The following is a 72,089-nucleotide window of genomic DNA, read 5'->3' as shown; positions in this document are numbered from 1 at the left end:
TGGAAGAAAAAAAGTGATTGCTTTTCTAGAAGTACAGAACTACAAGCCTCAGTATTAAACTGTTCCCTCTGACTTGGAGTGGGAGGGGTGGAAGCCTGACATAATCTGGGGCAATGGCAGGGACCATCATTCCTCCATTTCACTGTCCCTCCATCATCTGGATAAAACAGAAGATGCCCCAAGGTATTTCAGTGGGCCTGGGGTGATCAGTGAGGTGGGAGGGAGATCAGGAGACCAACTCTTGTCCGTAGCACTGTCCTCAGCCAACCCCAGGGATTTCTTACTGCAAATCAGAGCTCCAGCTAATGCTGCTTGACACAGAATTAACTCTCCCAGGGCCTCCTCTTTGCTTCTGCAGAGCTGCCACTGGAAAAAAAACCCGAGATGGATTGTGTGCTCCCCACAGGGTTGCACTGCAAAGAAGACTAGAAAGACAGAGGAGAAATGTGAAAGGAGCATCCCTTGAAAGATCCATCCTGCAGCCCCACAGGATACAGGCTGAGGCAGAGTCCATAGTTTAAAATTATATAAATGTCATATATCTCCCATATCTTGCCCACAGGAATAATAATGGTCTACAGCAAAAGCAGCATGAGTTCTGTATCATCTTTCATGCTGGTGTATTTGGATTGAAACTAGAAAATAAACTTAGTGTTTCATTACTTTTTCAGACTTCAAACATGTATGTAGCACTGCTTTCTGTCTCTCTTACAACTACAAGCTGAAGCAAATATTTTATCTGTTACAACCAGTTTAGCACTGCTCAAGAACATTACAATGATTTTCTCCTCAGTCATTTTATCATCTTACTTTTTAGGTGTGAACCAGCATTTTGTAGATTGGCTAATTTAACATGTACAAATCTGTCCAGTGGAGAATGGTAACAGGATTTTTTACATCTTGAATAATGTGAAATCACTCCAAACTCTGCACCAAGGCATGAAAGAAACAGTTGTGTGTGGAGCCCCTGGGATTTCCTCAGATCCCCTGCACAGTGTCACAGCAGCCCAGGTGCCCACAGGGGTGACAGGATGACAACACACAGGACATCCCAACCTCACTGGCTTTCTGGGCATGAGGGCCTCCTCAAGCAAGGACAGCTGGTCCATGTGTCTGTCATCAAACAGAGTGCAAGCAGGCAGGCGTTTCTTGAGGCTGGATATGGAATATAGCATTTCAGACTGCAAGAAGGAGCCCTTCTCAAACCTGGGTTAGCCAAGAGGTGTCGAGGAACCAGGGGCAGCTGAGCCCTTGGCTGGGTGTTTTGTGCCCTTTGCGGTGAGAGTGATGATTTCTGCCCTGTGAACTGGCTGAGAGCTGTTTACAAGGGCTCAGCACAGCCCTGGACCTCCAGCTAACTGGAGCGTGTGAGCCCCGGATCAGCCCGGAGCTGCCTCAGCACTCACGGGGGCTTAACCTTGGCCCATGGAGCCCTGGCTCCAACGTGTTAAAATGTGCAGTCACTAATGCAACAGCGCAGCTTCTTCTGCTGACGCAGAATGAACAACTTCTGAGGGATTTTGAGCAAGTCATGGGTTAAACATTGCCCTGGGAACACTCCTGGAGCTGCCTTCGTACATTGCTTTTTTCCCCTCCTGAAAAAGAGGTATTTGCAAGCCATGCAAATGAGTGAATTCAGCATATAATTCCAGAGTGGCATGCAGCTCCTCTCTTGCCACATACACAGACACTGTTTTTAGTGCACATCATCACATGGTGATTAATGGCAACGTGGCATTTACTCCAGGGAATGCAGCCAGCTTAAACATGAAAACCCACATAGACTCCGATGGACAGACAGGCATATAAATTCTATTTATTTTGTCAGCCAAGCAAGAAAACTGTAAAAATAAGAATACAAAAATCTGCTCTGATGTTTGCTTTACTCAGGGATAAAGTGATTTAACAGAATTACCAACCATGATTTTTTCTGAATAGGGTTACACACACTGGCCTGTCACCACCCCTGTAGCTAAGCTGCGCTCGGCACAGTACCAGATGCACGAGAGAATAGAGAGAGGGACTTTCCACTCTCTCTTGGTTCCTTTCTTTTGGTGTTCCCAGGGGATACCACCAAGATGGCCCCTGGAACAGCCTCAGCTGTGGTCACAGCTAAGGGGGCTGCTGAGCAGCAAGAGGTCACTGGCCTGGAGTAACATTTACACCCTGCTGCCTCCTCCTCCTCACCCAGCTGCTCTGTGGAGGGAGCTGTCACCCAGGGTTCTGCTGGGATGGAAAGGCTCCTCAGGAGATAATTTAAAGTGCTTTATGGCCCTTTCTATTACTCTGGAGTTGCAGAAGTGCTTTATGTTTTGTAAGACTGAAGTTCTGGTCTGATATTTGTGTTCTATCTATATTTCATCTTTCGTAGCCATCAGAGACTATCAATGACAAACTGGCTCTCCAGATACTAAAGGTTTAGTGTGGTACAAATAAATGAAAAGGACAAAGGTTTGGGCCATAAAAATGAAACACAGGGTACAATTGAATTAATTTATTTTTACATCTCAGATTAAAATTGCCCTTTCTCCTTAATTTTTCTGAATGTAACTTAAATCTTTTAAGGTCAGTGGTTCCGAGTAGTTTTGTGTTATCTGATATGCTCTTTCCTGATTTTCTCATTGGTGTTCCTCAATAGGACTTTCTCCTACCTTTTTGTCTTTAATACAGGATTTTTTTTTTTCTAAAGTTGTTTCAAGAAAAGCAAATAAATATTTTTTTTTAAAAGTTCTCTTTTTAGAGAAATATTTTTTTTGTGAGAATCATTCCTTCTAGCACGGCATTGTAATTCAGTCTGCTAGCCATCTACAAAAAGAAGCATTTGTGAATAGGGTTGAAAGGACATGAGAATAGAAATCAGAAGACTAATGCCATTCAAACATGCTCCTCTATGTAATATTTTTGTGATCACTTTCCCCCACTCTGTTTGACTAGATGGGAGTCTCAGAGGCTAAAAAATATAAATAGAGTATACAAATATTATTGAGTATCTAAATCTTAGTTAAAGTCCTTTTGAAGGAATACAAAATCCTCCATTTATTTAGTTTACCTGAGTCTAGATGATCATTTCAAAGGCAACAGCATACACAATTTAGTCATTTCATGCTGGGAGGGAGGAGCCTTTGTTTTCATCAGCAGATATATTTTTAATAGCTGTCCATTCAAGGCTGAATTTCAAAATATCAGATATCCAAAGGAGTCAAAAGCAAACATAAAACCTCTCACACAATTCAGGCACACCCTTGCCATATTCCATGCAATTATTTGTCTATCTTGGAAACATTTTCTGGTTTGATGTTTTAAATCAAGCTCATGTAGAGAAATAAGACTAACCAAATTATCACACTGTGCTACATGTCTTTACACAAACATTTCCACAATTTTTACTAAAGAACCCCAGACAATAGGAAACAATAATGAACCCCTTTATAATATAAACTTCATCTTTTTTGCAAATTGCAATATTGTCAGAAAGCCAAATTTCTCGTCAATATATTACGAACTTCTCAGCTATTTGCATGCAGCAAGGATATTAGAATGATAGTATTTTAAAAATAGACTCACATAACATTTTTTAGTGTAATCAACCATGGATGAGGCCCATCTGTCATATCTAGTCTGTATGACTAATTGTTTGTGGTCTGTAATTGAAATTTAAATTTATTAAATGAACAGAGATGCCATTATAAATGCACTAATTCAATATGTGGAAGGGGGATGGCAGGATATGAAGCTGGGCAGTAGCTTCTGAGCACTGTTTATGTTTATACATATTCAGATGAATGTGATCCTTTCTACAACTGGGCCAGTCCTTCTGCAAGGCACCTCCGAGCTGGCCGGCAGATGCCTAAATCATCACAAACATTCTCCTCCTCCTTTGTCCATACTTCAAAGGGGGTTGTGAATGGAAGATGAGCTTAGGCTTGTTATAGGAGGTCCTAGAAAAAAAAAGAGTTCTTTGTTGTCATTGTAAAATATGGTAATGTCCAAGAGATGAGCTGTGGTTTCATACAGACCATAACAGTGGCCAAGGCCAGCAGAGTGTCAAAGAATACACATGCAGACAGCAGAGACATCTGTTTTACAGACCATGGAAGGAATCTTAGCCAGATTCATGGCAAAACTCCCATCAACTTCAGAAGAGTCAGGATTTCTCTTCTTGGAAGTGAAGTGAATTTCTGTGATGTGCTAAGCATCCTCAGCTGCCATCAGGTAAACTTGTGGAGAAAGGAGGTCACTCAGCCCCTGCAAAATTGAGTTCTTCATCCCTGGAAAGCAAGGCAACATTTTCATGCTCAGTAAGAAAGTATTTTCAGAAGGACTACACTGCTAATTTTTCTTCAGTGGAATAAATAACTACTGAACATACACAGATGTCATCACCAGATGCAATTTCTTGGTTGGAGTCACTGTAGAAGCAGAAAAGCCACCAGTGAGCTCTGCATTGCTTTATTGTTGCTTTTTTACATTGTCACTTATTTTAGAAACCCCGTATTTGCTCCACTAATCTGTTTTATTATGGTTGTGTTTTATCCTTCTGTTTGAAAAATAAGGCTAAGCACTAGATTTAATCCCAAGGATATAAGAGCATGCCTTCTGTGAGAGCCTGTAGTTCTTTAATGACTGCAGCACTGACATGTTGGGTATGTGCATGGGCAAGAAGTGGGGCATATTTTTTAGCACTGGTAGCTTCATCCTGCAGCCTCCTGAGCAGCTTTAAATGGCAAGTACTATCCTGAGAACTGAGGGCACTTGGTGCCCTGCAGGGGCTGCCAAAGATTTCACAAAACTGGCCCTTTCAAAAGAGTGCAGCTCTGTGTGTTTTCAGAGATGAATTTTGGGACTCCTGCCACACAGAGGTTTTTTTTTTTCCCCCGAGTTTTTTCCTGGTTGTTTTGAAAGAGCTAATTTTTAAATATAAGAACGAAACCAAATCCACTCCAAGTGAAAAATGCTCATTTAAATAGATAACCACTTACAGCAGATGTAACAGAGACAAGTGTCAGAAAAAGGCTGAAAATGCTAAGGCTATTAACATAAGAGGTCAGATCTGACACTGCTCTTGGATTTGGCAGAGGATCCACAAACAGCTTATGACCAGAGAGGTCTCCCTTTTGATTAGGTATGTCGCTTTTGCTTTTCAGCTCTGCCTTGACCCTTTTCACATTTGCTGTGCAGTTCTTCTTTCCAGAGCACACTTGCAATTAGGGTAGGAAATTTTGGGGCCCTGTTAGGACATTGCAAGCAGTTTTCACACAGAAATAAGCAAGACCAAGGGCAATGTTTTGGAGAAGAAATGTAGTTTATGAATACGAATGTTAGGGTTGCTCAGTAGAGAGGAATGAGGAGCCACTCTGGGAAGAGAAATCAGATCCTATCTTTGTCTAAAAACATTAATGCCCTGATTCTCACTACTAAACATAGAGCAGGATCCACAGGCATTCCATTACCCATAATTATAATGATCAAGCCTGTGTGGCTGCAGCTTAAAAGGATATTTTTATATTCTACTAAACATTCCCACAGTTGATGGGATACGTTCTTCTTTATGTGTGAGCAACATTGTCCTTGAAGCTCAGTTATGGTGTCAGGTGAAATCATGGATAAACTCGGTGTGTGTTCCCACCTAAGCAGACTAGAGAAGGGCAGAGTGGCATGGGCCCTTGCTGAAGAGGAAGCTCATCAAACAGCTTCATTTTCCTGTTCATACCATTCAACTCTGCAACAACTGTTTGTTTTATGATCTGGCAGGCATTTTGCCCACTTTGTGGCACACAGACTTCCCTCTGACATGGAGCTCATACAAGGCACTGCTCTTTCCCAGGATGGGGTGTTCAGGATTGCTGAAAATTGACACAGTTGTTATTCTGGCAGCTGGAAGAGAGAAACTCTACCATTTTGACTAATCTTCTGTACATTCTTCTCTGAATACTTCTTGCTGGCTTCCATCAACTTATACAGTTGATGATATTTTTCTCTTTACGCCCGTGTCACAAATGCTAGCAGTCTAGGTCTGGTCTTCATTATTGTTTTGTTGCTTTTCCAAAATACAATTTTTCTTCTTGGCTCCATCACTTTCATGGTGACTTGCTCATATTTTGAATCCTAGGATTTTGCTTACTTTATGCTGGCAATGCTTCTTGTGGTTTGCTGCAAATTACAAATTATCAAAACAATATAGTATTTCAGAAAATTGTGTGGGAAGAACAGAGGGAAGAAAGGATTTTGTGTTTGTTTGTTTTGAAAAACCAGTCTCCTGCCTGCTTTTACTGTCTCACTCTTCCATCAGGCTGCCTCCCTAATCCTAAGGCGTTCTATTTTAAAAACCTTCCAAGTGACACAGGAGCAGGACTTAAGGAACTTGAGAAACTTGAGCTAATAATTTCCAACAGCAATTTGAAAATGTTACTGTCAGCCTCACAGGACTGTCCTCATGTCAGCTCATGAGATCTCCTGCAGTGGGTGTGTACTAATGCCTTTCATTTCACTGAGCTGCATGCCACAAAAATCCATCCTCTGCTGCCTGTTCTCTCCGTGGCATCCATTCCCACTCACAAATCCCCAAGTGGAGGCCAAATTCATCTTCCAAACCTTGCAAACTAGATGCCCAGCTATGTAAACTGGCATCACACTGCTGACTCAAAATCATAAAAGACAAAAACCCCTAATACTTTAAACTGAATCATCATGAAGTATTGATAAGGATTCACGTCTGGGAAATATATTTTGCCTTATGCCTCAGACCATGAAATGTAACTAAGATCTGCGGCATCAATAAGCCATGAATGAACTGTCTGGTACTCTTTTGCAGCTATTTTAAGTTCCTTTTCCCCAACGTCCCAGCCTGGTTTGCTCTGCCCAAGCCGCCTGCTGGGAGGTTGTGTGCTCTGCAGCTTGTAGGCTTTGCAGGCTGTCACTCAGTGCTCCCTGTCAAGAGGACATCAGCATCTTCAGATCCAGTAAATAAAACTGAGGTCAAGCCTATAACATTTTCCACTGAGTAAAAATACATAAATGTTGCCACTGTGATTAAACTCTCTCTTTTCTCCGCTCCTCTGAGGGATTTATTGCTTACACACAAGCTTATCAGAATCGTAACTCATTCAGTTTTGCACCTATGTCTCCTAGTTCTTATCCAATTATTTCAGCTCTCTGGTTTTGTAAACTTTTATTTCTCAGGCTGTGCCCCTTCCCATCAGGAAATGTCTTCTGAATGCAATGCACTATGATTTAGCCTCATGCCTTCCATTAATGTCAGTGGGAATCAGGCTGTTAAACCTTGAACACTGTCTTTAAAATGTAACTCACAGTATTTGAGCTCTTGTGCATTTATAAACATTTATTCTCGTGTGAGACACATGTGTCGTCAGACTGGCCAGTGAAAATGCTTTTTTTTCCTCCTTTTTTTAAATTGATCTAGCAGTGGAGATGAATGAAAGCCTGGGGGGGAGTGCAAATAAAAGGGTCAGACAAAGAAGGTTAATGCTTTCTGTACAATCTCATCACAGGACTTAGGAGTGCTATGGCAGCCCTACGGAGGAGCTTACATGGTTTGGTCAGCAGCATGCACAGGACAGCAGCAGCACTGAGCTAATTAAATGCACACAAATTACAGACAGCTTTCAGGATCAACAACTCGCCTGGTAGCTCATGTTTAAAACTGGTTTCAAGTGCTCCCAGTACAGGCAGCTCCATGTAAGATAAAGCAAAGGTGCTAACAAAACTGACTACTACTTCCTTATGTCTCTCCCCCTCTTCTGCACAGAGTTTGCATGTGAAAATTTACGCAAAGCATTCAGTCGCTCTTAGTAATGTTTCTGTTATGATCAGCCTGCCTAGACATCCCGTCCCTCTGCCAGAGAAAACTGAATGAGGGGAAAATACTGAGTCAGAGAAATGTGTGAAAAGATTTACATGGTATTTGCTGGCATCCCAATAATCAGCTCTGTAATTGTGCATTTTATTAAAATCCCACATGTTTATTTGAGCTGCTGGAGTTGTTCCGCTTAATTAACAGAAGAGAGGAAGGAAAAACCTTGCCTTAAATTCATACATCCAGACCCAAATCCTGCAAATTCCTGTTCAACTGCTTAATTTTCTACACCTGAATAGCCCTTCAGGGGTCAGAGCTACCCAGTTATGTTGTTAGAGAGGTGCTCTGCTGACAGATCCACACTGAAGTACCTGCAGGCTCCTGAAAGGTGCAGCTAAGTTTCTGACCTGGGATGCACTTGGCTCCACTTATTTCTGCAGCTGTTGGAATGCTGTGCAAACAGCACCTGCAGCCTCTGGTCACAGGTGTGCTTGGATAAAGCCAGGGAAAATCAGTGGGATCATCCAGACAAGAAAATCTGTTCAGGGAACCACAGATTCTGTGGGGACATAGCATCCAGCGCGAAGGGAGAGGACTTAATGAGGAGCCTTGATCAGCTCCTCAGAAGTGTGGCAGAGCACCAGATGGTTGGGGTACATGTGGATATCAGTACTAGGAAAAGAAAGGTAGGAAAAGAAAGGCAAGGAAAAGGAAGAGTGGGAGAGAGGTGATGCAAGGTGCTAGAGGTGAAGCTGAAGCTCTGAGGTGCTGACAATCAGGATTTCTGTGGAAGCTGTCTCTGAAATGCTCCTGGAACCCACGTCTGCCAGGGAAAGAGAAGGAGAAAGACAGAACATTTAATGCCTAATTAAGAAATAATGTAAAAGAACAGGCATGTCTAGCTTAAGTGAATGCATCAACATAACAGGCATCAGAATAGAAAGAGGATGGTAAGTGGGATTCTGTAATACCAAATATTGAGCATAGAGAGTGAGCCATGCTAGAATCAATAAAATTAACAAATTGCCTTATCAGTAGAAAACATAAAATCTGTGGGGATTGAAGTTACAGAGCTAATGCGGTATTACCATTATAGCAGGGGAAGAACATTGTGTATGATCCTGCCTCTGTTACCAGGATGTTGACACCAGCTGCAGAATTCCAAGTCGGGAATTCCAAGATGCCAGAGAGGCAGGAAGGGCAGTAACAGACACCAGACTTCAATAATTTACATGCAGATGGTCCAGGTATTGTGCAAGAATATAATATGAAACAGTCAATAACTATTGCATGGAGAAACTGCTTAAGGATATTGATCAGAAAACAGGCAATTATTGAGTTGGCTTGGAGGAGAAACTTGTGTAAATGAGGAATTTTGTTTAAAAGAAACAATACGACAACAAAGAAAATGAATTGTTTCCTGAAGACATGAAGTCTGCTAAAGGATGCTGTGCTGAAAGCACAAGGCCAGTGTACATTATTCATCAAGTAGGCTTGAAAATGGGCAGTACATGGTAGTTTTGGAAATGGTGAGATAAGGGAGGTTATTAGAAGAATAACTGCAAATCCTTCAAACAGCTGAAGTTGGATCCAAATGAATAAATTAGAAACTAACAGACACTCTGGAAGATTACATGACAATTTGACAGCCAAAAAGGGGTCTGATGAGTTTCTAGCAAAAGGAATCACAACGAGCAATAAATCTCTTTTTCCCGAACCTCAGGATCAGGAAGCTTGCCAGAAAATCAGTGGAGCCCATTGATCACCAGAGTTTGAAGGAAGCACTCAGAGAAAATACAGCTATTAGAAAAACTAAATGAATGCTTTAGATTGTCACATCAGGAGCCATTTTGGAAAAGAGTGACTCTGTTAGCAACTTTGTCTGAAATAGCTGTGCGCAGAAACCAGGTCTGGGAACACTGAAACAAAATGTAGAGCAACAGGTTGCCAAGACCGAGGTGACATCACCCAGGAGTTTCAACAGACCTCAAGGATGAAATAACTCAATGACTGAGTAGCAGACTATAACTCTATGCTTAAAACTCCCTGGATATCCAAGGAGTTGTTATCAAATATCAAATGCCTGGCCAACTTTTTTTAGCAAAGGTTCCAGGGGAGATGGGGGAGATGTGAGAAAGAACAGACCTGGAAGTCTGAAAACTTTGCAGTAGGCAAATTAATAGAAAATGTAATGAAGAACAAAACTCATTGACACTTTAATAAATCTGATTTGCTTGGAAAGAGTCAGCATGACCTTTTCCATTTTTACAGATTGGAGTTGTTTGACAAGATCAATGTACATACAGATAAGAGCAATTCAGTTGATACTGTCTACTTAGATATCTAAGTGCTTTCATCAAACTTGTTTCTTGATTCCCCACTACATGTTTTTGAGGGAGTCCAAAGACTTCCCTATCAAGAGAAATAAATCATTGCATAATAAAAAGATATTTAAAAGATAGTAAGCAGAGGAGGGGACTAGAGTAATTCTGCAGTGCTGTGTAGTGCAACAATTGCTGTCAGGGTGTTCATAAGCAACCTGGAAAAGGCAGAGGGGAAAGTTTGTTGACAGCAGCAAAATATTTATATTGTTAAGGACAAGGGCTGACTTTAAGAGTAAGGCTTTAGTAGTACTTTAATGAGACTTAGTGACAAGACAATAGCATGGTAAATGTGATACAGAATAGATAAATATAAAGGGAAATGTAGGGGAGAAAAAGCAATCCTAGTTCCACAGCCAAAGTGGCATGCTGTGAGATGACCATCAGCAGTCATGAGTAAGATCTTGGGACCTATTTTGCAGATCTATGAATATGCCAGCTCAGCACTCAGTAGGGATCAAAAAAACCAACCTTAAATAAAGCATTAGGGCACAGTAGGACAGGAATAATGAATAAAAGAAGGAAGAACATTGTGCTAGTGTGCAAACTCATGGCTCACCTGTGTTATGATTAGTCTGTGAGGTTTGAGTCTTTTCATCTCAAAAATGGTATAGCAAAATCAAAGAAGGTTCAGTGTAAAGTAAAAGATACAAGAAGCATCAATATCTGATTAGATACAGAAAGCTTCAGTACAGGCAATGACTTTACCAGGACAGAATATTCCAGTCTGGAAGAGAGACAATTCAGTGAAAGAAGTATACAGTGTAAAGAGTATGGTGAGGATGCCCAGAAACAGTCACTGCCTTTCTTCTCCAATAAAAGGGATATGAGGGCTTGGCAGGGAGAGTGGTCTTAATACAGAGCTACAAGGAGCCACTAGGAGTTGGAGTGGACATTGGAGACACACAATTGGGAAAGCTTTTGGAAGAGAGTGAATACAAAAACCACATTTATCCCAGGAAGATCCTGACAGAAAATAGCTTAAAACTCTGAAAGTACAATTTTGGGTGTCTGGAGAAAACGCCATGTGTGTCCATTCTGCTCTTTTTCTTGACTAGGCGTCCTGCAGAAAGATGATCCTGAGCTAGCTCAGTTTTTGTCTTGAGTGGGATCATTTGTGTGTTTTTGTGCCGTCAGCTACACACACAATTGGGGTGTTTATTCCCATCCTAGGCTGGATGTTCCTGTGTGAGCACCCACACCAGCAGGACCATGACACCATGCACACATGCTCACACAGCTGAACTTCCATCCCTGTCTGTGTCTCCCATGGCCATGCAGAAAGGATACAAAGCCAGAGGAGAGAGAGATGGGGCTCTGTTGGGCAAGCACAACAAAAAGAAGGGGGCAGCTGCTCTGTAGAGTTGCTGAAATGTCAAAGCCTGCCTGGAGAACACTGCCTATGCTCTTGCCCAGCCTCTCCCTTCCCCAGCCCCCTGCCTGATGCTGTGATCTGCAGGCAGCTTCCTCCAGGTGGGCAATGGCTTGGGGATCCTTCTCTCCTGCCAGCAGCTAACATTCCTAGGAGTGCAGGGTGGTCCTTCTCACCCAGGGACACGATGAGTGCACCCAGGGGCTGCTGAGCCTGGAGGATAAACATGTAATAGAACCCAGGAATAACATACTATTGTCAACTGTAAAGAAACCTTTCCTTACAGCAAGCTGAACTGGCCTCGCCCAGAGGCTGCTGGCAAGGATTAAACCTTGAATTCCAGCCCACTGGTCACAGCCCAATCCACAGGGTGCTCATCCCATCAGAAGATTTAAAACAGCAACAGATAATGTTTGCATATAGCCTTATAGTCCTTTAAGGGGCCCAGACCAGCTATTCAAACTCCAATGTCAGAAATTTTCTTTAGATATCTTGTTTTAAGGCCAGCTAGGCCAATCCCAGCCTTAGCCTTTTGAACCCATACCTTCCCACTTTGTTTCTCCTTGGGCTTATAGAGAGTGCAGTTTGAATACTTGAAGTTCTTTATTGGCACTATCTTATATCTCACTGTAACAACCCCCGAGGACACCAGAGCTCCACGCCTTACAGAGAGTTTATTTAGAACTTAAACTTAATTTGAGCCAAACCTTTCTCCCTCTTCTTTTTTTTTTAAGGTATTATTTATATTTTAATGGAAACAGATACTGAAATGGTAATTTCCGTTCTTCATGGAAGAAAAAAGTATGGTAAATCACATGGGAATGCCTGTTTGTATGAAACACTGAGCTTCATTTTCAGTCTCAAGTGGTTTAAACTAGTTAAGTGATTCAGATTAGCATCTGTGCTTGGGGTATGTACCTAATTCACCTAAGCTTGGCAAGCTTTTGATGCTCCCTCATCAGTGACACTGCTTTGTGTTACTAAGGATGTAGCTCACAGATTTAATTAAACTGAAAAGTACTTTAGTTTTTATGTTGGGGTTTTCCTCCAAAGGACAGAATCTTCTCATGGAAGAAACTAAACTGATGGCATCAAGGATTAGAATTGATCTAACATCAGCTCTTGACATTTTATGTCTACATCCTCCTAAAGTACCTTAAAAGAGCCTATGCCCAAAATTTCTCAGAGCAAGAAAATATTTGGCAGTTCTGTCTGTCAGGTGGATGGACTTTTCCCCTCTTGCTAAGCAATACTTCTGTTCCAGAGCCCTGCAGCTGGTTGAACTGCAGCCTCTCTGAAGAGTGGATGAGAGGGCATAAATACTCTCCAGCAGTTGCAACATGGCTCTGAGCCCTGGAGAGAGAGTTTATTTCCACTAACTGTCTGCCAAAAGCCTCTCTCCTGTCAAAACACAACAGATGAATTCACAAATTCCAGATTTACGTTCCCTCATATTTGTGGGCAGGTGATCAACTGCAATCACCCAGCAAAAAGCAAAATGATAACCACTATGGCAGCCAGCTCCTGAGCTAAGCATCCTTGAACTCTCTTCTGTTTCAGCTTTCTCTTTTCATGCTAGTAATCAAGTGGGCTGGGTAAAAGGCTTTGTGAGAGCAGAACCAGCTTCTGTGAACCCACAGCAGCCTGCAATCCCTTCATGTCCAATGGATCAGAGGTGGCTGTTTACCTTTCTTCTTCCTAGAAGCCTGGCAGAGGTGGCAGAAGAGTTCCTGCTCTTCAGGTTGAAGACAGTCTCCTGGATTTCCTTAGCCAAGGAGAGACCAATGGATGCTGCTGGAAGTGGTGGTGGCATTAAAGGTGGTAGCATAACCTGTATTTTAACAGGTTGTTTTTTATTTTTAATCAAAAGCTACATTTATTTTGTGAAGAAATATAGACTCACAGTGGAAATGTGAGATATTTCATTAAACTCTGATTGTACAAACCCACAAAATAGTAATTTCTTTTTATTTTTTACTTGGTTGAAATGTTAAGATTTCTCATATTAAATAAAATTTAAAAACATACCAGATAGAATCCCTGTTCAGAATTTCAGTAAAAAATTGCTCCTTGTTCAGAATTTCAGTAAAAAATTGCTCCTTGTAGGGAAAACCTACAACTTTTAGCTCATGCAAATCTAACGGGTTGTATGTTGATCTGACTCTAACCTCCTGAGGTTTTTCTTTTCACAGTACACCTGCTTTATGTCTCTTCATAAAGTGAGAAGGGAGAACTTCTCACTAACCATTCTCACACTTAAAAGCATGTTATAAACTTAGTAATGCCAAAATTTTCCTTCTCAAAGTTATGTTTTTCTTAAATCACTCTTTAGATTTAATGTTCCTTTCATTCCCCCTCCTTAGGAGTGCATTCATAGTTCTAAATTACTGGAAAGAAAATCGTTCTTTCAGAGAGAAAAGTGTGTGCATTATTCTCTTCCCCTGAATAGCAAAAACACAGCAGTATCTCAAAGTGCCAAGTCCTGCACTTGAGTCACACCAGCCCCAAGCAGTGCCACAGGCTGGGGGCAGGGAGGCTGGAAAGATGGAAATGGATCTGGGCGTGCTGGTGACAGCAGCTGACCAAGAGCCAGGCTGTGCCCAGGTGGCCAAGGTGGCCAGTGCCACCCTGGCCTGGATCAGCAATGGTGTGGCCAGCAGGACCAGGGCAGGGATTGTCCCTCTGTACTCGGCACTGCTGAGATCACACCTTGAGTGCTGTGTCCAGTTCTGGGCCCTTCACTGCCAGAAAGACACTGAGGGACTGGAGCTTGTCCAGAGAAGGGCAAGAGAGCTGGGGAAGAGTCTGGAACACAGGTCTTACGGGGAGCAGCTGGAGGAGGCTCAAGGGAGACCTACAGTGACCTGTAAGGAGGGTGTAGTCAGGTGGGGATCAGCCTCTTCTCCAGGTAACAAGTGACAGGATGAGAGGAAATTACATCAGGCTGTGCCAGAGGAGGTTTACATTGGATATTAGGAAAAAATATTTTGTGGAAAGGTTTGTAGATTATTGGAACAGGCTATTCAGGCAGTGATGGAGTCACCATCCGTGGAAGCGTTCAAAGAACATGCAGATATCACACCTGAGAGTGCCATTTAATGATGAGCATGGTGGTAATGCTAGGCTGATGGCTGGACTGGATGATCTCAAAATTCTTTTTGAACTTTAAGGATTCAATGATCTTCCAAGAGTTTCTCTTGTCTTTTTTCCCTTGGTGAAGCTCCTTCATACTTCAGGCTTTTACCCCTGTTCTGCCAAACCAAGACAGAAAACAGAAGTGATCCTGCCATTCATGGCTCTATTGGCTACAACATCTGCTTGGGCTTTTCTTCCTTGGTGAGGCTCCTGGGTACTTCAGGTTTTTTGGGTTTTTTTTTGTTCCTCTACTAGAAGGGCAACTTAGAAGTATCAGCTTTCAGGCAAAAATCTTTGGCTAATAACTTGGGTGGATTGATTTTTCCCTGCAAAATTCCACCTGCAAGGGGGTTAATTCAGGCATGATACAAACATTTTCATCAATCCTTTCTGTAAAAACTGAATTACTTTTACAGCCACACATATTTGAATAACAGTTTGAAAGAATTTGTGGTAGAAGGTTTATTTTATTGTTTTTTAGTTAAAATTCTTCCATAGAACATCAGCCATGGACAAACTAGGTGCCTGATCACTGCTTATTAGAAATGCAAAAGATTAGATAATGGGGTATCTGGAGAGGAAGAAAGTAGCTTAATGCAATTATTTTAATTATTTCAATTTCTTTCACCCCCACTTCTTATTGAATAGTTCCTGAATACAGGAAATGAAATTCTTATCTGGAAATTAGCTTTCTACAACACAGATTTCCATACACCAGTGGATATGTTGGCTCATTTTGCATTTATATCAGGAAAGGATCTGTGCTGTTCTGCCTCTGGAGCAAAATAGTCCTTCTGGATGTTGTATGAAGAGCAGCCCATGACCAGAAAGAGGAGTTTTTCTCATCTGAAATGATCTTATCTGAAAGCCAGGGTTTTCTCAGATACTGAGTTCATTTGTGAGTGTGATTTGAGGAATCCAGTTAGAGGTAAAGATGTTCCCTTAGCTTTCATTCAGGTGTTTCATTTTAACCATGATGGCAATTAATTTGTGGTCATCATGCAGCCAGCGTCCTCCTGAATTCAGAGTGCTCCAGGCAAACAAAAGATGCTGTCAAGGTCAGTGTAATTTTGCCATGTGGCAATAGTAGGCAAAGGTAAATTGCTTTCTCCTATTTCAATCTAAATGCTAAGTGCTCCAAGCTCTAAAAATTTATGTGTACTCTTCTACTGAAGGAGTGCCAACCAGGATAGGAGGCATGCTGCCCTTAGCCAAGGAGCAGTGACCCAGGAAAGGAGCTGGTGTGACTGGTTCCCCACAGTGAGTCTGACCCGGTACTGCTCTAACTGTTCAACCCTCCTGTGAGCACTAAATTCAGCAACAAGTCTAAAAGGCACCCAATGTTTACATTTCTCATGGTGAGAAGAGCCACAACTGTCTGGAACCAGTCTCTGTTGAATATCTTTGGATCATTGGTATCCTTTCCCTATCATGTACCTAGGGAGAAATGTAAAAGTTAAATATTCCATTTACTCAACTTCTAACACTGAAAGCTGCTGGCAGCTTTGTTTGAGCTGTGGTACAGACTAGAACATTTTGACATCCCCCCATTTGAGTTAATTGATTTTTTTAAAAGTCAGTGCTCACATGTAATGCAGTAGGAGCCAATAAAAAATACCAATTTCATCAGCAGAATTAAGCACAAAGCATAATAACAATTTAGAAGAGATGAATGAAACCAGGAACCATGAAAGAGAGATACATACATACAATATCTGTGGACACATGAGTTTGCATACAGCTAAACACAATTGAGGGGAAGATGTCAGTGTACAAGGGGGAGGTGGGCTCCTTCACTGGCAGAAGCTGCTGCAACCAGGGGAAGCTGGAAGATGCAGTGGTCTTTTATGAGATTTCCAGCCAGAGGCCATAAATGTGCCTTTCTGGGCACAGCCTCAGAACACCAAACTTGTACATATTTCTAATCACATATGAAAATGCATCAAGCCATGCAAAATTCTGCTTCTCTGGTACTGAACCCATGTTAAAACTGAACATATCTGCTTTGAATAATGAACACGGGACACTGGTGCTGTTTCCTCACTTCCAGGATGCTCAGCTTCTGCTTCCCAAGCAGCCATGTCCCCTGGCAGTGCTGCTGTATTTTTCATTATGATATTCTGTACATGCAGCATTACAAAAAAATGTATCTCTTTGTCCCTGAGGCTTTGGCTCTTCCCATGCTTTTATTTGCTCAATCTTCTTCGTCTGGGCTCTATTCCTCTTCTCAGTTTTTTATTCCTTCCTCCATCCACTGACCCTCTTTTTAACAAGAGTTGGGTTTTGTTTCTGTGACCCTTTCTACACCATTTGACTCAAGTCTCTCTCAGTCTATTCTCACAACATGTAGAGATATTTCCCCTATTTGAATCATAGAATGGTTTAGTTCAGAAGGGACATTAAGGGTTACTTACTTTCCAACCCCCAGCAAAGGGCAGTGACACCTTCCACAGACCAAGTTGCTCCAAGCTCCATCCAACCTGACCTTGGACACTTCCAGGGGTGGGGCATCCACAACTTCTCTTGGGCAACCTGTTCCAGTGCCTCACCAGCCTCACAGCAGAGAATTTCTTCCTAATATCTAATCTCTTAATCTCCTAATCTAATCTCCTAATATCTACTTTCAGTTTAAAGCCATTCCTCCTTGTCCTTTCACTACAGGCCCTTGTAAAAAGTCTCTCTCCAGCTCTCTTGCAGGCCCTCTTTAGTTACTGGAAGGTGCTATAAGGTGTCCCCAGGGCTACCACATCTCCAGGCTCAACAATGCCATTTGACAGATGAGGGGCTGAAGACTTGGGTGTTGAAATGCAGAAAAAGCTGAAGCCAATGAGGAGTTAACTGCCTCAGTTCCTTCCTTGTCCTGGGTTGCAGTGGCTTCCTTCACATAGTGGTTCCTATTCCACATAAAATTTTGACTTGAGGAGATGATAGACTTTATGTGCTCCGGTATTTGGATAGACACTGAATACTGTGTTTCATCACCTACATATGATTTTTTTGTTGTTCTTTCTGTATGTACACAGGAGGGAGTAAAAACCTATTTTCAATGGGTAGCGGTTGAAAGCAAGAGAAATATTTCATATCTGAGCAAAACAGACAGGAAGATCCTGATGCTTAACGATAGGTGCCCCGTGCATAGCTTAGATCTTGCCTTTCTTAGGCTTACAAAACTCTCTGTAAGTTTTGTATGTGCAAACAAAAGAAATCTTCAAATGCAGCTGCACTGCATTAAATGGATTTTTCAGGATCCCAAGGGGCATTTTCCTCAGTAACAAATCATTACCCAGTTCTAGAAAACATTTGTGGGAGTGAGACTCAGCTCCTTAAATCTTAAGCATAAATAGGGTTCTTCCCAGGAGTGGAATGCTGCTGAGGTTTTTTTCTCAGGAAGCCCTGGAGCCTGAGCAACCAAAATTAGCAAGGATGGAAGCACTGAGTGCTCTGAAGGAGAAATGGGGAGGGGGAAGAAGATCTATTTTGGTGTTTTTATTCATTGAGCTCTCTTTGCCTGGACATGTGTTTGTGGGTGGGCCAAAGCGTGACAGACCACCTTCCATTGCCTAGGCTTTAGTATCTGCTGTCTGTCATTGGTGGGAGATAAGACACCTACAAGCATTACAGTGTTTTACACTGGAATATCTGTCCCCAGACCACTTTGTAACAAACCAAATCCTTTGCTAAAGATATTAGATCTTCTACTAAAAGCAGTGCAATTTCACTGCGTAATAAGCCCTGATGGGATGAGTTGCTGAAGTTACTTGTTGCTTTAACAAGTGCAGTGCCAGATGGGCTGAAGGAGGCCTCAGTGGAAGACTTCAGAAGGGACTCTGAGAAGTTGTTGGCATGTACAGTGATTACAAGGTGATGACATTTTCAGAACTGACCTTGTTTCTACCACTTAAAAGAAATCCTCCCTGTGATAAAGAGATTTTAGGAGATCTCTGTATCAGATAATGACATTGTAATGGATATAGACACTGTCACATCCTGGGAGTGACTGATCTCACATGGCAATCAAGACGATGGGGCTGCAAAACCATCCAGGTTGACCTGAATTACTACATTTGTATATTCCTCTCAATTTTGTGACTATTTAGTATGAGGATGAGATGATCTGCCTCAGCTTGTGTGAGAGCCACTGTCACAGCAGCAGTGGGGGCTGTGCTGTGTGGCCTCTCACCCTGGCAGGAGTGAGGGAGTTGCTTTCCCCCCCAGCATCCTGCAAAGGGCACGGTCTCCACGTCAGCCTGAGCCTGACTCAGCTCCTGCTAACCGGGACTGGAGAGAGGGTCACGGTGACACATCTATCCAATTACACAAAAACACAGCACAGAGTTCACTGGGCAACCTTTGCACCTGTGGCCAGGAAAAAACAACCAGGCAAAGGCACCTTGCAGCTTAACAACCTGCTGTAGCCAGAGATGAATTGGGAACCTGAGCGAGGGTGCACAGAGAGGCCATGGCCTTAATTTCTGCCACAACCTCCTACCAGGTTGTGGGTGCATCTTTCACCCTCTCTGCACCTGACTTTCCAGCCATAAAAAAGGATAGTACTTCTTCCCTACCTCCCAAGCATGTTGAGAGGATAAACACATTGGAGAGATCAGAGCTGTTCAGACACTGTGGTGTTTGTGGGGAACAGCGGGAACACAGCAGCACCAGAGATAGAAACCTGTGGGCAGAGATGTCTGTGTGTGCTATCCCGTGGGTTAGTTACTCACCCCATGTGTTCAGACTCGATAGACACAAACACACAAATTGAGCACAGCCTGGCTGGTTATCTGCCCCACACTGGCTTTTACAGACAGAGTTGCATAACCTAGTTAGATAAGTTAGATAAGGCAGCTTCACAGCTTCTTTTTTTTTTTTTTTTGAGTATGACATGAAGTGAAGGAATAAAGTTCTCTTTGAATATTTTTGCTTTTCCCCCGTTGATAGATTTTCTAGTCAAAACACAAGACTTGTTTATTTTTATAACATAAATTATGTACTCCCTCTAGTGTCAGAAATTGTATATAGGCTTAAACCACACTTGATCAAATGTTGCTATAAATGCTAAAATAAGGTGCAATTTTACTTCTACACATTTTAAAGTTAATAATTTACAGTGATGTGTAGAATTAACAACAGTCCTACCTGCTGTTGCTCTGCCTCCTCAGCACTGCAGCTATAGAAAAGAAATATATTATTAAACAGTGCAATAAAATAAGTACTTGTCTTATTTATAAAGCTAGGTCTCTGATTAAGGCCTTTAATTCTCTTTAATTCCATTTCCAAACTACTGGTTTGAAAGGGAACATCTGAAAAGCCAAATTGTGTAACAGAAAGGTGTCAAACTGGAGGGATCGAGTCAGGTGAAAATCCAAGGAAAGACTCCTGGAATCCATCAGAGGAGAAAAAGGGAGTCTCCTGAGTGCCCTGATGTCTATTATGATTTCATGTGCTTTCCCAGATCATCTTTTACCATGGTCTGTGGAGCACAGGAGCACAGGAGCACAGATCTTTAGGCTGTTGGAGCACCTGGGGCAGCTCCTTGGGGCAGTGAGGGCACCAGGTTGAACACCTCAGCTGCACAAGGTGCTCAGTGCCTCCCTACTTCTGCCTCAAGAGGGACAAAGGCAGTCATGGTTCAGGGGCTCCATGCTCTTCCACCCACCTTTTTCAAACCATCATTGTTAGAGTTCTTCCAAAAGGTCTGGGGAAAGGTGTGGCTTCTGTTCAACAGAGGAGAGTGCTCCTGGCTTCCAAAAGTGGCATGTTGACCAGGATATTGGATGTCCTCCATGGCCTTCTGCTCTGGTGCTGTTTTTAAATCATGGGTAGCAGTAACACCCTCTGTTTTCCACTAATTGGAAAAAATTAATGTCCCTGGCAGCTGGCCACCCGCAGAGACTCTGGTTTTCCAGCCAAGCAAGGTCACAGAAATGCAGAGCTTGGTAGTGACTGGTGGCAGCTGGAAATGGAAAACACAGGATGGATTCCAGGTCCAGGGGAGGCTCAGCCCCTGTGTCCAGCCTGGGTGAGTGTTTTCATGCTGAGGTGCCTAAAGGCAGACACACAAACACTGTGGCCATGAGTTAGAATGTTGGCAGGTGCTGACCACTCACCAAACAAAGCTCCTTTCCTTCAGCCACCAAACCACTAATTATACACTTCTAGTTTTATCTACCCAGTTTTGTAAGAACTATGATTACTCTTCACCTAATCTTTCCTCTAAACATCCTGCCCAAGACTGGCAGGCTGTGGGCAGTGCAGGGGAGGGAGCAGGCATGCACAGTGTGGCAATGAAGCTGCAGAGGGGAAGGGTGAGTGCTGATGCATCCATAGGTATTGACAGTGGCCCCAGGCAGGTCTGGAGAAGGTCTGGGATCAGCATCTATCCAGATATCAGCAGCTTCAAAGCCTGCTTTTAGGGAAGTAAAAGAAAGCAGCAGACCTCAATGCTTCTGATTTCCTAGAAACATACAAAGCTGTGCCCTTAAAGTTGTGCCATGGCATGGCTGGTCAATCTTCTTACCAAAAATATAGCCAAGACTATGCTGTGCACCCCCCAAATGTAGGGGTCAGATTATGCTGTCTCCTCTTCACCTGTTTGCTGCAGTCAGGTAACACACAGGGCCAGGCATCAAGCAGGGATCACCACCAGCCATGGTCCACCACCCTCTTTGGTGACCTTCTGGTTCTCCATGGCTCAGCTGTTTTCTGCTTTTGATCACACCCATCCCTCTCAAAACATGATTAAGTATTTAAAGCCATCAGGTACTGTACTGATGATGGGAATTTGTTGTCCTCAAAGCTGTGTGAACACCCTGGGATCCCCACTCCTGCCCACCTGCGACTAAATCATTACCCTCTGTCAGGACCTCACAGTTCCTTCCTTTAAAAAGAGAAATAAAACGAGTGATCTTCTTTGAAGTTATTGTGCTTCTTTACAAATTGCCTAAAAATGTTCTTTCCCTGAAGAAGTGAACAAAGATTAATTTCTTTACAACAAACCTCAACTCATTTTCAGCCAGGCCTTGGCCCAAAAGTTTTCTCTCTTTCAGTGACTGCAAATATTTTTTTCCAGTATTTCAAGATCATGACACTGTAAGGACCCTGAGAAATTATGGGGAATGCTTGGAGGTGCACAGCTGTGGGCTGAAAGGCAATAAAGAGAAATTGCAAAAGGAGAAATTTGGCTTGGATACAAGGATATTCTTTGTCACCACAATGATGCTCAAATACTGGAATATGTTGGGAAGAGCAGTTGTTGGAGGTATATCCAAACTCAGCTGGAAATGGTCACAAACCACCTGATCTTTTTGAACTTTCCTTGAGTGGGAGCTTCGATGAGATCACCTCCAAAGGTCTCTGAATAAAATGATGCTGTCACTCTGTGATTACATGCAATAAAATTGCATAGCCACCTTTCAGATATTATTGTGACTTCTGCCTGTTGCAGGGACAGCAGGAGCATTGACTAAACATCGTCAGGGCAAGAAGACATAGCCCAAGCTGCATCAGGGAACAGGCAGGTTGGACATCAGGACGAATTTCTTCACAGAATGAGCTGTTAAGCTTTGGAAGTGACTTCCCAGGGAGGTGGTGGAGTCTCCATCCCTGGAGGCGCTCAAGAAATGATGGGATGTGGCAGTGCCTTGGTGTCAAAGACTGGACTCGGTGATCTTGGAGGTGTTTCCCAATTTAAATGATTCTGTGATTCTGCAAAGTAAAGATTCAATGTGTTTGCCTATCCCAGCAGTATCCAGCCTTTTATTTGTCTATTCTCTGATACGTGGAGCCATTATCCCGTCCCTGCTGAAAACAACTGTTCTGTCCCTGCCCCACTAGAGGGTGCTTTAGCAATATAAATCTTAAATGCTTGATTTAATGCCGATTACTGACATCATACTACCGAACTACTTTGCATATTGGAGACCGACAACTCTTTGAGACTCTCTGAAGAGCTTTGCAATAATGGATCCAGAATGCAGCATTTGTGCATGTGTGATAAGCATGCAAACAACACAAATAAACGCACACACAAAATTTAGGGGTCATTTTTTAAAAGCTAAGAAACTGGAAAAGTCTTTGCAGTATTTTTTTCCATGGCAGCTGTCTATAATTTTCTCAGTTTGGTGGTACCTGGTACCTTGGGGAAGCACTCCACAACTAGAGATAAGAGACAGCCAATGTTCAGATAATTTGAGTTGGTGTTGGCAGGACTTGCAGTGTTGCTAACTTTTGTGATTTCACTGTGAGTGTCCTGATACTAAGATGTTTTGCTTTTGTTATTGTTTTTAAAGGACAGTCCTTACAGCATCCTGTTTGCTTAGAAGGACTAACATTCCTTGGCACAAAAACTGAGGAAAATATTGCCCCTCTGAAACCATCATCAAAATCCTTGTGAACATCTGTGGAGCCATTGTTGTCAGACAGGCTTAAGCTGTGACTCTTAAATCTTCAAATTTAAGGCAAGCACAAACAGGCCCCGTCCTGAACTCTCCTGAAGATTACAGGTACACAAGAATGGAAGATGTTATCTTTTAGCTCTTGTCATAGGAGGAGTGGTTGTAGATGTCATGTATAATCTTGTCACATTATTAAAAATGTGATGGGTCACAGGCAGTCAGATTGTTGGTGATGCTCTTACACCCAAGCTCTTTTACTTGCCATTACCTGCTCTCTTGCTGAAACTCAACAGAGACCTGACATTTATCATCAGGTAAATATGGCAAATGGTGGCTGGGGCATTGCTCAGGTTCACTCTACTGTAACTTTTGAAATGCATGACAGCACAGTAATAAACCTGCAGACAGTTTTATTGTGAGCTACAAATCTGTTACTTGGACCCATGAACAAAGCATTCTGCTATCAGCAGCTATCAGCACGTGGTTGTCCTGGCTTCAAGAGGAAAAAGCCAACTGAAAATAGCATTACTTCTGGAGAAAATTTTATATACATATATATATACACACACACACACACACACACACACATATATATATATATACATATATATATAAAGTGAGATATGGTGGAATGAATAAAAGGAGTACTAGCCTTATCTTCACTTCTTATCTTCTTATTCAGAAGGAATGGCTGAGTTCAATGCATCCAGATGAGACCTAAGAGAGTTCCAGTTGGAGTTCTCTGGTACATCTGGCCTCATCTGGCTGTCCTGGAAGCTGACCTACTTACCTAGTGGTTGGTTAAAATCGTCTCTGTCTGCATTTCAGACAGACAAAAATCTGCCTCAAAAATCTCTTTTTTTCCTTGAAAACACTTCCTTGTGTGTTAGCACCTTGTCAAACTCCACCAGTAACACAGAGTTAAGTGTTCAGGCATTGTGTCAAGTCAGAAAGAGGGCGATGAAAATAGGAAGAAAAAGGGCAATGTGTGGTGTGAGGGGGTTTACAACTCCCTCAGAAATAAAGAGCCAAACTGATAATGTAAAGAGAATGGGTTTCACAGGCATAAAAACCTGTTGCAGGGAAGTAAAATCCTACTGGAAGCTTTAGAGGAAAACGAGCTTGCAAGGCTTGGCATCTCCTTGCAGAAGCTACATGAAGGACAGAAGTGCAAACTCCATCCTGGCAGAGGAGGCTGTAAGACAGTCACAGACTAGCATGGTCAGCCACAAGCTCTTCTGCCTCCTCAGAGAAAGGAAGAAAGCTCCAGAAATCCTCTGTCTATTAAGGGCAGACCAAAAGGATAATTGTGCAGGGGCACAACCTTAAAAGCTTAGGAGCAAAACCAGATACAGCTCCCCTGGAACACAGATAAACAGGGTGTATTAATGCTTTCATAATATTGAAATGACTTAAGAGCCATCTAAACTTGTAATGGAGCAGGAAAATTATCTACCAATCACATCGTGAAAAGCATCCTCAGTAGTCACTAAGGGTCACTTGGGACCATGTAGTTAATGTAGTTAACACCAGCAGCTGAAAATAAAAAAATCCAGCTACAGCAGGGAAGGGGTGAACTGACAATGTTGATGAAGGTTAGAGTTTCTCAGTCCTGCTGGCTCAGAAAGGTCACACAGGGCTCCAGTCAGTCACACATTCAGCTGAGCAGTAATGGCTGGAGCCAGGTGAGGTATCCACAGTGCCCTGCCAGCCCCTCTCCCAGCTTGGAGCCAGCCACTCCTGCTGCTGTGATCCCCTGAAAGAAAAGGCTGGTTTTCAGTCTGATCATGGTCCTGGGTCCAGCTCCCTGCTCAGCCAAGCCCAGGGGAGGGGTGGGAATGGGGCAGGACCTATGGCTGTGGCCACAGCCTCTGCTGGGAAGTCACTCTGCAATGCAAACTTTCAGGATCCAGCCAGAGCAGCCTCAGAGCTGATAGAGAGCCTCAGAGAGCTTAGTTAAAACAAGAGATTTCATAGCAGAGAAAGGTTAATGCTGTTCCCACCACTGAAAAGAGGAGATATAGGGCCAAAAACATTACTGACTAGTCAGCTTCTCTTCATTTTCTCTCCCAAATCTGGAGGAAATATAAATTATTGACTAGTCAGCTTCTCTTGATTTCCTCTCTCAAATCTGGAGGGACTAATCAAGCAACTTGTAACCACAAAAAGGATATAAATGACAGCCAACATGTTCTGACAATAATAAGTCAAGGAAAGTTTATTTCCCCCTATGACAGGGAAACAATCCATGTGAATTGGAGAGGCTCTCCCTGCCACTACTTTAGTACCTTCACTGTCAGTACCCTCTCTTCACTGGCCTGTACAATTAACAAGTGAGTGAAATGTATAGTAGCTGGAGGTGTTATCAGTGGTATATAACTGTCTGGGGAACCCATGCTCAGGTAATAGCTACCCCTAGTTCACAATCAGCACAGAATGATGTATCAAGAAAGATCCCCCAAGGATCTGTCCCCCATCCCGTATTATTCAATATTTTCATTAATGACTTAGATGATGAATTAACAAGTATATTTTATTAAATTTTCAAGCAACACCACTGCTGGAAAGGCTACAAGCATGAAGGAGGACAGAACCAGAATTTAAAACATTCTTGATAAATTAGGAAAATGGCCTGAAAGTAATAGGCAAAAATTCAATAAGGACACACAAAGTTCTACATTTATTTCTCTAAATGCAGGATGGAAAATGTCTGGCTACGCAGCAGTAATGCAGAAAAACACCAAGCTTTACAGTGAATCACAGACTGATGATGAGTCAAAAGTATCACACAGCTGCAAACCTGCTGTACCTGAGTTAGGCTTCTGTCTCTGAGCCAGATGAAGAAATTTCTTGGTACTTGGTAGTAATAAGGGTCTGGCTTTTGTTAGCACTAGCTGTGAAAAACATTGGCCATGTGGGGAGGGACTGAGGGAGAATGGAGAGAATAAAAAGCACTTTAGAAAGCAGGAGCTATGCTGTGAGAAGAGATTAAAGAAAATGGGACTGTTTAGTCCAGGGAAGGAAAGGTTAGAGGGAAATCATGGCAGTTCTCACTTGTATAAAAGACAAAAAGAGAGCATAAGTAAACTTCTTCCATGCCCATCCTGAGAAAGACAAGCAATAATGAGTTGAAATAAAAGGAATCTAGAATGGGTATAAACTCTTTTCCCTGCCCATCCGGAGAAAGAGAAGAAATAATGAGTTGAAATATAAGGAATCTAGACTGGATACCAACAAAAACAGTAAGGTAAGCAAAGCCTTGAACAGATTGCTCAATGAGGATGTAGACAGTATTTAAAGGTTTTGAAGGATGATCTGGACACTCATCTATCAAGGACAGAACCTTGATCTTGGTCACAAGTCTAGGTCACACTGCCTGGGGCAAGGGAATGCTGTCCTGCTCTTAAGGAAACATCATGAACTCAGCTTTCTAAGACTTTTGACTGGTGGTATGAAAGTTTTCAGTGAAAAATGTTTGGCACAGATAAGAACCTGTTTGAAACCTTACTACAAAAAAACATTCATCACAAGTTTATGAGAAGACACATTCACAATTTTAAGGGAAGATACATTGTTCTGCTCACATCACTACAATAAGTATATTATTTAAACACCCACAAAAAGAAAAACAACAACAACAACAAAAAAAAAAAACAACAGCAAAACCATGCACACACACACACAAAAAAAAAAAAAAAAAAAAAAAACACAAAAAAAACCCCCAAAAAAACCAAAGAATCCCCCAAAAAACCAAAACTCCAGCAGCCCAAATGATCCTTACATGTCTCCCCATTACCCTGCCACTTGCTGTTGTGCCACATCACAGAATCAAAGGAAGGTTTGGGTTGAAGAGACCTTCAAGTCCATCTTGTTCCAGCACCCCTGCAAAGGGTAGGGACTCCTTTCACTAGACCAGGTTGCTCAGAGCCCTGTCCAAGCTGGCCTGGAACACTTCCAGGAATGGGGAAGTGAAAGCATCATGTAGCCATGCTTTTTCTCCATACTACATTAAAAACTTGCACTTCATTAGACAAGTTTCATTTTAGGATATGACTGTTTGATTGGCTCTGTTGAGCATCCTGGGACAGTTTAGATAGCATTTTATGAAAAGTCCTTTCTAGACCTCTTTGGGGACAAAAACACATCAGAGTTTAATGCATGTCTCTCCTAGTATTTACAATGTGTTTATACTAGCAATTCTGCCATAACTTGGCTGAATATTTTAGACAGATTTTGGTGCAACCTGGGTTTCTTCTCTTCTCTGTTAATACTCAGCCAAAGACAGAAACATCTGGAGACTTTCCTTTGCTCTTTCAGGAATCTCTTGCCAAGGAATATATTGGTGGTCACAATGCCTATATGGCATTCCTGGCAGCTCTGCAATTCCATTGCTTGCCTAGGTAAGCCATTAGATTTTTGTAAACCTTTTGGCCAAGACTGAATAGTCAAGCCTGGTATTTCTGAGCTGTCCAAGACTCCAGGGAGCTTATAGGAAAAAGCAATCAATAAACTAAAATCAGAAACATGAAATATGTTTGCAGGAAGCAATCTCTTCATACAGGGTTTATCAATGGCCCTTCTGTAAGTCCCTGCTGACCACAACACAGGGATAAGCTGCAGGTAGGATATTTTTTTTAATATCCTACTGATTTGGTGAAATTTAACTGTCAAGGAAAAATAGGGAGGTAACTGGAAGAGTAGGAACTTCTAAACCTGCTGGAGAAGCATAACCTGCCTCTCCTCTTGAGACGCTGCTCATTTATCACTGTGCAAAGTGTCACTTCCCAGGGTAGGTCTGGGAAAAAGAAATGTCAAACAAATCCTTTCATTAAAAGTCTAAGTATGTCTTTCCCTTAAACTACTCATCCTGTTTGAACAAAAAACTGGGGCAACCAGATTCTGCAACCAAGTCATAATTTCTCATGTGTAATTATTTATCATGACGCCATAGGTCCTGTCTTGCCTCTGAAAACAGAATAGGTTCTACCTGATGTTATTTGAGATTCATAATGTAATCCCATCTCATCAGAACAAAGATCAACTCCCTGATAACACTATTCCTATTTCTAATCAGTAGTTTCTTTGTTAAACTGATTTACTTTGAAACACTCACTTAAGACGTTTGCCTCGCAGTAACCAAGAAACTGCATTAGCCAAATTCTACCAACATTGCAAAGTTCAATAAATTCCAAAACCAAGGGTGTGCCTATGTTACTTTATTTCAACATGGTCTTGTGCATGAGCATCATGACGCAGCACTTAATTACAAGGCCACATACCCTTTATTCCATGGTAGTGCTGGGCTACTTACTGCCCTAGATGGACAGAGATCAATTAATGAGCAATTTTATTTGTCTCATTCACTATGTGGCTTCAGGCACATCTGTTGGATCCTGACCTGAATAAAAGTTTAATTTTTCTCATGGATTTTATGCACATGTTTCCTCTTAACACTTTGGGGTTCAGCTCACTCTCCCATCTAGGTACCAAAGTAGTCTGAGGAACTGACTGTGGTTGAGGAAATGACCACAGCCTACAGCCTTATTTCCTGTTGGCTGAGCCACAGCAGCACCTAATTTCTCTTGGTCTAAATAATTTCTTACCCCAATAGATTACGTTCTGATTCAGGTCAGCTGAAGTACCCATCTTATCTGTGGGAAGTTCTTAACAAAAGCAACTCAATCAAGTATGACAGAATCACTTTTCCAGGGATCTTATGGAAAAAACCAAACAAGACTCCACAGGGACCTTTCAGGATGGGTTGGGTGGAAGGGGATGGGATTCATGGGTGCTTGGGGTAGAACTAAAGAAGCCCCTGGTGTGTAGAAAAGCCTCTCCAAAGACAGCTGGGAGGAGGCAGATTAATTATCCCTGGCCTTTGGGGCAGATGCTGTAAGGCAAATGGGAGTAAGGGAATGGAGTTTTTTTAGCCTCTTTAACCAGAAATAATTCTGGAATAGAGCCAGACATTTTCAAAGGGGGAATTAATCTCTATCAGTGTTCTTTATCTTTTGCACCCATTCCCAAACACAACAGACTGCTGTCCTTATCCTCATTAGAAGGTGTGCTGTAATTAGGCTCAGTCACAACTGAATACAATAAGACCTAAATTAAAATAGAAGTAATTGCAGTTGTTAGAGAAATCTCACTAAAAGCTTTTGTCTTGAATAAGATTTAAATCTATGTCTTCCAATCCTAAATGGAGAACTACACAGATATGTGTAGATCACAAGGACCTCATTAATACAGTGATTACACCAGGGACCTTGAACATGTTTGCTACAAACAGGATGGGGAGTAACAGTTTTCACTGTTATGCACTGTGAGAGCAGCGTTTCCACATGTAAAAGAGTGGAATTAATGGGACATTTTGTTTGATAAACAGGGAAACAGCAATTGCAATATTTAAGTTACTGGTTACCATGTTTTATAGGAGTAAAAGTCATGACCACTACTGATGGGTGAAGACAACAGCATATGTCATTATTTTACCTTTTGTGTAAAGAAAAAAGAGTAAGAAGCAATTGTTCAGCATAATTGTTGCATTTGGTTGTGGTTTCTATGCCTGTCAGATAACAGTTAGCAGGACTATTAAAGTGCATTAGCTCTCTGCTGGTGTTTAATGACAAACAGACATGGTCCATATTCATCAAGCAATTATTTATACCACGACCTTTTATAGAGCTGTGAATTACCCTTAAGACTTTTGCAGTGAGTGATATTTTTAATAAACTGTTAATTTTGCTCCATAAGTTGTTCATATTTTTAAGCTGGGAAACTAAAAACTGTGAAATTAAACCCACAGTGCAAGCTGTGAAAATAGGATCTATGAGACTAGGACACAATTTCAGGTCATTCTAATGTAATAAAAGCGCATCATGACAGCAGAAATTAAGGAGAGCTGCAGATATTAATATCTGCACAATAGACTTTTATGAGAATAAATGGACGTGACCTGCCAAGGTAAAGAATGTACACAGATTTCTTCAATGCTGCCACTGGGACAGGCTCAGAAATGGCATCTGTATCACTCACCCTCAGATCTTCAGCTGCATCAACTCTGTGAGACACCTTCATCCCTCATGGCAGCTCTGTCAGCCCCTTGCCATCAGGATGGGGCTGACACACACTCTCAAGCTCCCTTGTGCTAGCAACACAATTTTCTGCAATAAAAAAATAGAAGGAAATTTGGGGGTTCAGGCCACGCACTTCTCAATAGGGCCAAATGGTTTCTGATGCCAGAGGAGGCACTGTCTCAGAGAGGAGCAGGTGCTCCAGGTGCACCTGGCTCCTGTCACAACATTCATGTCCTAAATCAGAAACTTGCTTAGGCTTTGTTCAGTTCTGCCAAGGGGCCTGATTTTCCAGGTACTTCGCAAACTAATGTTGCAGACAGGCATCTGGAGAACTTATCATGAGGGTGTTTGAGCTTAATTTCCCACATTAAGATGCCTAAATAGTTTAAGGAGAAAAATCTGGTCCTAAATGACCTTGAATACCTTTTCATCATTTTCAGAACTGATGGAGGCTCTGCAGACTCTGTCCACCAGACTGCAGAGTCATTTCCTTCCACCTGGCTGTCCCCAGGATCCTCCCCAGAGCACCACCAACATCGTCCCAGCTACCAATTGCCATGAAGAGCCATAGATATCCAAACCCCAGCTGCAGGGGGGATCAAGCCAGGGACTGCTGAGACTCAAACGGCCCCTGGCTTCTAAAGCTGGAGCCACAGAGAAGAATCATAGAATCACTGAGGTTGGAAAAGATCTCCAAGATAATCAGGTCCAACCCCCAACCAAATACCACCATGCTCACTAAACCATATTGCCAAGTGCCACTACTTGTTTTTTAAACATTTCCAGGGATGGTGATTCCATGATGGAGACTGGCACTGACGATTGTATCACGATGGGTGATTCTCTTAAACTTATTTCTTCCTAAACACAATCTCCTGCTGGTAGATGGTTGGGTAGCATGTAAATATAATCAGAAACTGAGCACTCATTATTTGGCCAAATGCATCTTCTACTAACAAATTCCTAACTTTTTCCAACAGGAACCAAACCCAGAAGAATAAGACAACAAATTCTCTAGGGTTACCATCTTTATTGCTAACTTCCAGCACAAAGCAATTTTTCAGGAATAAGGAACAACTTCCAAAAATAGAGTTGAGAATAGAAACACTGATTTTACAGTTTTGAACAAGAACCTTATCATTCGTGTTTCTCATGAATGTTTTATAGCTCAATGATTTTCTGTTCCTCAGCAATGTACACCACCAGAAATTTTACCTCATTATGTGCTTTCTAAATGGATTTTCCTCCTCTTCTGTATGCAGTATTGCCTCATAGCATGTGACTGATTTAGCAAAATACTTCAAGAATTGATGCCATGTATTAAAATGTAGGTTATATTCACTCAGGAAAAACTCATTCCTCTTGTTACCTGTCACCTTGTGGCTACCCAAATTCCAGACTAAGAATCTTCAACATTTCAACAGTGCAAGGGCACTGGAGCTGCCTGGATGTTGAGCTGAAGTAACAAATTAATTTTGAAGCCTACAGCTACTTTTGACAATGCCCTTTGACCCCCAAAAGATAAAGCAAAAAGTAGGGCTCTTATTTTACCTTGCTTGCTGCCATCTGACACCCTGGGAAGGGATGGAAGGTCATGCTTCACCCTGTGCAGAAAGTGCCACATCAGCCAAAGCCTAAACACATTTTATCTCTATGCATAAAGCAGCGTTCAGGGAAAGGCAACTGAAGCAAAGCACCTGTTCCAACCTCTCTAGCTCACATAATCATTTCAAATGGCATTTATTGTCAAGAAGATGCTGGCAGAGTTAGCACTGACTGTTTCATTGCTAGCAATACGCAACTCTGAAAATAATCATTTGGAAATGTGGTGGGTTTTTTTTTTTCCAGTACCCACCAGGAAAAAATTAGAGTAGCACAATAAAAACTGCAAAACCAGGCTGTTATGTTTTCTAGCTGTCCACAGAGAAAAGTAAAAATCATCTTTTTTTTTTAGAAAAGTGCTTTTGTACAATCTTGCAGTATCTCACAATCTAATTATGTTTCAAATCCCATCTCCCAAGAAAGTACCAATAAGAACTTAAAGAGACCATGGTACAGATCATATTTCTCTCATGAAGAAAAAATCTAATATGCTTTCAAGGCTGTGGTGATTCTAGTTTTTGGAAATAAATGGAACAATTACAGCACATGGTGTTTTGGTGGTGGGTACTCAGGAAAGATTGATACTTTTACCTTACATTTAACACAGTGGTATGTATTCCACTTGCTTAAGAACACAGTAATACTGCTGAATGCAATTTGTTTGTTATCACTTCTTGATATATGGGATTAAATGACAAAGAGGGAAAAGATTTCTCACTTTGAAACACCTCAGGTGGATGAGGAAGTATCAGCAATATTTTGTAAGTTCAGGAACTGATATTTTATCTCTGTAATAGAGCCTTCATGGCCTTCCTGGTAGCATTTTTCAGACTGTTGCTAGTGTAGGTGTTTGTGGACACAAAAGGGAAGGTCCATCTCCTTAGAGTGATGTGACTTTCCAGGAATACTTCCTAATTTTTTAGGCAATTGCCAGTTACTGGGTAAGATGTATCTGATTTAGCAGAACACTGTTGATAGCCTCTTCTAGATAGTTTAGCAGTTAACAAAACTTAAGGTCATCTGAAGTGGGTTGCCATATAGGTGCTCACTTTGGTTTTTCACAGCCCTAGAAAGGACTTTTAGTGCTAGCTAAGAGTCCAACATGCAACAAAGACCTGCATACCTGGCTTGTGGAAGGGAGGCACCAGTGTTCTCCTAGGGATTTCAGGAGAGTGTAAGGAGGATATGAGTCATAAACAAGTGATTTCTTTTGAAAGGGATTTCCACAGGTCATTGGATTAAGCCTCCATTTGAAGCAAGAGCTCTTTGATGAGACTGCTCAAAATCATGTCCAGTCACACTCTGAATATCTCCAGCAGTGATTTCACAGTCTCTTTGGGTAGCTTGTTCCAGAGTTTGGCTATCCTCATGAGAAAATGTTTTCTTCCTATTATCCAAAGGAAATATTTCTTCCTGCAACCATGTGTCCCTGTCCTCCTGCCCTGTCCCTGTGCACTTCTCAGAAGAGTCACAGCAGAGTCTGAAAGAGACAAAATTGATAGACCTCTTTGGAATAAAGGTTATTTCTGATAAGATGCCTAGATAGGTAAATGGTAGCAGGCATTTTGAAAGCCAAGAGATAAAAATTTCCCTGAATGGTCAGGAAAACAGAGATAATGTCAATTCTGAGCTAGGCCAGTAAGAAGATTCATGGTTCTAAGTCCACTAGGCATTACTACCCTTCAGTCTGTTCTGGCATTAAAAATAACCACTGTCATAAAACTCCACTCTTTTTCTCTGAGGTGCAAGAAGCTGAGTTTTATTGTAGTGAAGGCCTGCATAGAGTTCTCTTTCAGCCAAACCAGGCTCACCTGAGAGAAATTGCTGAGACTAAATAGACCAGATGATAGATTGATTTCATGGCAAGAAAGATAGAAGGACTAATTTAGCCAGCCTCTGGCAATGGGGAGTGAAATCCAGCTCTATGAAACGGTGGAGCATCTTTCTGAATGGAAGCGAACATACTTCTCTCAAAGGGAGTGTGTGTAGGAGGAGAGTGAGATTGAGGTGAAAATTCATAGTTTGTTTTTTCTCTTTGGGGTGCCAGCAAATGAGGATGATTAGACAGAAGTCTTCCTTAGATCACCTCTCTCCTGGATGCTGCTCTGTTTGCCCCCAGAGACTGAAACCAAGGACATATCTACAGAATTTCACAGAGTCACAGAATCAGTCAGGGTGGAAAGTGTTTCCAAGACCATTGAGTCCAACCTTTGACCAATCACCATCTTCTCAAGTGGACTTGGCACTAAATGCTACATGGAAGTTATTTCTTGAACACATCCAGGGATGGTGACTCCACCACCTCCTTGGGCAGTCCATTCCAGTATTTAATAACCCTTTTTTTGAAGAAATTCTTCCTGATGTCCAACCTGCCTCTCCCCTGGCACTGCCTGAGGCCATGTCCTTTTGTCCTTTCACTGGCTGCCTGAAGAACAGGCTGATCCCCAGCCAGCTACAGCCTCCTTTCAAAAGAGAGAAATAAGGTCTCCCCTGAGCCTCCTTTTCTTCAGGCTGAACACCCACAGCTCCCTGAGCTGCTCTCTATTTCACTTACCCTCTAGACTCTTCACCACAACACACATGTGTGATTCTGAATTTCTCTTAGTGCTTGGGAAGAAGATGTCAAGAAACCCAGCAATGCCTTCAGACTCAGGTGTTTTGTGCATTTCCAGCCTTCCAGGCCTGAGTAGGATTGCCCATCAGTGCCAGCCATGAAACCTGGCACAGAGGCCCCTGCACAGCAACAGAGGTGCTCAAGGTGCTGGGAGCAGAAACAGAGCCTGCAGGAAACCTGGTAGAAGGTTTGGGTAGGGAACCTTGCACATGCTGTGTCATTGCTAGTGTCAATGGGAACAAGACTGATCAGTGTGGCCTTGATTGTGATCAGACTCAAATCTAGTAGCAGGGTAAGAAGAGAAAAATCCATTCCCTAGAGGCATCCAAATATTTGGTGTCATTTTAGGATTAATAGCTGTAATTGCCAGGAACAAAGAGCACAGGTGGTTAAACATAACTATGGTCTCTTTCAGGGAGACTTCTTATCTCCCACTGTTACCCATAAATGTGGGAAGAAAAAAGGCTGCACTACAGGATCATGGATAGCTCTAGGTTTCTGTCCTGACTTTAAAAGTTAGTTCTGACTTTCATCAGAGGATGAGCATTTCCATAGCATGTATTGAAAGACATCCAATAACCTCTGACTTCTGTAGTCCCATGATAAGTTCTTTGAAGTGATTTGGCTATTATAAGACACCTTGAAAGAAATTCTGTCCATCAGTGCTTGAAAAGAATTTAACCCTTAAAACTGGCTGAGCTGTGAAGTTACTCTCATGAAGGCCATTGCAAAAGAAATCGTGTCCTTGAAGGCTGAAGAATCCTAAGAACATTCTACTGACAATAGAATCAGAAGTGTAGCAGAAGAAAATAGGGGGGAAAACCCTTTTATTCTGTGTAAATGTCTAAGAACAGAGACACCCATACCTCTCCACACATTGAATAGCACTAGGCACCCTCTGCTTTATGTACTCCCAAACAGATCATGAGAGGTAGGAATGGAGCCAGCTTTATGGATAGTGTGAGAACAACAGAAAAATAACCTGGTCTTTAGTGATTGTTACTGAAGGCACATATATCTCACAGCAGGAATATAGCTCTGGTTTATCTCTTAAAAGTGGAGCTGCTTAAGCCAATACTGGAAATACCTTTCTTCTGAGGTATTTTTCTCTGTGGAAATTTGAATAGGCTGGTTGCCTCCAAATTTCTTCCTGGTTTAAAGTATTTGAATTAGTTATAAAACCTTCACTGGCAGGATTGATTCTTGTAGCCAGATTCAGCTTCTGGACTGAGCTGGGAGATCCCTCATCCAGTGCACAGCTGTGTGTGCAAGACTCAAGGGGGTTGTTACCCTTTTTTGGAGTGAATTTTAAGGAGTAAAGAAGCCTTTGAGCACTGGCCACCTGCTAGATGGCAGAAATATCCCTGACAGATTGACACCCAAAGCTGTGTTTGTCCTGAAGGCTTGTCTCCCCAGGACAAGGTGAGCCTTTTACAGCAGCCATTGGATCAGCTGTCATTGCTGACTGTGCAGAGCCCCATGTAAGAGATAAGAAGTGCTCAGCATTCATCAGACATCATCAGTAGCAGAGTCTGAGAAATTACAGACTTTACATACTATATGAAGTTGCAAAAATTACATGTGCATTTTAAATCCTGTTGAGAAAATTAGCATTTGTGTTGACTGGATATTTTTCAAGAAGAAAACGAGACAGTCCTGTGACCAAGCACCAGGTAAAACATTTTATAAAATCTTAAATGTACTGTGCATTGCTGGCTCTGTGCCCGTACTGGAAGAAGAAACAAAACAGTCAAAGCAGAATTATAGAATTTATAGATGTATTAATTTTGTATGAAGGATTGCTATATTAAATATACATAATTTGAGCAATCTGGTCTAGTGCGTGGTATCCCTGCCCTTGGCAGGGGGTGTTGGAACTAGATGAGATGTTTAAGAACCCTTCCAACCCTAAACATTCTAGGATTCTATGATTTCAAAAATCAGCCCTGGGAGAAAAGAAGTAGTACTACATCTATAAATTTATATATAAATGTCATGGCTTAAGTAGAGAATCATATAATCAATACAGAATGACCTAAGGCACTCAGATATGCCTCACAAATGTCAACTCTCACAAAAACTCTGTGATATAGAGAAAAACACCCTCATCTCTCTTTTATGGGGGGGGCAATTGAAGTTTCCAGAGCCAGAGTCAGGAATCACTTTCCTGATAATCAGATCTTTGATCACCCTGTGACCAATGAAGAGAGAGGCAGCTCCAAATTAGGAGTTGGTCTTTAAGTGGAAAGAGCTTTCAGTGATGATGCTCTTTATTGAAGCAACTCATTTAACTTCTTAATCACACCTTGTGAGTATCAACCTGTAAAGCTTTTCAAAGTGATAGGAGCATGGTGGTATTACAAACAGGAGAACACAATTGTTCCAGTCTCTAATAGTATTTTTTATTCCCACAAAAAGCAGATTTCTTTACTTTTTCTCCTTTTATTTTTCATAACCATGCTCCTTATCACAGAAGGATTCAGGCTGGAAAGGACAAGGAAAAGTGATGCTTCTCAAAGACTTTTCCTTGCATAGCTCTTTGGAAAGGGATCCTGTAATGACAGTGGAAGGGCTTACCCCAGTGTCCCTTTAGATGCAGTATGACCCACTCAGTAGTGCAAATCCTCAGCAAAGGGCTAAGGAATTGTTTCAAGGTGTAATTGTAGTGGGAGTACGGAATAAGGAACCTCGAGTTTCGCCTAAATCATGTTCAGAGCATAGGCTCGAAGTCTAACAAAAACAAAAAGCCCAAACAAACAAGATGGAATGAGCATTAAAGTTAATTTGCAGCACAAAAGGGCCTTCCCGGAGTTTTCAATAAAACACAGAATGCCTTAGTTGCAGAGATGCTTACAAAGCTAGGAGTGCAACAAGAAGATAAACTGGAATTGGAGTTATCTTACTCTCTTCAATAATAAAGGGGCTCAGCCTGGGCATAAAATTGCTGCACTGCCCTGTCCCCCCTTTTACAAAGCCCAGCTTTGACAATGTTTGCATGAGAGTGGTTTATTTCATTTTTTATTCCTACTTTTTAAAACATGTTTTCCCTACAAAGTACCAAGGACTCTGCATTCCTAGAAGACAAGGAGATCACAAACAGAGCAATACCTCCACAAATACATGTAATTCCTGTAAAAGGCAGTGGATTTGATATGTTTTGTGGGTTAAGAAACAAACAAACATTCATAATCTGTGTAAATCATACTGCTTTCTAAAGGCTTGATCCAAAATTCATAGGAGTCAGTGAAGTCTTTTTACCAGATTGCTCCAACTTGGAAATCAATATTGTTATTATTCCTAAAATAATAGGAATAATTTGAAATAACTGAGTAATCTAAAATTATTATGAATAATGTGGAAATCATTAGAAAAATTAGGCATAATATAAATGTTCCAATTACTAGATTTTCTTAGGAATAGTATAATTATTCCTAACACATTAGATCTCCTAAATCATATTTATATATATATAAATATCTCCCAAAATAAGATGATGTCTAGAATAATTAATTAAAGCTACATGTAACCAGCCATAAACCTCTTTAAATCCTTCTCAGCCTTAGGAATTTTTCCTCAGTGGTGCAAATTATGACCTGTTCTGGGGTAATTTTGTGGTTCACCAACTCATTTCATTTAGCCAATTCAACAGCCATCAAAAGCAGCAACATCTGAATGAAGCACATAATCCTCAAGTGAAAAGCAACACATGCCACTTTCAACCTCCTGAGCCATCTGGCCTCTCATCACCAGATTATTTTTAATATTCACAGACCACAGTCATAAAAACTGCTTGGGGAATACAGCAAAAGATTATTAATTATTGTGACCTGAACTACTTTTTTTCTACATGGAGGACACTGATTGTTTAATTAACATTTTGCTTGATTGTTCTGAAAGGCTGGTGGGATTATTATCTGGACTTAATTACCAGTATTTCATAAAGCACTACATACTCCAATCAGAAATGTTTACAAATTGATGAATTTGTCTGGTGTAAAAGTTCGTTACTCCTAATCAGACATCCCTTGAACACAAAAACAAAGCTTAGGATGGTTAATGACACAGTAGATACTCACCAGGATCGACATAATTGCCTCTCTAAAACTGGAATGATGGAGCAATGTCCTGCTCCTCTGCATCCAGCAGGCACAGGGAATGCTCCATCAGCTGTCTAGCCAGGAGCAAAGCGTGCTCACATGCACACCTGTGTGTGTGTGTGTGTGTGTGTGTGTGTGTGTGTTTGTGCAGACCACGTGTGCTGCAGAGCACCAGGTGTGCACCACAAACACCACGGGGCTGCAGGAACTGCAGGGCATGGGTGTGGTCTTGTTCTAAGAGGGCCCTGGGGGAAATATCCAAGGCTGGACCTGAGCCAGGAGTGATTGCCATGGATGAAGCAGTGGTCTGCTCACAGTGAGGGCAAGGAGGGGAAGGAGAGGATGCAGCAGCTCGGGGAAAAGCCATGGCACAGAGGCTGCAGAGGGCTTTCTTGTCACAGCAAATATTGTAGTTGAGACAGCCACAACACACAGAGCAGCATCATAAAATTTCAGAAAGCTTCAACCCATCCAGAGTAACACCATAACACATGAGAGGACTTCAGGTATCTGCCCATACAGAGTAACATAACATCACTTCAGAAGCCTGCAAGCAGCTGCCCCTCTTGTTCTTTAGCCCAACCTTTTATACCCCTCATGTCCCTGCATTGCACCTTTGTGCCCTCTGTTCCCTCTGTGATGGGCCAGTGCCCTGGGCACTCCATGGCTCATTGCTTTCCATGCTGCTCACCTGCTGCTCACAGCTGTAACCATTAGGAATGAGGCTCAGCTGCAGCCCCACTCCCAGTTACCACAAACTGTGTGCCTACACTTTCCTAAGTACCTCTGCTGTCCTGGTCACCATATTGAACTCAACCAAGATCTCACCTATAGTGCCTGAGCTGGTTTCAGGACAGGGCCTGTGCACTGGGATCATCCCCCTCTCCCCAGAGCTACAGAGCAGCAGGCAGCAGCTCTACTGACAGCAAGCCCTGTGAACCCAGGGGCAGTTTCTTCTGCTCCAGACTCCTCTGTCTCCTGGAAGGCTCCAGTTTCTCCTTCAGATCTGTCCCTTGCACCTTGTCCTCCTGGCCATGTCCTGGGGAGGTGACCTGCCCTTGCAGAGGGTGCCTGCTGCACAGACAGCAGCCTCCATCCTTGGAGCACTCCCTGAGTCCTTGCTGGATGGGAACAGGGCACACCTGGTAGTGCTGCACGGCTCTGGGGGGCTCTCAGAAGGAGAGGGGACAGGGTCACAACTGGGGCACAGGATCTTCAGGGGCACAGATGAGAGCAGAGGGGACAAGCCACTGCAGCCAGTGGCAGCCAAGACCAGAGAAGGCAGCAGCCCATGGGATGGGCTCCAGCAGCCTGTGCTGAGGGGCCTGGGAGGTGGATGAGTTCAGATCCTCGTGGGGAGCACAGCTAGCATGGACACGTGTACCTGCCAGCCAAGAGCTCACTGCCTGCATGTTTGCATCCAAGTAAGATCCCAGGAGTTTGGTGACAAAGTCTGTAAGTGGAGCTGCCCGTCCCTGACAGCCATCACATCCACACCATAGGTGCCTGATGCTGCCAGCTGCTCCTCTCCTGTGCTCCTGGAGCTCAGCAGCCCCTCAGGCCCTGCAGACACTGCACTCAGCCCCTCCATTGCCCAGGCTCTGCCACACCTCAGGCTCTGCCTTGCTCTCCAGAGAGGGGTGGGGACAAGGCTGTGATCACCCGTCTCTTCCAAAATACTCTTGGTAATTTTGGGGTTGAGGGGAGCCTGCAGGAGGCAAATCTCAAGTCAGATGGGTCTCTTAATGAACTCTTCAGTGGCTTTAGTAAGGCACTTCTGGGAAGAACTGATTAGACATAGTAACTCAATTTCAAATACTAAGATTAGACAATGATCTAAAGATAGCTGTAGTTACATGGCTCTGTGGCATATCAAAGTTAAGTAAGGCAGAAAGGATATTTTTGTTCAAAATCAATATTATGACAAAGAGGTTAACTATACAGAGACTGACAAAAAAAAACTGTACAGCCCTAGGATGCAGCAAAGGGGTTGGTAATCAGATTCCCTTCAGGGAGAAGGGAACAAAGTGATTAAATGATCTTTGAAAATATTAAGATCTATGGTCTGACTTTCTAGAATAATGTGATTAATACTTTTTCCTATTTGTTGTGAATATCCTCTTTGTCTCCCCCTCCCCCTCAAAAACCCCAGATACTCAATTATTTAAAGCTGAAGCATATAAAAAGGAAAGGAAAGGGAAAAGGAAGGAAGGAAGGAAGGAAGGAAGGAAGGAAGGAAGGAAGGAAGGAAGGAAGGAAGGAAGGAAGGAAGGAAGGAAGGAAGGAAGGAAGGAAGGAAGGAAGGAAGGAAGGAAGGAAGGAAGGAAGGAAGGAAGGAAGGAAGGAAGGAAGGAAGGAAGGAAGGAATTTGTGAAGTGCTGCTGAAAGCAGGCCATGGGTGCAGGCTTTATTTAGCTTTTCTCCAGAACTGCTGAATATTCTTCCCATTTCTCTCTGCTGTCAGACAAAACCTCCTCTCTTGCACCTCGGGGAGGGGAAAATCAGCAGTTGGCTGATTATGCTAAAGCAAGCAAGAGAAGAAGCAAGATTGCAAGACCAAACAGAAGCAAAAGTACATGCCCCTGAAATGCCAATAAAATAATATTTACATGCATGCAGGCAAGTGTGTGTGTGCCTGGGGACAGACTCAGGTGTATGTGCAGCAAGTGCCTGGGTGCCTGTACATACACACACACACACAGAGCACAGCCAAACAATCAGTACTGGATGCAACCCTCTCATGCCATAGGGTGCTACACAGTTCTATATTTGGTCAAGTTATGTGATGCCCATAAATCTCGTGATTTCCCTTACCACAATTTAGGAAGTACAGCTTCCTCCAAAATGAGATTTCTGTGTTTGTGAACACTCTTTCTGGTAGTATGACTAATGGTTTTAGAGCATAAATAAGCCAGGTTTTCTTTTTATCGTACTATGAGCGATATGTGGTCATCTGTGTTTCCAGCCTTCTGGCTTGGTTTCATCTTATTTTTGTTCACTCTAGTGGAAGGAATATATATTCATACATGCATATAATCCCCTCTTCACTAAGGGCTTTTGATACCTGTTTACTGAAATGTTAAGGGTAGTTATGAAGCTTACTTACTTAGAGCCATTCCATTCTTTTCAGACTACTATACCTCTGACAGCCTGGGTTGCTGCAGATCCCTTTCTTGTCTTTTATCACGGGGTGTTTTTTGGGTTTGTGTTTGGGTTTTGTTTGTTTTTTGTTTGGTTTTTCAATTGTTGTTTTTGCCCTTGTTTTGCTTTGTTATGTTGGTTGGTCGTTTTACAGTTTTGTTTGGGTTTGGTTTGTGGTTTTTTTTGTTTTGTTTTGGGGTTATTTTGTTTGCTTGTTTGGGGTTTTGGGGGGAAGGGTGAGGTTTCTTTGTGGAAAATTTGTACAGCTTAACAAGAACGAACTCTCATTAACAAACGGGAATAATAACAAACATAAATACAACAAAATAACAAACACAGCAAGGAGTGACTGTTTACAGGCAGCTGAACAGTACCTCAGTGGGAACCACCTCTGTTCATACCCATGCAAGGAGGCTGCTGAGTTTTCCATGGGCTGCACAGGCACAAGCACACAGCCAGAGCATTGCTGCATGCTGTGAGCCCACACCCTGCCTTACCTCACTGCAGCGTGCTCCTCTGCCCCTCCCTTGCCAGGAGATTTAGCTCAAACAGCACAAACTGTGGGAAGCAGCTTGCCCCAGTTCTGCCAGGGACACTGGGGAACCTGCTCTGCAGAGATGCTGAGTTTCTTGATTGTGCTATCAGCACACACCCAGATTTCAGGAGATAGAATTAGTGATTTGTGGATATATCTGGTTGAAATCGTGCTGGTTTAGGTTTAGGTCAGCTATTCATGATGGGAAATAAGAGTGCTTTAAATAAAAATGAGACTGTTTACTGGGGGGACTGCAGTAGGGTAACTACATCAGACACAAATCATACATGGAAGCTTATTTAACTGAGTGAAACTGAGCTGTAAAGTCAGTGCTGGGCTGTGATTCACACTTTTTTATCCAAAAAAAAAAAAGCCTTTTTGTTTGATACTTCAGTTTTATTTTCTTCCTATTTGTTTCTTCCATCTTCCTATTTTTCCTTCCTTTGCACCATTTTCCCCACAGTGGCTCACTGACAGGAGAAGTGCTGTGCCAATTATCTAATAAAAATCTGGCAGGAAGTCAATCACACTCAATGTATGACATTTAGAAAAAAAAATCTGAATTATGATTGAAAAGTCAGGAATCTGGTTATCCCAATAACAATAAAATAGCAGACTTCTTTTGTTAACACTCGTCTTCAGGAGGGAGTGGGAAAGGACGTGAGGGTGATTTGAGTAACTGCCATTATCCAAATATATTTATAAAAGACAGATCTTTTTTTCCTCACCACCCACCTGTAAGATAGCATATCTCAAGCTCAGCTTGTCAGTACCCAAAGAGTCACTGCTGACAGTGCAGATTACACCTGTGGAACCCAGAGCTAAAATCACTGGTGTAACTCACTACTAGGTGCCTGGTGACAACCCCGTGTTTCCAGGTAGCTTCTGTGCCACAATGGGCACCAGGGGGAGGGTGCTGTTTCTTGCTCCAGAAAACATTGCACATTCAGGTATTCCATCACAGACTGTTATTTGTACTTGCAGAATACTTCAAGCACAAACACAGCTCAAACAGGCCCAAAGGATGTGTTCAAAAGAGCTATCACAGCTTCCTGGTGCTAAACAGATTTTCTGTCCCCATCCAGCTCCAGGTGAACCTGAGTGCAGGGCTTCCCCTAAAGAACCCTGTTTGGATTCCAATCAGAGAAGCGTGAACCCTCTGAAACACTTATCCCACCACACCTGGCAAAACATGGCCCCAGAGAACAAGAAGGCAGTTTTGCAGTCAGTGGAAATACATGTGATGCTCATGGATGCTGATGGTCCACCCAGTGCAGTGGAGGGGCTTCCCCCTTTGCTTATGGCACAGCTCTAGCACTGGGACTGACAGAAACTTCTCTTCAAAGTGTAGAGCTGTTAAGAAAATGTCAGAAGAAGACAGCTCAGTGACCACATTTTTCAATCTTATCTTGCAAGTGAAAAGAAACATTAATTGTCTGTTTATGTCATCTCCTCCCACAGCTGACTGATGCAGAATACAGCTTGAGGTGGCATTAAAATGTAAGGTGGGTGTTATAATTTGCCTGAAGTACTTTGGCAGTTTTTAGGTTTTGTTCCAGAAATTATCTGAACATTGCCATTCTATCAATGTCCTTGTAAGTCACCTACACCCTCTGCCATTCAGTATGGGAACATACAGCCCCATGGCTTACAAGCATTTCCAGCAATGCCAGTGCTTAGTACATGATGTTCACTGTTTTGCATTAAAAGCATACCAGAGGTGTGTAAGTATCAGCCTGGTACTCTGCAAACCTCAGAGCCAAGCTCTGCCTCAGGTTCACCAATGCCTTCCACCCCCACCCCACTTTCTTCTCTGTGGGAGTTGTGCATCAGCAGGGATGCTCAGGATGCACAGGCTGGTGCCCTCCATGCCTTTCTGGAAGTAGATCTCCAAACTCCTATTTAAAAACACAGAAACTTGCTTGATATTCCTTAAACTCTCATGTTTCTGGCCTCTTGGCTTAACCTCATCAGCAGGAACACAGCATCTCACTGCTTTTTTTGCCCAGCACTGATGGGTACTTTGCAGCCTCAAAACAGCTCTTCAAAAGCCCAAGGATGACCCTGCCTCTCCTGCAGCACTCAGATGCTCCAATGAGTGCCCCAAGGCTGTCCATGCCACGGTGAGTGAGGGAGGTCCAAAAGAGCAGCTTGCAGCAAACCAAATGCAAGAGTGATCTTTTCCCACCCATGAATCACCAGCTCTGCCAGTGCTGCACAAAGGAAACAGCTGCAGCCACAAATCAGGCAACTTAATAGGTCATTGCACTCTCCAAGTATTTCCCTTTGAGCTTTTCTCTGAACAGTACAGAAAAAATGTCTGATCACATGCTCTTCATTAAGGAGCAAGTGGATAAATCTGCCAAAATATGCCATCCACTCCCTGGTCAGTGAGGTGTAACATCCAGATCCTGCTAACATCACTTACAGTGATAGCATCACCAAAACTGTCCAGCTTTGTGAACTGGCTGTTTTTTACAGGCTGACAGCAAGTAATAGGGAGGCTGCAAAAATCCTACCTCATGCAAGCATAGAAGCTATTAGATCTAATTATCTCAGTGGCACTAGATACACCACAGTGTACCCAGAAAGGGGGGAGTGTTTTGCCCTGAGAATCACCTGGGGGTGCCCAGGGCTGGTGGTGCTGTGCCAGCTGAACTGGCACTGATGGGCAGCATCTATTGTGCCTACCCTGAAGCTGTGTAAAATTTACTTTTGGCTCCCTGCTAGGCTGCCTTTCACCATTCCACTGCTGGGCTGGGAGCCATATTGGCTTTGACAGTTCCCTGGCAAGCAAGCCACAGGACTGTGGTCTATCTTCAAGCAATTCCTACTCCAGGAAATGTCACACTGTCTCCTTGTTTAATAGGATCATTGAATGTTTTGGGTTGAAAGGGACTTTAAAGGTCATCTACTTCCACCTCCCCATGCCAAGATCCCTTCCATTGGATCAGGTTGCTCCAAGCCCCATCCAGCCCAGCCTTCAATACTCCACAGCTTCTCTGGGCAAGCTGTTCCAGTGCCTCACCACCCTCTAGATCCCACTAGAGTTTTATTCTTTTTTGCTGTTATTGTTCAAAATTATTTTAGTAAGCACACAGTAACATAACAAACAACAACAACAACCAAAAAGCACAAAAATCCCATTATTTTGCATGACCTCTTAACACACAGCCCAGCCATATGGGATCCACAGTAGAAAAAAACACTCTTTTCTGAGGACACCTACTGATTATCTGGGGTGCTGCTGTGCTTTCCACTACAGCTTTTCTGGTGATGTTTACTTCTGCCCTGTGGGTGAGGATAGTCCAAATAAATCCAGGGACCCAAGATGTAAGCACAGTTGAACAAGATGTGAGCAGTTGGTATTACCATTACTGACAACCCTTGGGATTCAGCAGCACTCCCAGTTTGGATGCTGAATGTCTGGGCTTGGCCAGCTGAGCCATTCTGGTGAGGTAAAAACTAGTTTTATCTCATGTGCTCTCACGGATTTGAGGGAAAGAAAAGTCTGGGGTCATTTCTTTATAGCTGAGCAAACCCATACATGGGGAAGGGAGAAAGCAGAATAGAAACATCTGTCTTCCAACTCAGCACCCCAAAATCAGAAATCACCTCCCTTTTCCCTCTTTCCCTATTCACTATGCAGAATTAAAACCCAAGAGATTTCAGCAAGTAGCAGAACAGGTCTTTTTGCAAGACTCTCCTGCCTGAGCATCCAGGCATGTTTCTGTTTCCTTCACATGCAGCTGGAAATATCCCTGCTGAGAAAGGAAAATGAAACTAATTAACTGGTGATGTTCTTCTGTTCCCATGATTTTCATAAATCCAGCTGAACATAAATGCAGGTGCTATGTGGGCACTGGTGCCCAAATCAAAGTTCAGGGAAGGACAAAGAAGAAGAGGGAAAAGGGCAGGGAAGGGGGCTGATACCTGTTGCTGTCCCTGCCAGTGACTTGGCAGCCACTTGAGGATGAAACCCAAGTTCACATTTAGTCTCATTTCATCTTTGATAATTGCTGACTCTCTTTCAATAAAATATTCCCCCCTTTTGAGTTTTCTCAGCAAAAAAAAGATGTGTGTTCCCCAAAAATCACAGGACATAATAATTTCCTAGAATAATTTTTTACCTGCTACTAATCTCCAGAGGGGTTCTGCTCCTGAGGTTTCCACAGCCAGCACAGCTGCTGGCAGAGATGGGCCATGTGTTGTATTAAAGCTCAGAGCACCTTTGCTGGCCCCCAACACAGTCTTCACTCTGAATTTCAATGTTTCTAGGATTCTACATTAATCAAAGTTATCCCTGTACCTTTGCAGTGCCTGAAAAGTGCAATTCCCACAGGGAGACTAAGCCAAGACCTTGCTTGTTGCGGTGTGAAGCAATATCCTGTTTCACCTTCCCCGGCCCCTCAGGGGTGCCAACCTCTCCCTTCCCCTCCCCTTTGCCCCCTTGCTAAGTGCTGTCCGTCAATCTTAACATTCCAGCAAGGGCGTGGTCTGGTTGGTGCAGTTCCAAAGATGCCTCTCAGCCCTGGGGTCATTGGCCAGTCCAGGTGTCATTGTCCCCTGAGACTGCCCCCCTCCCACCTGGTTGGTGGCTCACCTACCCCTTCCCCTCCCCTTTCCCCGGGCTTAAAAAGACACAGGGAGCATGCGGTCTGGTGCTGTTGGAGCTGTTACCAAGATTCAGAGATCTGTGACCATGGAATGAAACTCGGGATTAACCCTCCGGCAGAATCTGTCTCCTTTTCCTCTTCACCCGGCCTAAAGCCTTCCCATTAGAGGTAAAAACAAAATTCCTGCTTGCCTGGACTTGTTCCAAGTGCCAGCTGCAGCATCCAGCCAGCCAGGGGTGTCTCTGAGGTGAAAACACCACAGCTGCCACCTCTGGTCAAGCAGCAAGGGCCAGAAGAGCCCAGGCACGTTCCACCCAGTAATACTTGGATCTTATTCCACTTGCTAAAACAGTGAGGTGCTCACCTTACATTGATCCAGCCTGACAGTGAGCTGATTCTCTGCTGAGGCTGGCAACCATCACAACCCAGCATCCACCTTATCTCACCACAGTGAAAAGAGGAAAACACAAATTCCTAATTTCTGCTTGACATACCACACAGATCACCATTCACCCAAGATTTATGTTAAAATCTTCTAAACTACTTTAAAAAAATCAATTTGATGTAATTCAATGTAAATTTATTAATTTCTGATATTTCCAAATGACAATATTCAATCTGATTTCACTTTTCCTCACAATTTATAATTAGATTACCTAATGGGAATTGTCAAAACACTGCAACTTTGACAGAGATGTCTGAGCAGAGCTCTCAAGGAAGAGATACAGCTTGAGGAAGGGGTTATAACACCAGAGAAAAGCTTACCCTATTGCACTTTATGTAGATTATGGTACTTTGAGTTTAAAGCAACATGGCTTTAGCACAGAAACCTATGTGGCTGGCAAAACCAACCTCCCTTACTTCTAAGAAACGTTAAAAGAGGTAAAAAAGTGAAAGAGAAATACATATGAAAACTGCTTTCTTTATTGGCAGGCGTGTTGAACAGGGACAGCAGAGTGCTGATAAATGCAGCCAATGCCTGTAAGCCAGAGTTGCTTGGATAATAGCTATCCAGCTGGTGAAGAAATGAGAAACATCAATCTAAGGTACCTTAACTACATTTTATACTAGAAATATACCTGTAGACCCTCAGGTGCACTTGAAGAGGAAGAGCTTGTAATTTTGCACATTTGGTTGTTGTGCTGTAGGGTAGCAGACATTTCTCTGTACAGCTTGGCCTGGGGACAGCCAATGTCCCTTTGAAAGCTTTGAAGTTTGGGGTACGTTCTTTATGAAATGCTGTCGAGGACAAAAAGAGTGTTAGCAGTCTAAGGAGAGAAGAGGATGACATGGTGATATCAATCAACTGAGTGCTTGGAGTAAGAAAAAGGAACATGCTTAAGAAAATTTAAATATGGCAGCACATTGTCTCAGCCCATTCCCTTGACAGAATATTAGGCTGAACCTCTTTTTTGTTGTAGGTGATTTTCAGGAGGGTTGGGCTTGTTGGTTTTTTTAAAGAAGATGGTAAATCAGACCTGATATATCAAATGAAAAATTATTTCTTCCCACTTAAATGGAGCTTATTATTAATTCCCCAGGTCTGACTCAAGAGCAGGAAATATATTTTAATCCTCTCAGGCTGTTGTGACAGTCACAACGAGCACTGAAGCGCAGACGCTCTGACGTGTGCCGAGCTGCGGTGGGCCTGGGTACCACCGTCAGTGTGCCTGTGGAGAAATGTAACATGCACTGCTGGCTAAGACAGATAAGGCAGCCAATTTAAGCAGCTCTAAATGCATTTCATCTTTTAAAGGCAGATTTAACTTAAGTACCTGGTGTAGCAACACAAAACTGCACGTCAGAAGTCAATAATTTTCTGATTGCTGATTTAAAACGACGGATGAAGCAAACAAATGATGTCAAAGTTTAAATGTTTCAAATGTGAATGCAAGTCAATATTTCTGATTGATCTGATTATTTAACTTTAACTCCGCCTTCTTAGAAAAAGCTGACCATAACAAAATGTGTTTGAACCTCTGAACTATTATTATACCATTGATAAAATTTATTTCTTGATTTAGGTGACTTAATTAGAATCCACTTTCAAGGCTTATAATGCAACTGAACAAGTACTAGAGCAATTGTTTAAAAATATAAATCTTTGCCACTGCTGATGGAACAGGATTTGGAAACAGGTGTGTAGAAAGACAGCATTTTCAGCTGACTTCAGTGGGGGTGATAGCTGAACCAGAGTAATCATCAGAAACATGGCAGAGTGAATGAATGGGTATAGTCAATAAAATCACTCCTGACAGAATAGTCTGCATCATAAATGCAGAATAACTTCAAATTGCAATCCTTCCATATAAAAGAAAGCGAAACAAGAACAGAACATAAAAAGATGCTTTTCAAAGGAAAGGAAGCTTGAAAATGGGAAGAAATTCTTTACTGTGAGGGTGGTGAGGCACTGGAACAGAGTGCCCAGAGAAGTTGTGGAAGACCCATTCCTGTCAGCGTTCAAGGCCAGGCTGAATGGGGTTCTGAGCTACCTGCTCTAGTGGAAGGTGTCCCTGCCTAAGGCAGGGGGTTTGGAACTAGGTGATTTTTACGTTCCCTTCCAACCTAAACCATTCCATGACTCTATGAAAATACAACATAAGAATTTGCGGAAAAAGCTAGTAAGAAAGATCTATTAAAGAGCCTGTCACCTATTTAGCATGCAGTCATCTAAACCCTCATTCTTAATTGATACAAACATGTTTATTTGATAAAGGGCATTTCAAACTCTTGTACCTCTGGGAGAGGCTCCCAATTTACACCTTACTGGGAAAGTTACTGTGGGAAGCCTGTTATAGTTGTGTTCAGTTTTAGCCACCATCAGCTCTGTCAGCAAGGGCACCTCATGGCTCTCCTGCTCCCATCAGTTCTGCTTCTTCAAAGGTGGAATGACTCCAGACACATTTCCATAGAACTTACACACCTTGGGACATGCACTTAGCAGCCCACAGCCAAGGAACTTCAATTGAATGCACAGGAAAATGAGATAAAGAAAGAAGTCTGAAATCTTCTGAGCTGGGTGTTCATTACAGGCAGGTGGGAGCTGCTTGTAGCTAAATATAGCTTGGAAAGTCTCTGGGCCTGGCAAAGACTGGGTCATTAGAGAAAAGCAAATAACTTAGATAAGGGAGAGCTTAGCAAACACACATATTAACTGGAAACAAGATAATGTTGCACTACTGGTTTTATAGCTCATTCTTAATTGCTGTAATCCAAGAGTCTACAAGGCTGCAGGTGTAGTAGGACCACTCTAACTTACTAATCATTTTATTTGTGAGCCCAAGTTTCCTCCCACTTTCTCTCTTTGCACATAGATGGAATATCTCTGTAGTCTGGATTTAATTTTTTTATTATGGTCTTACAGACTGGAACACAATGACCCCCATATCTGGAGTCTCCAGGTGATGCTGTAATACAGATAAATAAATGACTGATAACAATGTCGCCAGATAAATAAAATACATTGACCTGATATGAATTACTGCATTAGTTAGGCAATTTCCACTCAGTAGCACTTTCTTACTCAGGGTACTAACCCACCAAAACAAAGCAAGAGTTGTGGGGTTTTTTTCATTACTGTATGTTATATTATGTTTAGTTTGTATTTAGTTTTCTACCTTCACTGAAATCCATCTGGAAAATTTTTGTTTCCTTTTCTGAACTCGGTGCTTGTCACACCTGGAATACTGTGTTGAATTTCTGATCCCTGCTATACAAGAAAATATGTGGACAGGCTGGATAGGTCCAGAGAAGGGCCACAAAGATGATCAAATGACCAGGCAGCCTGACATATGAGGAAAATCTGAGACAAAAGGGTTGGTTCACCCTGGAGAAAAGGCCGCTTTGGAGGACCTTATCACCACATTCCAGTATTTAAAGTGTGGCTGCTAAGAGGGAGACTCCCTTTTTACAAGCAGTCTCAAGAAAGGGGTGAGGGATAATGGGTACAAATTACTCTTGGGGAGATTCTAACTGGACGCAAGAGGAGAAATTTTCACAATAACAATCAGCCACTCATTTTTTACAAGGAGAAGAATCTCCACAGGGAAGTGGGGGATTCTCCAATGTTGGACACTTATGAGATTCAGCTGGACAGGCTGATGGACCATCTTGTCTATACCACGTTTTTGCCAAGAAAGGTTTGATCAGGTGATCCTTGAAGTTCTCTTCCAACTCTATGATTTTATGATTGATTCTGCTGATTTTTTTTTTAATGTTTGTTGACTTTTAGTGGCTAATGGTGATAAGGGTGGCAATGGGAAAAAAGGTCTGGTATTGGATTTACACAGGCACCCCTGAAGGTCATATGGCCAGGCAAGACGTGTAATCCCATGGGAAACACAGAGCAATGGTCAGTTCAGCTTTAAAATACCCTTCCCACATATGCCAAGTGCTCCTGGGCACCACACCCTAAGCACCAAGGTGAGGGGCCAGCAGAGAACCAGAAGGTGGCACAAACCACTATGGAAAACTCTTGATGCTGCGCCTGAAACTCGGTATTCGTTTGCCAGCTACCAGGTAAATCCCACCTCACCCCAACACAATGCCATATGATGGAGGGTCTTTTGGCACAGAGAATTTCAGGGCTGAAAGTAGTGCAGTGGGCTAGGTTTGTAGGGATGGAGAGAGAAGAAGACAGAGAGAAATTCCTGTCCTGGAAGACAAGATAGGTGGGATCATCTAGATCTCCTCTTCGGTTAAATCAAAGTTGGGCATAACTGTGATGTATTTCACAGAAATTACTGAAGGTAAAGGTGGACAGTCTTCTAAATGTTTGACACCTATTTACATACGTTTCTCATGATTTCAAACCCACAATAAATAAAGGAGAAAATATCATTACCTACTTTCACGGTTATTACTTCTTGTTTTTCCTGGCGCTTCCTCAGATTCTAACATAAATTGCAGCCTTTGTTTTAGAAACAAGGCACTGTTTCTCATGGTTAGAGAGAAAAAGATGAAAAACTTAACCCTGAAGTCAAAATGCAGGAGTCACGCCAAAGAAAACTGGTATTTATCTTCATTTCACAGCTCATTTTTTAAATCCATCCTCTGTTTTGTAGAGCTGATACAGTATTTTCAGTGTCCTGGCCTGTCAAGAGTGGTATATGAAGTACACAAGGAAGCTAAGAACTAAGCACACTGGAATTCTATGGCAATGTTGTGTCTGCCCCAGAGAACAGAGAAGGATTTTAGAACAAAAATAATATCACAGAGTGGATAAATAAATATTGTGTGAATGCTTTGCCTCACTTCTGTCTTTGAGACCTCATCAGGTAATAGCTTTTCTATACAGATGAGTGTTCTCAATGTTCAGGAAAACTCAGGTAATTGAGTGGAACAACTCGGCACAATTGTTTAGTGTGGGCTAATTCTTTAACTCTCCTTTTCTCCCCTAAGGTACATTTGTAATGACAGCACAAGCAACATAAGATTAGTTTGTCATTTTTACCACTACTGATACTGCAATTCACGTGGTCATTAGTATATATAGAGAAATACTAAAAATTAGCAGGAATTAAAGATATTGTGTATCGTATACCTCAGTAACTTTCAATTTTCATTTTAATAATTACTCAAAGCAGAGTACTCTGTGTAACCTGCCATAGCAGGTCCTGGCCTGAGGCTGAAGAACACCTGCTCACTCCAGCAACTGAGGGCCATCCTGAAGTCCCTCTGATGATTATTGCCTACAGCCGTGGGTAGCAAGGGTTTACCCTGTGTCTTGGGTTACAATGAAAAGATGTAACCAAAGTATGTATTCTGTGACCATTTTCATAAACTTTTAAAACAGATGGGACAGTGTTTCTTATCTCTTCCATGGCTCATCCCTGATAACTCCTCTGAGGCCTTTCTCTGCTAACAGGCCATCAAGGTCTCCCAGCGTGTCTCATAGAATTATCTCATTCTGAGAGGCCCTGCCCAGGAGGAGGAACCAAGCATTCCTACCTGGATATAATCTGAGGCTTGGAGCACCACAGGAGCACTACCACAGGATTTCCAGAGGACAAGAGCTCGATACCCACCCCTGGACTTCCAGAGAAAGATCAGATCTTTCCACAGGATCACTGCTTCAACAAAACCACATCCATCACTCCAACAGGACTGTAGCCACCATTTAATCAGACTGCTACAATCACAGGATGTCAGGTCATATTCTGACTCCGTCGGTTTAAGTCAGTATTTCTGTACTATTGCATTTATCTTAATTTTTCTATTAAATTGCAGTTCTGACTTGGAATTTCCCACTGTTTTGGTTTTGAACTAGTACACCCTGGGCGCCCCAATCATTTTTGTGACTCTAGATTGCTCTTAATCATCACAATTCCACATGTAGCACTATAGAACCATCACCACATCTGTAAGTTGATGTGTTGCTGCTGAAAGCTAAGGTTGCCAATTCCAGTGACACAGGGGTATTTTATGAAACGGAAAACTGTGCTGTGCTTTGCTGAAGGCAGTGTGATCACAAAAGCTCACCAGTCCTGGTAAGCTGGTAACATTTTACAAGCACATTTATAGAATCCTGGAATTTGGTTGCACTGATGCATCTCTCCTGGGGGCAACAGCCATGTGGAAACATTTGAACAGTGGGAAGGACATCTAAATAGATTAAACCTTCACACCAATTCTTTTCCAGCTTAGAACTTCTTCATGTGGTTTATTATGTATTGTTTAGTCACAGTGTCTAAAGAAAAGAAGTGGTATATCAGGAACCAGAGACCAGTGTTTGTGTAATGCACAGTCTGGGTCCTCATGATACAGCAGGATACACATCTGTGAACTAGAACCACTTAAGAACAAGGGGAAGGTGCTGCCATTCTTATACTACTTTGAGTAAAAACTTCAAGCATGTCTAAGGCCCCCATTAGGCTAGTGAGTGAACATATGAAATCCAAAAATAAGAAAATATAAACCTGGAGATAGTTTGCCTTGTTGCTATTCTGTGGATCTTATGGTACAATCCATTAATAACCCCAAATGAGAGGCTCAGAAGGCAAGGAGCCCAAGGGTTGGGATTTATCACTGTGTTCCTTTACAAGGCCTTAGGCAATGTTAAATGTCTGTTTTCTGGCACAAATAATTGCAGTCTTGTCTTGGTTTATGAGTTACTTTAGATGTTCGTTTCTGCTATTTCACATATTGCCAAAACAAAGATGTTACATCTGTTTCATTTAAAATTACTAGTTCAGGCTTACAGCCAAGCATCAAACCAGTTTTGAGGAGTTAGCAGAATTAAGCAGTAACTTATTCCTTTGCATTTCAAAATTGCCTTTAATTTTATTACATTTGTCAATGTAAGCACTAAAGTCTTAACGATGGCCATTCTGAAAAAAGTCACCTCTCAGAACACTGTTTTCCCAAGGTATGAAGTCTGTGATAAATGATTTTAAACAGTTTTTAGCTGAGTCTGAGGCCACAATAAATGATGTCTTTATCTTACTTTGCACAGTAATTACTGTAATAACTGTGACACCATTGTTGTCCACACTATAGGGAAGTTATAATTCAGTTTTAATAGTTTAAAACAATGCTTTGTTATACCAATGACATGGTTGTTTGTTTTCATTTAGTATATTTTGGAATGCACAAATAATTTATTTAAATAAAGGAATATATACAAATATGACAAAGGAGAGGAACTCTACAGAATACAATGGCTGCATGCACTGGGGATGACGCTATGATTTGCTTCAGAGGTGTGGAACTGAAAATTAGGAAAAGTTCTGAAGGTGTGCTGAAAATCCCATCACCACATCGAAGGGTCTTCAAACCTGCAACATATATTACGAATTAAAAAAACCCACATTAAACACATAAAAGACCCCACTGAAAAAATTCAATGTTAAAACTGCCTAAAACATTCATTAATAGCAGCAATGATAAATATATATGCATATTTGCAGTAGAAAATTGTATATGTGACTCCAACAAAAACAGATGCAGTGTGAATTGCCAAAAATCTATACTTGATTGTAAAAATTGGTAGCAGAACTTGCCTGTACATCCTGCTACCCTGGTACTATGTTTTACATGGCTGAGACTAGCTACAAAGCTGCCTTACACCATTAAATAGCACTTAGTGAAATTAAGCTAGAAAACTATGATATGTTGAGATACAAATTTCTTAAGGATATATTTTTCACACTAACTCAGGAGTAAACAACTTCCAAAGAGAACTCACTGAGCCAAACAAAATCACATAATGCTGTAAGCACCTTTCAACAAAACCCAAGTTCAAAGCCACCATCCTAAAATATTATTGTGGTATTCCACTGCTCATTATCAAGCTTTTGAAATGTATTGAAAAGGGCGCTGAAGGCAGGATTTTATCCATAGATCCTCTGCTTGCAAACCGATGTTTTGTCTACACAGGAGAAAAGGTAACAAGTAAGAGAACATGGAAAAACACCAGGAGAAATACATTTCCCATCATTTTTCCCATCTAAAAGTAGCACATCAACTCTTGACTAAATATCTAATCTGCCTCCACAGTCACTGGAGAGACACGGACACGTTAGAGGGCAACTGAGACCGTGCCCATTTTAGGCAGGAAAGCTCATTCTGGAGTTACCCATCCCTCTGACTGACTGCAGAGGCAACCTAGATGAGTATTTCATACTAGATACCTAATTTTTAAAGAGGCAGCATCAGGAGATATACAGCCTATTACTGAGTATTAAACATTTCCTCATCACTCCACAAGACAGACAAAATCAGAAACGTGCTGAATCACACATTTCTGTCATAAGAACTTACTTGTACTCAGGTCAAGGCACCTCCATTTTTTTAATCTTTATCTTCTTTTTTTTGCAATTAGTTTCCAGAAGAATCTCTCTAAACTTTCTATGGTCAGACATACACCCAAACTAGAACATCTTTTGGGGTGTATTTCAGTAGCAAAAGTGAAATGTCAAACCAGGCCTGTCAAGCTGAATACAATTAAGTAATTTATCATTATCTCAGTGTTTAGTTACAAAGTTCAGCTCCCACTAACTCATGAGGTATCACTCTCTGTCACTAATTCACTTGAGTGCAAATTACATTTGCTCCACAACTAGCTTTTTGTGCAACTATTTCTAAAACATTTACTTAAGTTGGGAATAATAGCAGCCTGCCTTTCATTCCTTCAGCCTGGCTTCCTCCAGGAAGAAGGCTTAGGCTGGTGTGCTGTGTGTCCAGCTCTCTGACCCTGCGTGCCCCTCCTCACTTCCTCCCCAGCTTTCACACCCTTTGGACAATTTCAACCAAGCCAAGGAGAGGCACACTGATTTTAGAGATGTTTAGCTCCTGATGTGCCACGAAACACAGGACTGGATAGAAAGAAAATTTAATTGTGCCCTCACATGGAGGAAAAAGTTGGAGTGGGCTTCAGAATCCACACAGAGTTTTATCCTAGAAAACATATCCATAGGAAACTAGGCATCATTGTTCCCAGTACTCCCATAACTGTCAGCAATGAGTGAAAAATGCCATACTCAGTTTAAAGTGCTGTTATAGGGGGTAAGAAATAAAAATCTGCTTCTCATCAGTTCTTGATCTTAACTGCAGACTAGTTTGTTATTTTGCTCATGAATTTTTGCTCCCTGGTGTGTTATAAATAGCATTATTGAAACAATGATAATAATCATAACATTTTGTGATGAAGGGGTGAAAATTACAGAGAGTATTGGACTATTAGGGAGATATATTATGAGTATGAGAGAGTATGAGTGCTAACTACCCTGTGTGTTGCCTCAAATTCAAGACAGTGGAAATTTCCCATTATGTGAGGGCTCTCCCTTGTCATTACCAAACACAAAATTGTCTAATACATTTCACTGCACTCCATGCAGTTTTTCAGATAAGCATCTGCAGAGAAAATTGCATCCCCACAGCTGTGGTTAGTCATCAAACCATCAGCCAAGGCTCTCCCTACACAAAGAACTGCAGGTCTCATGAGCAACCTCCCTGGATGGCAGGAGGAATTGGGTCACCTTCCAGTCTCATGATCATGCCCTAAATTCAATGCTACAGCCTATCCTGTTTAAGTACTCAACTAGTCTAGTTGAGCCTTTGCAGAGCACTTGTTTGAAGACTCTTGAGAAGACAGCTGCTTAAAACATTAATTTCTGCAGCAGAAGTATTGTCAGCAAACTTCAGACAATCAGTAAAGGCTTAAACTGAGCTCATTCATGTTGGATTGTGAGTAAAACCAGTATTTTCCTTCATGAGCAAAAACTCCACCTGCATCTTACCTTTTCAACATACTTAATTTTCAGCTGTGTAAATTGCAGTCACTACTACAGTATCTTACATTATGGCTAAAATGTCATTACCTAACTAGATAAATACATTATGTACATTTGAAACCCCAGTGTAACTTTAGTCTAGTGCAAATGGAAATAAAAAGGCCTTTTTTCCCTTTGTAAAGCATTAGATACAAAACCTGTGAAATACTGTATTTTAAAGAAAAGTCACTGCTGTGCATTTGTGTATGAGTTAATATAGGTGCATATTTACCACTTATACATCTTTAGAGGAAAAATTTAAACTTGTGTGAGCAGCAAATGAATAGCAAGATGTCATCTTTGGAGCTCTAATAAGTAAGGAATCATCATCAGACATCAGCAAACAATTCTATGTAAAAATGCCCAGAATGAGGCAAGCATTGTGGGAGTGCTTCCCTTCCTTTGAAGAACAGGTATAGCCTGCTCCCAAAATTAGCAAATGAGGAGTTTGGACTATATCACACCTGGTAAGGCACTTCTTGCATTCATAGATGGTGCTATCTCTTGAGCAAAAAAGGAATTAAATGTTTGGGTTTTTTAAGGATGTGATTAACCAGCTTTTGGTGGTATGTTTTCTCCCTATGAATCATATTTATTGATAACAAACGAGACTGTTAAATCCAAATGAGCTCTTCATACATACCTGGATCTAGGAATGTTTTCTGTGCTTTCCCTCAACAAGAGGTCTGAGATCAGTGTATCTGGGCTTGATCTCTTCCCATATCTGAGGAAAAATTTTTAAAAGTTACATTTTTGTATATATCACTTTTTATAAATGAAGACTGAGCACAGAACCATTAGTGATTTTTTTTATTTTCAGAAACATAATTGAGCAGACACAAATACCACTTTCCAGCAATTTTAATTTGCCTTAGCCACATGAGCAAATGTTAATTCTTGTTTTATTCCCATATTTTTCTACATTTTTTCCATAATTATTTTACATTATAATATTGAGAAACTCCCAATATCTCTCAATTTGATGGTTGCTCCTGGATTTTCTAGGACCTTGCACCTTACTGGTGAGAGCATGGAGGAAGAGGGAAGAAGCTGTGCATGATGTGACTTCCAAGCACATTGGTCTTACCTGGAAACCCAGTTCCATCATCCCATGAACTTTCTCATTGGTTTAGATTATACTTATCCTTCATCAGAAATTTTGCAGGATTTTTTAAGGTAGCCAGCACATTTGGGGCTGCTCAACACATAGCACATTAGTTGGCAAACACTGAGCTATCTTGAACTCTGTGGCTATGAGAATGAAAACTTGCTTTTTCAGAGTTCTTCTTCAACTAGACAGGATATCAGGGGCTACCTTTGTCCTTTATTTACACAGCAGCTGGCTTTCTATTTCCCTTTTTCTTTTTAATCCTGAATGCTGTACATCACTTAACAGTTAAAAGTACTGCAATTTCCATCACTTGGGAAGGAATTCAATCTCTTTTCCTGGGAAAACAGAAGTGGCAATGAGCAGCCTGCTTACATGACTACAAGGACTCATTAGCCTAAGAGTGATACCTATGAGCAAATGCTCCCTTGGTTGGAAAGAATTAAGATCACAGTTTAACTTGTGTGTGCAATTTCATTCTGGATCACAAAGTACATTAGCAGCTTTTGTGAATGCTGCTTGAGTGAAACTGATTTCAGAAAAATCAAAGGTGTAGTTAAGAACTAACATGATGTTTCTCCAGTGACTCCAGTCATTCCAGTGGATTAGATTAGAAAAAAAAAAAAAACCAACCCAAGCCTTCCAAACTACATTTAAAAAACTAACAGTTTTAACTGTTGAGTGCATTGATTGCACTTAAATGGGGAAACATCTCTCACTTTTCATCCCTTTTCTTCAACCCTTTGTGTTTTCACCTTGCTTTAATCATTTCAGTGCATCACCTGTGCTCCAGAAAGACAAAGCATCAGTTCCAGAAAGTTAAATTTCTTAATCTGAGCTGATTGAAAGCAGGTATTTGAAAAGAACCAGCCAGACACAGTAAAATGCTATTACAATAGTGCTTTCAGGCATGATGCTGAATCAAATACCTCGCACTCCATCACCACCAAGGGATTTCTTTCTTTCTAGTTCCCTGCTCTGATTAATATGGATGTGACCTGGACTTCAACTGAGGAGGAAGCTAATTTTCTGTTATGTTAAATAAACTGATTTAACAAATCAAAACTTGCTCTAGCACCTCACACTTGGAGAAAACTCCCACCAATCTCTCAGGAAGTTTTGCCTGAAGAAGAAATAGGCAGCAACCACCCAGAGTGCAGAGATTCACTCAAATAATGAGGACCACTGTGCTGGGGAGATATTTTACATGAGTTCCTTCAGCATCTTGGCCACTCCATGCCACTACCTGTGCTGGATGGACCCACCATGCCCTCACACAGCAAAGCTGCACACAAGGTGTTCACTGACTGCCACCAGTGGGGCTGCCCAAAGAACACCCATTCTTGCTTTGTCAGTCTCCTGCCCACCCTGTCATTTTGCCCCTGGGAAACGTCCATGCTACTGACTTACTAATTAGGGGTCACAGACAGAGTCAATGTGTTCTTCCTGATGCAAATGTCTGGAGATGTCTTTGCTCCAGCTGCTTCATGCCTTGCTCCTTGCTCTGAGATACACATTTATCAAAAATCATGGCTGTTTTAAAAGGCTTAAAATAGCATGATTCCAAGCCAGGTGAAAACACCTGGTCAGTTTTTATACTCCATTTGAGAAATCAAGGCCTACTTTGGGGCATGCTGATAAGCCACAGCTCCAGCTGAAGTCAAAGAGATTTAAGGAGCAAACATACTTATTCTGAATAAGAACACTCTATGTCAGGCTCTCACCAAAATCTCAAAGCTTCCTATGGAAACTTTGGTGTTAGGATTCAAATCCCATCCATGTCCAATTCAGAAAATTGGATGTGTCTGATTCAGAAAATTGTCAAGAAACCAAAGCAAAGGGAGATGGGAGATCTGCTCCCATGCCCATTAAAGGCTGTTGGCACGAAGCAGGAGCAGCAGCACTGCCCAAGACATACACATTTTAATATACTCTCTGCCCTGCCTATAGTTCAAGCCATTTCCAGCAGGAATGGCCTGACTGCTTTGCTACAGCACAGAAGAGCCACAGATTCACTGAGAAACTGCAAGTGACAAGGAAAGAAGATTGTTTGTTAGCAAGAGGGAGCACAGGTAGCAGCAAATAGCAGGAGGAGGAATAAAGATGGACTCTGAAAAAAGCCTCCTGAACAGTGTGGTAGAGAGGTATGAGGCAAGGACCACATGACAGCTCAGGAAATGAAGGTGGAACTAATCCAAAGACACACAGGCATCTGTAGAGCAGCAGTCTGCATCTCTGCTGGGCTCTCTTTTAGGTTATAAAGACCTGGCACATAAGGAACAGGGATCTCATCAGAAACAAGAACCCTGAAACAGGTCTCATGATCTGCACCATACAAGCACCCATTTACCTCAGGTAACCTCAAAATAATATTTTACATTATTATATTGAGAAACTCTCAATATTTCTCAATTTGATGGCTCCTCCTGGATATTGTAGGACCTTGCACCACACAAGCACCCATTTACCTCAGGTAACCTCAAACCTTTGTATTAAAGCTGACAGGCACTGGTGTCTAAAGCTGAGATGGATCTGAAGAAGAATTTCAACGAAGGGAGGGAGCAAACAGCCAGATGGACAAGGTCTAAGAACAAGAAGAGAAGGATGGTCTGGAAGGAAGAAGCTCATTGAGCTCAGGTGAAGACTCTGTGGGTCACAGTAGCTCAGAGGGGAATGGCACTCAAATGCTTGAGTCAGGCCAGAAGCAGAAGGCAGAAAGATGAGCTGGGCAAGGGGCAGGGAGGGGGGTGGTATTCATAATCACAAAAACATCAAACAAGGCAGGGCAGCTCAACCTGAAGGAAAAAAACCCATCAATCTCCTCATCTCCTCCTTTGCCAACATGTTCTTACTGCTTCACCTCAGCAGCTACAGGCACCAGATTGGGTGAGAGGCTGAGCACAGCTTGCTCACCCACCTGCAGAAGGAGCAGGGTGAGTCCCTGGACCTCATTCTCCCCTGTCACAGGGCTCCCAAGCAGTGCCATGCACAAAAAGGAGAGATAAAAATCTGTGAGAAGAGAGAAAACTTTGAGCACATCTGCTCAAACAGACCAATCACCCTTAGACTGCTCCAAAATGCTTCAAAAGTTATTGATTCGTTTTGCAAGTGACTGTGTCACTGCCAAAACAGGAAACCTCCAGCAGCTCAGTTAAGCTTTCCAAATGGAGGTGGCAATGGCTTTATTTCTGGACTGTTAATTCACCACAGTGGAAAAACAGCACACCTTTCTGTTTTTTTAGTTAACCTGTGGAGTCAACTTTTAAATGTGTATCACAAAGTTGTCTTTGTAATGCTTTTCTCTGCCAACTGTCTTGTAGTTGCAGGTCAACTTTGTTCCTTTAAATACAAGGGTGGGTAGGAAATATGAGGAAAATCTAAAGAACAAAATTTAAATTTTATCCATCAGAAACAATAACTATTTCAGGTCACTTCCAAATCCACACAAATGAATGAAACTGGTTTCCTGCTCCGAGTTGTGTACTTACAATCAATAAAATTGGAATAAAAGCTACACAGTCAATATTAAAGCAAGCAGACTGAGCAGACACCAGAAGTGAAGGCTAAACAGAAACGAGGAGGGGTGGTCATTTGGATTTGGGATTTTTTGTTTTTAAATATGACTTTGCTTTGGACAGGAGCCACCTTTGAAAAGGGAGATGAAAGAAAGAAAAGAAGGGATGAGACACCAGCCTAGAGATCCCATAGCATGCAAGATAAAACAGCAGCAGAGGCAGAATTTGAGGATTAGATTATTTTAACAGTAATCTAGACAAAAGGTTATTTGAGTGCAGACTGCCACACAGAAGCATGCCTCACATGTGAGCCAGTTGTGAATATTGCTTTAAAAGTTCAGAACCAAAGAACTGTATTTCTATCAGCCCCTCCATCCATCTTACGCACTTAGGGCAGTAGCACACAATGTTAGGGGCTTCTGGGAAAGCTCTCAGTTGCATGATAGCCACCCCTCTAATTTAATTCTTCAGACTTCTACAGGGAAAAATGAAAGCCTAATTTTAGGCTCTCATCTGGTCTTGATATTAAGCAATAGATAAATATGTCAAAGCTCTTCTGTGTCACGCACTATTGCACGACTTCAGAGCAAATATCTATCAATCCCACAGCCTAACTAGATAGACCATTTTTTATCAAAGAAGATGATTTTTTATAATAACTTGCCCTTTTTCTTCAGGCTGAGCCTTTACTCATACTTTAACAGGCATGGTCAACCCAGAAAGCCAGTTTAGAGCCAGGGAGGCTTGCATTCACACTCTTTGGGTTTGAGTTCTGGATCTTGAGAGAGGTTTTTATTAGGGCTAGGGGTTTTTTCACACTCACAGCTGCATGAAGCAGCCTACAAACCACAAACACCTGGACTACTACAACTCCCTAATGGGCACTTTTTCTCACCAAAATCTTCACTGGAGTCAGTGGCAGCAACAGAAGTGGGAAACTGCTCCTAGTGCCCTGTCTAGCGTCTCCAGCTCGGTTATCTTTCCTTTCTGGGGTCCCTCCCTGTGCATGCTCCTGCCTGCCAGCCTGTCTATGCCAGAGCTAGAAGAGCGTGAGAGGGCAGAGGTAGCACTGACACCCCTGCCCCTTCTGCCAACTTGGGCGGCAGAACTTCAGCTCCGGACGCGTCGGCAGCTCAGGGTTTCAGGAGCACTGCTCTCTAAAAGGAATCTGTGCGCCACGTCTTTCTCCGTGTCCTTGGGGAAAGCAGCGAGAGACACCCAGTGAGTGTCAGGGGGCACCCCACCTTCCTCCCCGGAGCCTCGCCAAGGAAAAAATCAGCCCGAAAGCGGGCAAGGGAGATGTGTACCGTCCCGCTCTGCCTACCTCTGCCTGGTGATGAGGTTGATGTAGTGCCTCAGCGCCGAGTAGTATCTGGCCATGTCCTCTGCGGGGGCGTCCTCGCCGGGGCTGTCCGGTTTGGAGGGGTACGCCTCTGCCAGCGTCCCCAGGCAGACCAGCAGTGACAGGGCGAAAGTCAGCACCGACACCCACAGCCTCACGGTGCCCTGCATCTGCTCGGCGGGGCGGGATGGACGAGAGCTGCCGTCAGCACCTGCCCCGACGGCGGGAGCAGCGCGGCCGCCCCAGCGCAGCCCCGACCGGCCCGGACAGCGCCGCGTCCCCGTCCGCGTCCCCATCGCTATCGGTATCCCTATCCCTATCCCCATCCCCATCCCGTTCCCGCCCCGTCGCGGCACTCACGGTGGCGGCTGCAGCGGAGCGGCTCTCGGCTCGGCTCGGCGCTTCTGCCCGGGCGTCGGGGCTCCGAGTGCGGGGCTCCGCGCCCCGCCGCCCTGCTTTAAGGCTTCCCGGCAGGCAGGAGGGGCCTCGGGCGATCACGCCTCGCCGGCTCCGGTCCCCCCCCGCCCCGCTCCGCCTGCCCCTGCCCCGGGAGGGGCCCGGCGGCCGCGGCCGGGCGGGGCCGGGCGGCACCGATGGGGCGGGCGGTGCCGAGCCCCGCGCAGCCCCCGCACCGCCCCCGCCGCCCCGGGAACCCGCCCACGGCTGCCCCCGGGATGTGCTCTGGGATCGGCATCCTTCCCCGAGCGTGGCGGAGCGGCCGCGGGAGCCGGGCTGTCTGCAGCCGTGGAGCCGCCGTGCTGCCCGGTGCCCCAGCTCCCCGGGAAAAGGGAACTCCGGGCGGGGAAGGAGCTGGGATTGCCGTGCTATCCTGCACCGATGGCACGGGAGAGGCCCCAAGCTCGGGCTTTGTAGCAGTGGTGCTGCCGGACATAAAGCCAAGAAAGCAGGACGGTTTGGGAAAACCAAAAGTACCAAATCAGTGCCACAGGCTCAGACATCGTAGCCAGTAAATGGGTAAATTAGAGACTCACACAATGGTTTGTGTTGGAAGAGACCTTAAAGATCAGATAGTTCCAAACCCCTTGGGCCGTGGACAGCAACACCTTCCACTAAACCAAATTGCTCAGAGACCAATCCAGTGTGGTTTTGAGCACTTTCAAAACATCCACAACAAATCTTAAGGCTTAACTTCCTAGAGGACTGGCAGCAGAGCTGCAAATCTGCCTGCCTCCACACCTACTCTGCCCCCCTGTTCTGGGCTACCTTCTGAATATCTGTTCTAAAGTTGCTTTATTCTGTTTCATTTCTGTGCCTGAGACACGTTACAGTAAACAACTCACCAATGCCATGGGATCACAGTAGCTGTCCTGACCCAGGGGAACCACTGCTGAATCTGGGACATAGAACTTGTCCTAGAAACATGGGACTACTGATTCAGCTGTCAGACTTACATGTCTCCTGAACCTTGTCCAGATCTGAGTCAGTGGGGAGAGATGGGCACCCCGACAGTGATCTGAGCCTTCATACAAAAGAGGTCTGAGATAAGCAGAGTAGGGATCTTCTGCTCACACACCCTTGTCCCCTGGTGACAGGAACAGCCTGGGTGACTGGGCTGGGCTAGACACCTGACTACCAGAGTGCCTGAAGTTGGAGAAGATTTATCCCCTCCAAACAAAGCTTCAGGATTTGGTAGATTTGGAAAGTAGCCTTGCATATTAGTAAAATAAGGTTAATTCTTTAGAAACAGATAATTTGATTAGCATCTTGACTAATTCCAGATGGAATGACAAATCATGACTCTCATCATATCTTACTTTTACTTTTATTTGAAGGCAAAATAGCAAACACCCGAGTAAGAACATTTGATATACTGACAAAAGGCTTCAGGACATATTCTAAAACTCTATCATTTATATACTACTGTTAGTAATTTCTGTAGTTATTATCGTATGCAGTTATTGGTTTAATAATAATACAGCAGATTCTGAAAAACTATATTCAGCTTGCAAAAGCAAAGCCAGGAATTGTTTTCATCACTCCAGAAACAGAATCTCAACATTATCTGAGGAGGAAAAAAAAACAAACTAGAAAATAAATGGTTCTTGTGCTGTGCAGCTAAGCTCATGAGACAGTGTCTGTTTCCAACCATGAAAGCAAAGAAAATTCCAGAAAGCTTAATGTCAAGAGGTATTTTGAAATCTTCATGACTCCACAGTGCACTGGCCACAGACCTAACAGCAAGACTACAGTCTGCCTTACATCACCCACTGAGTGAAGAATTTTAATGTGTGTGAATAATCTTCCATGCCACAGCCAGCAGCTCTAGCTCCTAATTTCTGCAGATGTGTGCACAGGGTGACATCACATCTTACAAAGTGGCCTCACTGCATCCCCACGCTTCTGTCCTCCCACCAGCACACTCCTGCACATTCAGTGCTCACGTTGTCCCCACGTCAGCTCAACAGATGCAGCTGATGTGACAGCCAGATGCCTGTGATACTGCAAATGCTCTGAAGAGCAGCTGTACTCTGGCTCCATCACTTTTCCTTTGCTATGCTGAATCCAATACAATGCCTAAACCAAAGCTTTTATTGATCCAGTTTATCAGCTTTTATGGGGTGTGAGGAACAAGTGGTGACAGCACTGGAGATTGAAGCATCTGGGAAGGTGTGCCACAGTCACAGCTCTCACCAGCTTCTGCATGATTCTGGCACAACTATCTCCCACGAGCTCACAGAACTGGAGGTGACTCTCTCACCATTAAACTCTTTCACCACATATAACTCAGGTTGCTTCTCTCCCACACTAGCACCACTCTTTCCACACTTTCAGTCTTCAAGGCAGTCCAAAGAGGAAACAGCCAACAGACTAGCAGCAGAGCAAGATAAGCACAAAGTCTGGTGTCTGCACACTCACTTGGGCTGTAAGGAGCAATGACATTCCCCCATCACTGCATTCCTTGCTGTGTGTGCCTGTATTCCCTGGAGCAGCATTATGTCACATTGCCACATCCTGGCACAGACCAGCACCCAGGCAGTCAGCATCTCCAGAAACCCTGGACAAATCCCTTCTCTCTTCCTAATGATGAGGTACAAGGACTAAGCTTCTCCCTCACAGGAAATTATTAAGGAATCGCACTTGCTAAGTCCTTCTACAAAATTCTGGGTCTGGATTAGCAGCTACCCAAAAAACCAAAGTGCAGCCCACACTAACAGTCAGTTTGTTTCACAGCACACTATGAGGAAAACTCTCTCTCTAATGCAAGAGAAGGAATCAGTTTTGCCTCCCATATGAGACAGCAGCTCCTGCAACTGCAGGTTGTTCAGCAAGATCTGGGGAGAAATTTTTTTCCCTGGAGCAGCGTGATCACATCAACTCATTTGTTGTGTTGTGTTTTCCCTTTGGATGAAGTAGCTTGTGCTGGATTTGGATCCTGAGTGGCCTAAAGGTTTATGAAATGTTAAACTTTGCCAGCCCCACTCCACCTCCAGAAGAACACTTATTTCCATACAGTTTCAGCATTTAATACAGGAAGTCCAGAACTCTGAACCCATGATTTTGAATACCCTGCTTTCCACAGTCCCTATTTCTGTAACAGTATTGAGGCACTGCTCAGGTCCAGATATGTGCCTATGCCCCATTTCATCATTTAGGGAAAGCACACACCTCATATCTTTCTTGAATTTGGAAACATTTATGTTTGGAGCCATCCTACAACATCCTGTTTCAAAAAATGCCTTTCTTCCATTTTGAAACACTGCAGATCCATACAGAGTCATCCAGTTTCTACCCTAATACATATAATAACATTAAATAATAGATAAAGCATACTTTAGATAACATAATCAGTGTAATCTTAATGCAAAAAATGGTGGCATTTTTATATTAATGAAATAAGCCCTTTACCTAAAGTTACAGACATTTATAGGCTCTGGCATACCAGGGGGACCAAATGTCCCTGGGTCTCAGTGATCTTAATGAATGTTTTACAACTGGTTTCCTGATTCATGGTCTCCTGCTCTTTTGACTTTACCTGTTGGTGATTCCTAAGCCTGGATACTGGCCCAGGGTTGCTGTCCTTGCATGAAGCAGGCAGCATTTGTGTTCTGGCAAGTGGCAGAGCTGCACTTTGCACAGGCAGCTTTAAGATGGGCCATAAAGGTGAACAAGAAGGTGGCTAGGGTATTTGGGAAGGAATGAGTAAGACTCAGAAAAGCTGGTAGAGGAAGACAGCAAGAACCAAATGGAACTAAAGAATATAGCCTGAGAGAGAGAGCAGAAAGACTTGGGCATAGCTCGTGTGTAGCAGCACTTAGATATCCACATTTTCTCTTTGCCACATATCATGGGCTTGCAGATGTGCATCACCTAGTTAACACCCTAGCTAATGAATAAAGAGCTATTTAACTACATGGGAAATGGGTGCTTCAAAGCTCCGAGCAGGTATCAATGTCAGGTACAGAACTGATGGGAAAAAAGTGAAAAGGAAAATGACAGTTAAATTTTGCCTACCTTTTAATGTCATGACACTTAAAGATCCAATAGACAGCAATTAATTGTACAAATTTCAGACTATACTAAGAATGGAAATACTTCCAAGATAGCAGCATATTAAAAGATAATATTGTTCTGCAAGCAGCATAAATGTGAAAGAAAATTCAAGTCATTTATTAATGGTAATATGTTTGATTGCACTAAACAGGGGCATGATATTTGCCTCAATTAATACAAAATTTAGTGTGCTTGACTTTGGGCAGAGTATTATTTATCACATGGTTTTTGTAGCAGGCATGGAACTAAAGCTGTTCCTTATTATTACAAATATGCATAATGTCATTTTCTCACTGTAACAAAGTAAGGCATGTGCATCAGTGATTCTAAACTACCATTCCATAATACCTCATTAAGAGTCCCTGCTTCATATATGAGAACAAGATCAATCTCCTACTAGGGAGAAAGTGTTAAAAACTGGAGCCCCAGGAAGAAAAGATTTATGTGGTACTAGAGACATGCTAATGTCACATTTTATCAGCTGATGTTGCCTGTGCTCATGCAGTTAAAATGTCTCGCTGAAGGTTTCCATAGCTGAGCAAATCTTCCAGAAATGCTGAATCTTTAGGGCTGGATGTTCAGTCAGATAAGCAGTATATAATTATTCAGTAGTCCCATGAATTTATCGGAACCTATTTGGACAGGAAATGGGGCTGTTAATCTCACAAAATTAGGCTCTCACAAACCTTAGTGTTGCTGATTTCAATCTTCTTAGCAATACTTTCAGAAAAGCTTCTCATTGTGCTTTTTATACATCACACCAGTAACCACATTTTCAAATTCTATGTGCCCTTTTCAGGAGTTTAATTCACCTCTGCCTGTACCTAGCAGTCAGAGTTGAACAGAACAACCCCTAATCCTACAGCAACCCCCTTTCCTGTCTGCTCAGCAGGAGTACTTCTTTCAAGAGGCATCCTTGCAAGTCCAGGAAGCATTAAGCAGATTTGTAATACTCCTCCAGTCTTGGGTTTCTGTGGTTGACATGACCCCCAGGGTATTAGAAAGTCTTTTTTTTTTTTTTCCCAGCACTGCGACCGAAGAAGAAGTCGAGATTCATCAGTTCTGCTTTCCAAGGTTGTTTATTTTTTCTTATCTATTACATTCTTTCTCTGACCTGCTGAGGTCTGTCCAGCAGGTCAGGTTGTGGCACAGTGACTGCCCTTGGGGTGGTGTTAACTTTTTATACTACAAACTACATGTACTTTATTTAATAATTAATAATTAATAATTTTCCACTACCTATCACCTATGTTAGACAGTCTGTCTCTACTGTAAACCAATCAAAAAGTGTCACCATCACAGCAGAAGATGGAGGACAAGAAGAAGAAGAAGGACAGGACATGCCCAGATTCCTCCATCTTGCCTCTTGAACTCCCATTCTAAAACCCCAAAATTCTACTTTTTCACCCTGTGACAAATTAACTATCATTCTATTCAAACTCTTGTGGCTTGTAAATCTTCATACAAAGTTGGTAATTTTTTCCATGGACTAAAATCGAAGGCACAGGTGTTTTTGACTCCATGCCAAAGGTCTCTAAGCCCCTTGCCAGGGTCTCAAATCTCCCAGGGCAGCCAGAGGAATGTCCTGGGTCCCGACACACCAGAAAGTAGGGCCTGGCTAAGTAAAACAACATGAAAATATTAGAGAAATGAAGAAGTTATTGGATCAAACCAACGGTGCATCTATCCTTCCCTCAATGAGATGTAAAAGCTGATTTCTGGAACTGTCAGAACAGGAAGAGTATGTCATGTTATTTCCCCAGCAAACTGTTCCCAACTTCTATAAAACTGGTTTAGGAGCATCCTAACCAGCAGCTGAGGTTTTGGATCTTAGAGCAAACTATGAGGATCAGCAGTGTCCTGCAGCAGTCCCACAGCATTCCTGCTGTGCATTCCAGGCCAGGAATGAAATCATCAGCTGGCACCATCTACCACTCTGGGGTGACTACCTGTGCCCCTGTGTCACCTTTGGTGCAGCACCAGGAGAGCCCAGCACTGATCCCAGGGAGGCGGGTGACAGGACGAGGCTTAATGGGTTTAAAGTGGAAGAAGATAATTTTATATTAGATATTGTGAAGAAATTCTTCACTCTGAGGGTGGTGAGGCACTGGCATAGATTATCCAGAGAAGTTGCAGATCCCCCATCCAAGGCCCACTTGGATCAGGCTCTGAGCAGCCTGGGCTAGTGCAAGGTGCCCCTGCCCGTGGCAGAGGGGTGGAACTGGATGATCTTTAAGGCCCCTTCCAACCCAAACCACTCTGTGCCTGTGATTCTCACACTGAGGCAGGGAGTGCCTCACATGCCATGGTGATGTGACACCAAGGCACCGAGCTACCACACTGAGCCACTGACCTGCCTGCGGGACACCTCCTGCCCTCCAGCAGGGAAGGGAAGGGAAGAGAAGGGAAGGGAAGGGAAGGGAAGGGAAGGGAAGGGAAGGGAAGGGAAGGGAAGGGAAGGGAAGGGAAGGGAAGGGAAGGGAAGGGAAGGGAAGGGAAGGGAAGGGAAGGGAAGGGAAGGGAAGGGAAGGGAAGGGAAGGGAAAAAGAGCTCTCCTCGGCTTGAACTTCTTCTGGTGATGCACAAGTGGCTCCTGGACAACTGTGAGCTGCAGACCCAAGACGTAAAACAAAGAAATTCTTTTTTATTTAAAGCAATGTTTTTCGTAGCTTCACAGCAAAAGCCCTGCAAGCATTTGACTCACCATCACAGCAACACATGACTGGAAATCAGAAAAATAAAGCCTGGTGGAATCTCATAATGAAAGTTGTTGTTTTTCTTTTCCAGAAAACACAGCCAAAGAGATTTATGAAATGCTACAACAAGGTCAGAGGGGCTTGAGCAATTGTCCTGAGGATATATGGTGCAGTGCACCGTTTCGACAATAACACAATGATACTCAAATAAGCAACAAAACCAAACCAAACCCAATATTTGCAACTGTAATGACATTTGTTTTCCTATACCTTCTTGCCTTTTCCGTTCCCTCAGGACTACAAAAACCCCTGGCAGTTTAGTAGGATGGAGATCTGAATGCTACCTCTGGCAACACATCTACTGCTGAGACCAAAGCCAGTGTGGAACAGCTTACCAGAAGGTAGTCATTTAAAGCAAATTAATTAAGCATCTAAAGCAAAATAAACAAATTCTCCACACTGAGACAAAGTGATTTTTCATGTGCACAAGATGAGGAACTTGGCAAAGTTGTCATGACTTAAAGACAGACAGAATTACTAGAATTAATAATTCTCTGCTTCAGTATACGTCTTGACTTCAATCATGTTAAAGATGGAAATAGGAGGAAAAGTGAGAGAAATCCAGAAAGGCTATACTGTAAGATTGTGCTGAGTGACTGCCTGAAACTGAAGCAACAAAGACTTGCCTGAAACATAGGAGATATCAGAGGTTGATGAGATTGTGCCAAGGACTGAAGAATCCAATCACACACACACAGAGAAGTGTCACACTTCTTACCTGCAGGGAGTAAATCAGAGAGGCAGAGATATAAGAAAGACATCTTTCAGAAGCAAAGGCTTCTGAAAAAGCCTGCTTCTTGTGTTCATTTGCAGAATATTACCACATACTGATATGTGTACAGAAGTGAATTCATCTATATCCAAGGCAGTGGAGCTGAAAAACATCTGTCTGCTTAAAATGTGGATATTATACTCAAAAGATCCCATCTTCTCTCCTAGCAAATTCACAGAATTACTTTTGCTTCCTGTCCTGCAACAATGACACAGCTGAGAGTTAACTTTCTCCTGTATGGTTTCATAATTTTGTGTGTGTTGAATGCTTTGTTGCTTGTCATGGCGTGCAGCACAGGAAACCCTAAGTGCAGCATTTTTTGAAAGCAGATCTAAGCCTGGAGGAGGGTTGATAGATTGTTTAATTTGAGGGTAATACAGGATGGGATTTGGTTATCCAGAGGCAAAGTAGGATCTTGTTTAAGGACTGCTTCAGACACTCCTTATCATCAAATCAAAAAGATAGAAGGCTGCAGAGCAATTCATCTAAGACAGAGGTCCATTATAACTGGGAATCCTCCAGGAGATCCTACTCTCTCAATGTCATCTTAAAATATAGAGATCATACATAATTTTATTAAAATTAGCTGTGATATTATTTGTGCAAATAGAAGACATTGGGGTGTAATATGGTGCTGCTGGGCTATCTGTGGTCTCACCTGTTGATTGTTGCCTTCTGAGAGATTGTGTAAGAAAATATGGAGTTACCTACTCTGTAATCATCATGATTATATTTGAGTTTAAGATCTTGTGGAAATGTCTTTCTTTCTACATTCTCCCATGAGAGAAGGAATGGACTGAAATACTTTTGGCTCCCTTTAAGCAATATGCTAACCTCCACCCAAAGCAGGAAAAGACAAAGGCGAGCTGTAATGCTCAAACAAGAACCAAATTTTGGGAAGCATCAGCGTGGGTGGGATGAAGGGACCAGCTGTAGGCTGGGAGCCAAAGGTGGCACAATGCCAGCCCTGCTACATGCACAGCACCAGTGCTCTGCAGAGAGCTGGGGGGCTGGTCTACAGAGAGGAGAGCAAATTGG

The 72,089-nt window shown here is 42.6% G+C and overlaps 1 protein-coding gene across 1 annotated transcript; it reads right to left on the bottom strand.

Annotated features, from left to right (window-relative positions):
• Positions 1-54,273: 54,273 nt before the first annotated feature.
• NPY (neuropeptide Y) lies at positions 54,274-63,533 on the bottom strand. The gene is made up of 4 exons (XM_071429202.1): positions 63,372-63,533; positions 62,994-63,181; positions 57,690-57,770; positions 54,274-54,550 (listed from the first exon to the last, which is right to left on the bottom strand). Exons 2-4 carry the CDS (start codon positions 63,179-63,181, stop codon positions 54,526-54,528), a joined length of 294 nt encoding a protein of 97 aa, XP_071285303.1. The 5' UTR covers positions 63,372-63,533; the 3' UTR covers positions 54,274-54,525.
• Between the last annotated feature and the right edge of the window lie 8,556 nt (positions 63,534-72,089).

This window comes from Agelaius tricolor, unplaced genomic scaffold, assembly GCF_023055355.1.
Source record: "Agelaius tricolor isolate 1412-34295 unplaced genomic scaffold, bAgeTri1.0.p SCAF_6, whole genome shotgun sequence".
Classification (NCBI taxonomy): Eukaryota; Metazoa; Chordata; class Aves; order Passeriformes; family Icteridae; genus Agelaius; species Agelaius tricolor.
Note: the sequence above shows the minus strand (reverse complement) of the source record. Positions and strands in the feature narration are given on the sequence as shown.

Bases quoted from the DNA above. Each gene is read 5' to 3' on its own strand.
- NPY (XM_071429202.1), bottom strand. From the start codon at position 63,181: ATGCAGGGCACCGTGAGGCTGTGGGTGTCGGTGCTGACTTTCGCCCTG. The intron at 57,771-62,993 runs GTAGGCAGAGCG...ATTTTTCCTCAG, and splicing joins AACCTCATCACCAGGCAGAG to ATATGGGAAGAGATCAAGCC. The intron at 54,551-57,689 runs GTATGTATGAAG...TATATGTTGCAG, and splicing joins GAAAACATTCCTAGATCCAG to GTTTGAAGACCCTTCGATGT.